The following is a 60,802-nucleotide window of genomic DNA, read 5'->3' as shown; positions in this document are numbered from 1 at the left end:
TCTACTGCATGGCAAGAAATTCAGAAACAAATTGGAAATAAAGCCTAGGACAGAATCAGGAAAGTTTACCTGCACTCTGGCAAAGGATTTGCGCAAAGACTTGAAAGCTCCTAGGTTGGGCTCTTTCTTCACATTTCTTAAGATTTTTCCCTCTAGAAAAAGAATGAAATGTTGGTACTAAACAGTTTCTGTTTTGCAGTATATTAACGTACTGATTTTCTCAAGCGGAGAAAGGAGGAGGAAACCTTACTGTGGAGGAAGAGCTAATGTCCTGAGAATAACCTGAAATGCCAACTTAGCATTTTTGCACTTCAGAAATGTCTTTGACTTTTATAAAAAGGCATGATGGTAAAATTGAGGCTGTTAAAAATACACGGTTTACTTCAGTAGTTTATAATTCACAGTGGCATTTAGTGGGTGGAGTTGTAAATTAGTAAGTGGACTGCTGCCACAGCAGAGTAGGCTGTTGCTCTGCAAAGGAGAATCTTTGCTAAGAATAGCAATGTGGTCACGGTGATAATGAACAAGGGCTCGGCATGCCTGAAACACTGATGGGAGAGCTGGAGATGGTTGTTGGATGGGTAACAGCAGCTCTAGAAATTAGATGTTATCAAAGATTTTTTTGAAAGATTGAATTGGATGAAAAGCGTGCAAAGCCTAACCAACAAGACCTGGTTTCAATTTTTAGTAGTGCCACCGAAAGGAAGAGTGGCATATGAAATATTTATGTTGTCAATAGATTGGAAGGTACAGTTTTACAATCAACAAAATGCTATGTTTATTCTGCCAGAAGAGGGAGGCAAGATTGCAGCAGAGCCTCTACACATAAAACCATCCTTTTCCCTATCACTTTTAAATGAAGTAGATTAACCTGCCATAAAAGTATTACGATATGTTAATCAGGTATTTGATCTGGTCTGTCAAACACTCAAACAAAAAAGGCCTGTCTATAAGTCAGTTCCCTCCTGGAAACAATATTATCGTTCTCAATAAAACCAGAATTTTAAAGGCACTAGATTTCTCTGAGCGGGAATGATTTACTTATCGCTAGGATGATATTCCTTTGGCCTGTTAATAGCTGTAAAAGCCCTTATTCAAAGGTTGCAAGCCAACAGCATTACATCAAGAATCCTGAGTGAGGGGTGCAGATAGGTGTGGATGGCAATAGAACTCCACCTTCAAACCTTTGGGAGATTTCCACTGAGTGACAGCTGCTACATGATTACCATTCAGCTAGAAGTACACAAGAAAATATTCTGAACCCAAATGCATAGCAGGGTGACCTGCATGACTGCAATAAATCAATGTTTTTGACTGCTTGACTTGCGCATCAGTGGACATCAACACAGTGTTCTCACTTCTCTGGCCTTAAGTAACATGCTTGGGCTATGTCAGCCTTAAAAAGATCCACAGGAAGCTTTCGTTGAAAAAGCAAAGAAATCTGTATGAAATCATTGCGTCTAATTCACGCCCCGCACAATCCTTTCCTATCAGGCCCTGCTTTGATCCCTGTTTGTGCTGGCCAGCTCTAGGCCTCCCAGCACAGTGAGGGCTGTACACAGATGTTATGCTGGTAAACAGCTTGTCAGCAGAGGAAGCCAGGTCACTTTTCCTGTAGGAAAATTTTCCTGTTGACAAAATCAACAAAGTGATTTTGTCACAAAAAGTCTAATCTGGCTCTTTTCCGAGGCAGGATGCTGGACACTACTCTAGCAGAAGACATTTTGAGCTGCGTGATAACGGTCCCTCCTTAAACTTTTCTCAAAAATCCAAGTGTTGATTTCATTCACTGTTCATTAGATGAAAGGACTAATCAAAAGAAATGCTGTGCTAGCAACCTACCACACACTCTCCCGAGGAAGCTCAGTGGAAGCTATGTGTGGAGCTCAATGGAAGCTATGCGTCTTCTGTAAAGATATCCCTTAAGGAGGCAGGTATCCAGAGAGAAATTTTTAAGTTCCTGTGCTCTTACTGGAAAGACTCCATCGTACAATAGGATTTATAGCAGTTTTTGCGCCACAGAGAGGAAACAAAGTTCTTCGATCAGCCTTAAGCCGCTAATATTAAGCTACTTGGGAGACAGGATTAAAGGGGGTAGGGCCCCAAGTAGCCCTAAGACTTAGGCTTCTGCTTTAAATTCTGTGTTCCCATACATTAACAAATCTAAAGCACATGATAAGATAATGATCTTCTACTTCAAATCCTTTCTTTCTCAAAACCAGCAAGATATGAGGCACTGATGTGTTACTGTCCATTTTATTACAGATAAAGAATTGCAGGGGCGGGAGTTCAGGTCAAGTCAACTCTTTAAGGTCTGCCAATTTCAGGACTCTACATGCTTACAATTTAACCTAATTAAAGCTCTGAAATTATGATTGAATATGGAAATGCACTGGCTAGGAAGTGAATCTGCCAATCTCAATGCACTTTGTTTCTCATAACTCCAAAATCCTGTCCCATTAGGAAATGCATGCAGCAGTATACACTGCACTGACAAGGAGCACCATACAGATTTAAATGCTGTCTGACTGCTCAATTGCATTTTAAAATGCGATTTGGAAAGGCACCACTGAGGGCAAAGCTGGTGGAAGAGAGGAAACCAGCGACAGCGGGATCTGTTCCCCGGAGCCTGACTCCTCCTGCCTTCCCGACGCCTGCCTGGCCAGCCAAGGCGCCTCACGTAGCACACAGCTTACGAGGGGTGGAGAGCATACTAGTCCTTAGCCTAATAGCTCATTAAATCCTGGCTATCTTCTGTGTGTGCTAACCAATAAATAACTGCTGGATGCATGTTAAGTTGCACATATCCTGCTGGCAGAGTGTCTCCGCACCCAGCTATAAATGACAGAACAAACTGACCCAAAAGCAGAGCCACAGCAATCACACTTAAGCCATTCCTGGAAAACGCCACAGAAGAAGATCTAATTCATTATTTAACATGGGTAGCAAATAAAGCAATATACAGATACTGGGGAAAAATGGAACCATTGCAGGAGGCTTTGATTTGATTTACATAAAGAACACTAGTATCAGTTCAGCCACAGGCTCTCTTATGTACCTGGGATCATACCGAGTCAGCTTTTGTGAAAAATAACCACAAGATCTCATCAAAACCAAAAAAACCTGCAACAAATACAATGTGTAACATTCGACTACGTATCTTAGTAAGTCTATGGTAAAAAATGTCTTCTTACTAGGAAATCTTCTATATACAGTGGGATAGAGAATACTAGCATTTTAATCTTATTTTTTTTTCTACTCTGTTGTTACCCAGCTAAAAATCTCTTTAAGACTTCCTACTGGGTGAGCTCATCATTGAAAGCATGGTCAAACTTTTACACAGAATCTCTGATTTCTACTGCATTCCTAGCCAAGGACTTTCTGAGCCGCAGAAGAGAAACCTTCCTGCTTGCTAAGGATCCTGTGAATGAACACTACCAGACTGGAAACATAATCATGTAAGCAAGCGCAGTACAGACTGGTAACTGTTGTTTTGATAGTTTTTCTGTACATATTTGCAGCAGTAAGATGTTTCATCTGACCATCTGTATTTGAAAACTGCAACAGCATATTAAGCATTTTGGGGGGAAATGCTAAATCAAAATCTCATTTGAAAAAAGGCCGAGAGGTGAGATGCTGGTAACACCATCATTATCAAGGGCTTCTGAAATAGTCTAGAGATGAAAATTCCCAGAAAAGCAAGCATAATGAGTCTGTTTCTTCCCAGAAAATTGGGTGCCACTTTGCTGTGCGATGCAGACAGTAAAAATAAATTGCTTTAAAGAAAATATTAGAATCCCCAAATACAGTCAACTCAGTACAGCTGTAACCAAGAATTCTGCAGCATGACACACAGCTTTCTATGTTGTAAAATGAACAAGGCAAGAACTACTTTAGCTGTTATTTTACACCATGACTGAAAACACAAGCAGCAATCTAGAGTAAATGCGACATCCTTAGGTAGTTAGAAAAAGAATTCATTCTTTATTAAAAAAAAAGAGAGCAACTTCTGTCTCTAAATGAACTAAAAGGATTTAAAATGCAACCAACATGATCAGCTAACACCAATTCAAAAAGGAACTGAGGAAAAAATAAGTGATCTTTGTGACTAGTAGCTCTATTGCTACCATGCAAAAAAAAAAAAAAAAAAATCAGTAATGGAGAGCCATAAAAACATCACCATCATTTGGAAAATGCTGTCTACATTTTTAAGATATTCCTAAGACTTCAGAGATGAAGAATGTATATTCCAGTGATTGAATATGAAGAAAAAGAAAGAAAGTCTAGATTAATAGAATGGAAACTATGGGTTGAGCTGAAAAAAATACAAGTTTCTAATTTTGTAAGTTAAATCAGTTCACATATAGTTTGATGTACCTTAAATTTATTCTGTTTGTAGACATTTGGGGTAAATAGGTACCTGAAGCTGTCAGCAACTTTAATAATTCCAGATCTATTTCTTTTGACACAGGCAGAAAAGAAAAAAAAAGAGAGGAAAAAAATCTAATTTCCTAGTGTCATGGTTTAACCCCAGCCAGCAACTAAGCACCACACAGCTGCTTGCTCACATCCCCCAACCAACGGGATGGGGGAGAGAATTGGAAAAAAAGTAAAACTTGTGGGTTGAGATAAGAACAGTTTAATAGAACAGAAAGGAAGAAAATAATGATGATGATGATGATAATGATAATGTTACAATAAAATAATTGGAATATACAGAAAAAGCGATGCACAATGCAATTGCTCACCACTTGCCGACCAATGCCCAGTTAGTCCTCAAGCCGCGATCTGCCCACCCTGGACAACTCCTCCCAGTTTATATACTGGGCATGACATCACATGGTATGGAATACCCCTTTGGCCAGTTTGGGTCAGCTGTCCTGGCTGTGTCCCCTCCCAACTTCTTGTGCCCCTCCAGCCTTCTTGCTGGCTGGGCATGAGAAGCTAAAAAATCCTTGACTTTTAGTCTAAACAAGACTTAGCAGCAACTGAAAACATCCATGTGTTATCAACATTCTTCTTATACTGAATCCAAGATATAACACTATACCAGCTACTAGGAAGAGAATTGACTCTACTGCAGCCAAAACCAGGACACCCGGATAGCAAAAGATAGGCTGAAATCAAGTTACTCTACATCTTTGTATCATTTATCAATGAAATGCATATAATTTTTAAAACCTTTTAAAAACCAGTCATGGACTAGATTCAACACTTTATTTCTGAAATCTTTCCTTCATACATGATGATGTTCAAAAAGGTTTTGATATTTTATAAGTAGCACAAGCAGAACTAAATGAACACAAGTATGGTTGTAAGTATGTGTGTGTAACGCAACAAACCCCCAAACAGAAATATTTGCTACTAGCACGTCACATATAATAAATGATAATTCTGTTTTTAAAAAGTGCACACAAGCAGATCATTAGCACATATCAGTATTTGTTAGGATGGCTAAGCATTTGCAAAAATGGAAAAAAAAAAAAAATCAACATTTTACACATTATAAATAACTAACACTGAAATACTACATTTAACACACAGGTATTGTCCATGCATGAATTAGCTTATGTTTTCATAAAAAAAAAATTATTTAAATATACATTCTAAATTACATATATTTATCTGAATGTACTACTTTTAAAAAAACCTATCACAGCATATATCTATAAAAACAATTACTTTCTCAATCAAAAGTGTTTTTGTATTAGTCCTGTATCAGCTGAATGTTTACATGTGTTTAACCTGAGGCATAAGTCAGTCTTACTCACTTCAGTGAACAGCAGCTCTTGTACTCAAACACAGCCAAATACTTAAATACCTTACTGGAGCTGAATCACCATGAAAGGATGACATTCAGAGCTTAAACTATGCCCGTATCTAAAATACCTTCCTACTTATATTTTAAAAATATTACTATAGCATAGTCCTGATCACAATGGGCTGTAGGGAAAAAAAAAAGCTGGATGGGACAGCCTTGTGGCTGCAAATACTTCATGCAGTGCAGTAGCACATGCTATATTGGTGCTAAGCTACAGGGAAAAGAAAGGAAAGGAGCCTAATGCTCTCTAAATTTTTGCCTGTCTTAATAGGATAGATATCATTACCTTGGGCAACTAGACTTCTACAATAACAGAAGTATAATGACTGATAAATATTATATAATTATTAATAATTAAAATACGGAAATTACTGTGCAACCAGTCCATGGGTGTTCTCTTCCCCCACGCGAACTGAAAGCTAATCTGTGATCATCTTCATTTACCAGGGACTAAAAGGATGCAGGTAAGATTTTACAGCACAGGACCTAACACATGGTAAATTTGCTGACCAATTCACAACTTTGTGTGCACCCCCCCCCCCCACATCTGTCACTACCATCATGCAGTCTGCCTTTTCACTTCTGTTCCATGAATAATACAATTCTTTGTATCAGTAACACCAGGCAAATTTTCCATATGTGACCAGCCAGTAGGATATACAGTGATGACTGACCTGCTTTTCCTTGCCCACAACAGAAGTTTTCCTAGGGAAGAAGTAACATTAGAGTACTCAATCCTGCAAAATACTATTAGGCTTCAACAGCCTTGCCTCCAACAAGATTTAGAGCCAAATCTTGAAAAGCTTCTTTATTAATAAATAATCTAAACAATTCAGCCAAACATTGTTATGTATGCAGCTTTCAAAAACTGGACATAATTCTGGATGCTCTGGTTCTTGTTCTCTGACTTTTGAAGGCTGTTCTCCAGCTCTTTCAAACGTACTTCATGGTGCTTTTCATTCTAAAGAAAAAAGAGAAGTGCAATGCAACTTAGAAATAAAATACCAATCAATCAAAATTATAATGTAAGACAACTAGTACCTAAATTTTATAAGCCTTATTTACCTGTAAAAGTTTTCAGAGGCTCCACAAAACTGAAGGTTCCCCCAAAGGCCTCAGAATATTGAAGCTTTATTTATGTTCAGTCAGGACCAAACTGAACATGTTTAAATAGGCTTATAATCCAAAAAAGGCCTGGGAACATAAAAACTAACCTTCTGAATTTTTATCATGAAAGATTCCTAGCATCTTAAATCTATTATGGACTTAACACTCTCTCTCATGTTGACTTTTCAAGGAAACATCTGTTACTGATCTCTGATGCAACATGATTTTTGATGCCTATAGTTCCTAATATAAAAAAAGTATGATTGATAGCAATATTACCTGCTCATTAGTTCCATAAATGATGCAAACCATAGATTATTTGTTATATAAATACTACCGATATTCAGGTATTTCCTTTTATGTCTATTATAGATTTCAGATGCTAGTTGGTTAAAATAAATTTATTTTTTTTAAAATGGAATTATAGTCATCAGATTTAAATCCAATCTTAGAAAAAAATAATCAGGTTAGAATGAATAATTGAATAAAGTTACCTTCACAGTCATATTTTGTTTCCAGTTTCACTACAACAACAGGAATAAGACCATTTTATAATTTTCTGTAATGCATTCTCAGTTATATGTAAATGTAATTGGAATAAAAAGCAAGAAATTAATTTAGACCAGTTCGCTCAGACATATCTTTCACATTTATACTTCACCTGTAAGCTTCAAATGGAAACCATTTGAAAACATACCTATGAGTTTTTCTGGGATGAAAGACAAGAAAATTTTCTTTATTTTCTATCTTACTTTAACATAGTAAGAAATTCCTATGAAAAAATATTTGAAGTAGCATAAAACACTAGCCGATGCCTGATTTTATTTTAAGAACACTTTTGTTTTAGGGTAAACGCAGATGTTAAGTTACACTTGATAGAGACAAAAATTAATTAAAGCATACTGAATTCAGAACAGTATCTCTGATGTCTTATTTAAATCTTGAATAGAGTTTGCATTTAGGTTGGCTTGATTTTAATCTTCAATACTGCAAGTCAGAATACAGAATATTGTTTTTGAAAGTCTAGGAGAGTGATAGTAAACATTTTTAGTGTCCTCTGTATTTATTTTATATAGCTTTGTAGCTTATTATCACTGATCACAGGACAGATCTCTAACTGTATCAAAACTTTGATTAAAGCAAATGATTTGCCATCACTAATCTAGGAAATTCAGCGATGTCTGACATTTTATTAATAGAAAATGTGCTGAAATTTTCTGGATTAGATAAAACAATGTTTTGTTTTCAGATAGTATTACTCATCCAAAATACCTTCTTCGACTGTGGCTTTGCTGAATAGGTAAGTATCAACATATCAAAACTTGGGCATTTAAAGGCTTGACACTTTGAAAAATCAGAGTATCTCCTTTGTCACTAACTACATGTATATGGGACATCGGTACGTGAGCTGAAAGCTTTTCACAAATTGAAGTAATATCAGATTCTTGTAATCAGCTCAGGAAAAAAGCCAGATACCGCTATGTCATTATGGAACTGTTACTCATTTATTCAAATCTAGGCATGTTTACTGAACATGTTGTAATTTCCCTCTCAGATTAATCTTCATACATATTTTTTTTATTTTTGCCTTGCTGGGAAAACTGGATTGAGTAAGAGATGTAAAGTCAGTATTATTCTAGTGATTTAGTTAGACTGGGCATCTGTTAAGTCTGTTAGAAATGTCAATAGACGAAGTATATTGTCAAGTTGAATTAATTTGCTGTTCCTCAAAGTGTGTATCAATTGTATTAGTAGTGTGTTTTTCAGTAAAAGGAATTTTTACTGTAAATGGTGATGCGGTAAGTAATTTCTTAAGTCATAAACAGTATTATTTACTTACATGGTGAAATATGCAGAGGAGTTGTTTTTTCTCTTCTTGCCCCTCTCTCACTTCAGCTTCAAGTGCTAGCATTTTTGTCTGAAGGGCTTGTTCTTTGTACGACATTTTTTCCAGTTCTTCAGCTACCTATAATAGTAATGAGAGAGAAATTATGTTATGTTTACTTTCACTTAAAGCACAAATGAAATTATTTTCTTATACCTTAGCATTAATAGCTCTACTTCCTATTCTGTCATCTAATACTTCAGTTATTCCCCATGCACAGAAATTAAACTAACATGGGAAATATTCTGGCTAAATTTGAAAGAAGTTTCAATTTGGAAAAAAAAGTAATATTATTGGGAGGGAGACACTTTTGTAACTCATTTTTAAGTTAAGCCAAACTTGCTATTTTTTCAAACCCAAATCAATATCCTCACACAGCACTGAGAAAATTCAGATAGTTTATTTACATGATTAATCTGAGACAGAAATTACAACTTCATAAATATTTTCTGATTAAACTAATATAATTCACTGTAATCTAAATTCCTACATTTCCTCTTCCATTTGATTTACTGTTTGCATCCTTTCTACAAATGAGAAATCTCTGCTTAAGATTGAAAGTGTGCAAAGCCTTCCTCTAAAATGAGAAGGATTTCAACACTGAAGTTCTTGTGGGCTGTCCATTAAAGAAAATAAGAAAGAGGCAAGATTAAGCTTTTGTTCAGAAACTTTTGCCAAATGTGTAGGATTTAGTATTAGGTGCTTAAAGCATTTTGATTTGCCACCAAAAAAATTATAGTGAAATGTTGGTCCACTGACCTTTGTCATTAATTTCAATAGGATCCGAATACCACAAAGGAGTTGAATTGTGTAATCCATATTTAAACATGCAGAAATTCCCAGTAACTTTTTAGTATTGCTCCCTATGTGCAAAACAATCTTGTCCCATCTTTTCTTCTCAAGCACATTTGGTTTTAATGCTATTTTTAAATAGAAAATGGCAAACAAGATCAAGAGATGTATTAAATCATCAATACCATTTTTCTCCCTTCTTCCAAAGCAGATTCCAGTTGTCTGGTTAATCCATTATATTCTGCAATTTTCTCTTCAAGCTGCAATTTACTGCACTGAAGACTCTCATCTTCTTTTTTGAGTTGACAAGCAAGTTCTTCATTTTGAAATTGCATCTTTTCTAATTGCCTTTATGCAAAACAGATTAACGCATTATAGTTCACTATAGCAGAAAAGCGTAGGAATTAATTGCACTCAGATTTTTAAAAAGTTACCTTTTAAGATCTTCATATTTCTTCTGAATGTTACAGTTTTCTTCTTCTAAGGAATGACTACCCACAGAAGTTACACTGTCTTCCTCCTGTGAAAATGACAATTAGTTTCTAGTTGAAGAGACCTATATAGGACATTACAGAGTAAAGTAAGCTTGCCTATTAAAATCCAATCAAACAATTTAACTGTAATTTCAGGTAAAAGCTATATTATGTTCAAGTAAACATTATCTTGTATTTAAAACAAATAAAATACAGCCAAAGTAGCAAACTAAAACTTTGTGTGAACACTTTAAGACTGAAAAACCACTATGTAACAAAGTGAAGTCCTAACAAAACCCATATGCTGCTCACACAGCCTTGTGTATTAGGAGTTGGCTGGGTCTACCTCCTTGTGAACTTTGACTCTTAAGCTTTAGATTCCAGCAAAAATAAGTTCTCTCACACTACAGTCACAGGAAGCATAAAAATAATACTGCATATATATACAGTTATCACAGAACACTGTAGCACTGGCAAGGAATTTCAGAAAGTAGTTAATATCAAAAAAGACAATCAAGTTCGTAAAAAGAGGTATATCAGTAGTGGAAGCTGAAGAAAGCAAGCAGCCAAACTGTCCTCCCCTGCACAGCATCCAGACTGAAAAATTTTTACATGTTTTCTTTTAAATCTCGTAACAGTAGTGATGAGATTATTGCTCTTGCTACCATACATCAACAGCAGATTAGCAATAAATAGCCACATCACCAGCCTGCTGGCACCATTATTTAAGGGGCAACCTTCATCATTCACTGGACTACCTCAGGTGGTTCCATCCAGTAATTTGAGTTAATCTGGTTGATTTTGTTTATGTGAATTACAGGCTGTTCAGCTAGCAGACTGGTAGTAGCAGAAATCTCCAGCAGAGGAGCAGTAAACTGATGTCCTGGTCTAGCTGAACCCAGAAGAGGGTTTCTACACATGGTCCAGCTGCTTCAAAAGGAATTTTCCTAAATTCTGGTCATAGGATCAAGGGTCAGAAGTTCTAAAGGACATCACCAAGATTTAAGGCTGAAATTTAACTGCTGTTCCACCAGCCTAGTGATTATATACCCAATTACTTCACTATACTGAAGAGGTTTTTTGCATTTATTCAGGAAAACATGTAGTTAAGATTAAAATTACATACAACATTTTATATATGCACCTCAAAATTAATTGTTGCTTAAGTACTTTGCTAAGCAAAGATGGTTTTATGAGCTTATGAGCGTCCCTAGGAGGAGTATTTAAAAGTATACAAACAAGAACAAAATTCAATGCTATAAAGATCATCTTGACAAAAAATTTAAAACAAAATCAAGAGCTATTTTTTTTATAAGCATATAAAGTCTACAGGGATGCAGAGGCTCACTGTGTTTCCGCTGAAGTTTTCCCACTGACACAGGGAGAAGATTAAGCCCCTTCCCCCCCCTGCTGATTTAAACACCTTTGTCATTTGTGCTAGCAGAGTATTTTCTTCTAACTCAAAAGCACATTTCAAAAAAAAGAGAGAAAAGAGAACAACAAAAACCCCCAAGCTTAGCCCTGCCATTGAAATTGACAGGAAAAAAAGCTGAGGAATATTCATATTCAGCCTTAAGAGAAAATACAAGCAGTAGTGCTAAAATACTACTAAAAATAGAAATGATCCTATTAAAGCATATTTTAAAAAATATTTTATCAGCCAACACAATGTAATCATTAAAATGTTAAAGTTATACATCATCAACAATATAATTTATGACTATTTATCTGAGTAAATATTGTCTGCTTCATAAATCAGTCATTAAAAACAAAACTAATGTGGAATTAAATTATTCCACTAGACACAAACAATAACGAGACTTGCACATTTATTTCCAGGGAAGAATTCTGCGACACATCTCTGGACACAAGTATTCAAAAGGATCAAGAATATACTCACTTAAGAGATACAGAATCTAAAAGCAACTAGGCTTGTCATGTATTGAATTCACATATATACAGTTGGCAATAGTTTGCATTATGCTATTTCTACAGAAGAAGCTTTTGACTTATGAAGCAAATAACAACGGAAACTACACAACTGTCTGACACGTTAATAGGAAAAAAATGTTCCAGAGACTTTCTTCCACATAACTTTCGCACTTATCTTTAAAAATCAGCATGTTCTAAGCACCTGAACCTGCAGCTCCCTAAGGGTTTTGCATTTCTGTGCATGGATCCTTTCCCAGGACATAAGCTTTTCCTGATATCCTTGCTGCTTTTCCTCAGCTGCTTTCAGCAAGTCACAAACATGTTCTAACTCCTTTAACTCAGCCTCTGTTTTGTCCCTCACCTGCATAGTAGCATCACAGGAGAAAAATGTAAGTGTAAAACCATAAATTAATTGTTGCAATACTTAATGGTTTTCCATGTAAGTAATAAATCTGAAATTCTACACAAGTTGCATATCACCTATTTATAAAATACTGACAAAGTTACAAGTTCATCATTCGAGAAATTTCCACCTCTGACTACATTTCATTAAAGACTCAGTGACACTCACAATGAACATACACAAAATTATGCAAGTGTTAGCAGTTCACCATGCAACAGCAAATTTTGATTTTATTTTTACTGCAATATATTTTGGGAGATGGCATAGACACACTACACAGCTTACAAGAAAAATTCTGACCATAGAAGTATTGCAGTATTTGAAAAGAGGGCAACACCTAATGCCATCTGAAGCCACATACAATGTTGTGCAAATATTATTTATGGGATCAGAAAATATTTTTCTCCATTATACAACTCAATCATGGAAAAATAAAGTTAGTATGAAATGAAATGAACGATCTAAGACGCTTCTCTGTGAGGACTAGTTCTGCTCTCTAAAACAGAACATTGCAGGCAATGCAAAACCTGTCCCTGCCTCAGCTTTATCACTTAAAAGAATATGTATTTTGATGAGCTGTGGAACTGAGGAAAGTGATTTTCCTACCAATTTTTTACTGTTTTCTGATGCTTAAGAATGCACTAACTGTGTTCCAGTATTCAGCTCCGTATGCTGAAAAACTTAAAACTCATCTCTGTACGGATTCTCTGTTTTAACTGCTAGTTAAAACAAACAAAGTCTTACAGTAGGTTTGCTTCCCTATGCAACTTTCACAGCTGTTCTGTCGAGAGATCTAGTTTTAAAATCATCAACACCAATATCACATTTTAAAAAGTGATAAAAGAATCCTTGAATTCTAAAATAGCAGCCCAACTCCTTAGTCATTATCCTAAGAACGATTTCTCACTTGTTTGCAATTATGTAGTATCCAAAAAAACACCAGCTCACAAGCAGGAGTTAGTAAAACATCCAGTGAATTTAAAAACAATTCTATACATGGAAAAAGAAAAAAGAGCCAGTACATTCTGACTTCTAATAAGTGGATCACAATAACGTAGGAAAGATCAATGTCCTACAGCATTGTTTGGAAACATGCTTCATCACTGCAAAACTTACCTTATCTACTTCTAAGCATTTGTTTTCTGTTATTCTTTTGTTTTCATTTAAGACTGTTTCATATCTGGATTTCAATTCTTCTACTGCTGTTTGTAATTTTTGTACCTAGGACAACATATATTTTTCCACATACATTTGCAAGGTGTATCTTTTAAATATAGAAAAGACAGAATCATTAGTATGGAGCATAAAGGAAAACCTTTGATTTCTAAATAGAATCTCAGTATTTGTCATTATACAAAGTTATTTATTTTCATTATCCTACTCACCGCAGCAAATATAAAAGGGTAACCAGGTAAAGAGCACTCAGATATCAAAATTTCATTTTCAACAATGGAGAATGAGCTACCATTGTGTTACAGAAGCAGCAGCATGACTTACCCTTCTCTCCCCACATAACAAGTATCACCAACAGTTCCCATCTGGAGTCACCACAGCTACAAGCTATGGTATTTCATCCCACTCACTGCTTTAAGGCTGGGTGTTCCCTGGAACTACATCTCCCATCTTAAAGCTGGCAACTTTAATTGTGGTGATGCATTCCGCAGACAAGGCACACTGGCTGTACTTAGATTTTGTGTCATGTCTTTTGTCAATGATTTTAAAAAGAAGTAAGTGAGGATGGTCAGGGAAATGCTGTTTATACTATAGCAGAAATATATACAACTTCAAATCAATGTTCTAGAATGCCTGCTGTGTAAATAAAGCCAAGTACAAAAAAGGAATTGATAAAAACCCCATTTTAAGTCTGATTTATATGTTTTGCTGGTATTTTCAATGTGGAGCTGCCTACGTAAATAAGATGACTCTTACAACAGTACCTGAATGTTGGCTTACTATTCTTAGGAATGAGTAAATAAAGATATGACCAAGGAGAAGCTAAATATCATTGGATACGCCCACCAAAGACATCAGACTCAAATTTTACTTTTTAAGTATAGTTTACCAGGTTGCCAACTTGCTTTTTAGGAAGCAAATCTTTTCTAAGCAAGTAAGTAATTAGCTCTGTTGGCTTCAATGAGCTTCAACTGGGCTTCACACAATTCAGTAAGGATTACGTGTACTAGTAACAGTGTGGAGACTACTCTTGGATAGGGTTTGTAATGGCACTCTCTTCTATCATCCTCAGTGTTAAGACAGTATAATAATCACTATGACAACAAATCTGTTTTATTACAAACAAAACCTTCATCATTTCTTCAAAGCTGCTTACAACTTTAAAAACCATACTTGAACATTTCAAATATGCTAGTCACCTGATTTTTATACTGTTCAACAAAGTTTTCCTGCAGCTTTGCCTTTTCTTGCAGATTTCGCAGCTCATTTTCAACAGAAATGGTACTGTTTTCTAATGTAGCAAGGGAAGCCTTGATTAAAACACAGAAAATATAAAAACTGTAAGAGTGTTATTAAAATAGCACAATCTACAATATGATAGTACTAGCAAGTGACCTGCAGGCATTAAAAAGAGTCACACAATCATTTAACCTGTCAAACAAAAATAATAGCCCACAGTTCATTTGCCAGCTCATGAGAACATTTACTTCGTAGGATAAACACAATACAAAACCTGTAAACACTTTAAAAATTGAAATTAATAAATGAGCTAAACTCAGTTCTTTAATTTGAAAGAAAGTTTTACAAACATAAAAGAACAATTTCTAGTTAAGCAATTTTGTAGCTACCGACAGTAAAATAAATGGCATCCTGGTTAAGCAGGTAGATGATTAGACAACCCTGTTCCTAGCTTTGCCATAGATTTCTGACACATTTTCAATGTCTCATTTTCACTTACTGTAAAAAATGGATGGCAAAATTTATTCTACGGGTTTGGGATCTCTAGACAGAAGGCCCAAGGGGAATTAATGTGGTTATTTCATTAATGTATTAGAAATACAGAGCCATTCAACAATGATTTATAATGATCTCACCTTTAGTTTTTCATTTTCAAGGTAAATCTTTTCATTTTCAGACTTAACAGAATTTAGCTTTCCAAGAATCTCCTCATCTGAGTTCCTTCTCCATTCCTCCTTTCTTTTCAGGTCTTCCAAAAGGCTTGTGATCTGCCTTGTTAGATAGGCAAGAACTTCTGTATAATATACAATGCTTCCAAAACTCGCACTATGCAAATTAAATTGTACCTTAACACATACTCCTTCACTGTTCTTATTTAAATAAAACAAAAAAAAAAAAAAAGGAGAATGCATTTAAGCATCCCAAGAAAGCAGTATCTATTGAAATAAGAAACTATCCAAAAGAGTGGTCCACCGAGGAAGTGGTCCTAGCTCAAATATAAATAAGTCCATTACCTAGAACACCCAAACATACTTCCTAGACAACTATGCATACACATACTGTACAAAATTGAATGATATTGAATTTATTGGGTCTATCAGATAATGTCCTATTAAGAACATTCCATAGCTAATTTAGGAATAGTACTTTCCATTATTAAAAGCAACAGGAATTAAAACCAGCTGGAAGCAGAATGAGTACTTGAGGGAAGTATCATAGATGTTTCCCTTTTCTTATTCTTTCCTAGATGCCTCCTCATGCACACTGGACCAATAGTGGGCTAGACAGATTTCTGGACTGATGTCATGTACCTGCACTCCTGTTAAATTCTAAAATATGCTGAAAATATTTTCAGAAATGTCAGATTTTCTGAAACAAAAACAAAAGAGTCAAGCCAAATTAATTTGAGCTGTTACATATTTGAGCATGAATCAAGTTCTTTGTAAAATAAATATTCTGTGTTAGACCTAGCATAAAAAGGCACCTACCAGTTTCTTTTGCTTGTTTGAATTACAGTCCGTATTTCTACCAACAGAAAAGGTAAAAGGATATGTCACTGTCTGCCGAAGAAAACGGCATATCCTTCATGTGCATTAAGATTTGACCACATAGTTTGAATAACGTTGGACAATTTTGTGTTGCTTTTCCTTACAAGAATAAACTGTTCAAATGTGCATCTGAGAGGAGTCCTTCTCTGTCCTCTAGTGGGGTGAGACATTAGTGGAACTGAAATAATTTTGCCATCGTTAGTCTGAAGTAGAAACTAGAAGCCTAAGAACCTTATTCTATACTGCAGCAGACAGAGTGGTTAACACTCAAGGGTTAACAAGCAGTTGAATCAGTTTCTAAATAAGTGGTTCTGAGGAAGCAGCATAGTAGCTACTAGCAAGTTCAGGCTAATCGGAAGTATGCAGGGGAAGGAATATGTTCCTTACTTGTATGGGGGAATGAAGTTTTTTAAAAAGTTGTGAAATGCAGCAGAAAGAAGGCTAAAAATCTTATATTTGTTCTAGTTTCCAACTTCTAAATTCTGCACCAAATTTTAAAATATGAATACATAAACTTGTTTACATTGTCAACACTGAGTACTACACTACTAAATATCAACACTGTGTGACTACAGAAAAAAATTAGATCACAGTTTAACTTACTTCTTAAGATCTTCTGTTTGAATTTCTAATGTTGTCTTTTCTTCAACCATTCTATCATGCTGTTTTTTCCAGACATCAGAAGCTGACAGTATCTCAGACAGTTCGACTTCCTAGACAATACAGGAATTACAAATAATGTTACAAAATAATGCCATCTGGTTGTACAAATTTTTCTAAACACAAGAGCTATTTAATGAAAGACGGCTTTACCGGATCTCCCTAGTACAAAGCAATCTAAGTTTTGTCTTGCCTCAAAAGAAGAAAATAAATAAAACTACCCACATTTTAAAAAGTTAAAGTCTAAGTACAGACTTACTTTCAAGTCAGGGATGCAGTTAATCACTGGCACTGCATATAAACTGTGGAATATTTCAAAATTTAAGATGAAAATATTTTCTTACAACAAAAATATTTGTCTCCAATATGTCTACTACATATAAATTACATAAATCAATAAAAAAATTAATTTCTGCCAAAACATTTTAAGAATAAAAAATAATAGCTAGGTAAGAAATGCAAAGTTAGGTAAAGTCCCTCAAAGAAGTATGGATAATTAACCAACACATGCTATCTTGAAAGTACACTGGGTCTTCAATGGGGAAAGAAAACAACAGTGTGACTACAAAACATCAAAAGTTCAGTAGTTGCCAGCCCTCTGCACTGCAAAGTGCACTTAATGATCCACTACTGTCTTCCCACAAAAATCAAAGAAAAAAAAAAAGTTATTAAGCATCTCCTGGTATACTAACTGGAAAAAATTATCTTTAATACTGACATATCAAAACTGATGGCAACACATCTAAGAGTATGAAAACATACTCTTATTAGGAAATCTAAATAAGGCAATAAAGATCTCAGCACAGTTCTGATCCACCTGGCCTTTTTGAACATTTACATAGTGTAGGGATATGCAGGGCAAGAATCTAAGGAACAATTTGGATTAAGGAAGTTTTATACTTGGATTTTGAAAAGGTTCAGAGCAAGCTGCTTGGAAACAGAAAGCTAAGTATCCATATGAGATGTCATACACCGATAAATAAAGAAAAAAAAGAGTTCAAACCCCAATCATGGACTCTCAGTTAGTATACTGTACTTCTGAGTTAGTGTATATCCATAAAGGTCTGACAGGAAGATAGGAGAGGTGTAACTGAAAGCTGGTAAGACTCGTCTTACTACAGTTTGAAGTGTACAACCTCATGGCTTAAGACATTCACTAAATTTTAACAAAACAAAGGCAGTGAACGTAGTAACAGTTTGAATGTCACTTACAGCAACCTTTATCTTTAACCAAGGAGCAAAAATATAAATGAGATAAAAACACAGCATGACCAACCAGCTTTTCCTATTTTCCACAGGTGAAAGTCTCTCAATTGTTCAATTTAAAACAATACAGGATGACATTGCTCACAGTGTAGTCACTCACACGTTCTCTTATTCTGGAGGTTAAATTTTCCACTGCTGCTTCAAAGTGTTGTGCTCTTTGTTTCTGGGACCTCATTACTTTTTTCAGAGCAGTCTTCTTTTGCTCACTTGTTTCCTTTAAGTCTAACATCTGGTGCTTGTATTCACCAACTTGATGTTTCCACTCTGCTATTTTCTTTTCTAGAGTCTGCGGCATAATTAAACATCAACTCTTTTCAAATTCTGTAACTTACAGATCATTTTGTGACATAACATAATCAAGGATACCAATTACATTTGTAATCTGTTTCCATAATGTCTTTGTATCTCAAATCTTGTGGTTGATACAAAGAGCTAGCCAAGATACGTACAGCAGTAGGCAAGAGAAAATACATGCTGGGAAACTCATTACAAAGATGATCAAGAGAAGAGGTTGAGGAGGTGCAGAAGCAGGCAGGAGTAGGGGGAAAGACAGCAGTCTAACCATCACTGTGTGCTTTTGGAAATGGATCCAGAATTTCAGTGTAAAAGGCATGGCATGGATGCTAAACACATTTATGAGGAGGAAAATAAAAGTGGTTTCATCATCCCTAGCAACTAATTTCTGTAAAAAGTATCACCTTAATGATGCTACTAGTGATATTCACTGATGTACTAGTAGTCTGTGCTCTGAATCTATAGTGAACATACACACAACTAGGGCTGGAGATCAGTATAACTGCATACGAAATTTGAATATGAAAGTTAAGATCTTAGATTTGGGTTTAAGTCAAGAAGCTAGGAAAGGCCGGGGTCTTTTCTTGAGTATATGTATTATGATATGGTCTGTGACTAGATGACAACATACTATTTTCTTGGAAGATCTCTGACTTTTTCCAATGCATATAATGGCCCCACTCTTTTAATGAAACAGAATTGTTTAGTGAAGAAACTATTTTTTTATGGCAAGTTATATTTTGTGTTCAATGGATAGTGAAGCAGAAAACGCAAAAAGAAAAGATTAAGCACTCCCTTGCCCACAGCAGACAATTGTTTAAAGATAATTAAAACAGGCTATGATAAAGCTTAAACTACAGCTGTAAATCACACATTGTAAGGACAACATATAATTTCCTGAGTGCTTGGTTTTGCAGCACTCAGGAAATAAAATACCTTTGCATTAAATATATTTTTTATTTAAATACATGTAAAACTACGCTTGCATTAAATGTATTTTTAATGCATTTAATTATATTATCAGATGCGTACAATACAATTGAGATGAGAGCTGGGTTCTACAACTGTCGTTGTATTACCTTTTCTATTGCTGTTAATATTTCTGACTAACTAGATTTTTACATCACTCAGATGAAGGCAGTGTACTGATCCCATCCAACCCAGGAAGCTGACCTCTCTAACTTCATGACTTTTGTATTTTTTCATCTACATATCACTTGTTATTTAAATGTGAATGGAAAAAAAGACCAGACATTAAAACAATACATGATGACATACAATAAAAACAATATCAGACTCTGCTTCAAAGAGAATCTCACATGCGATTATTTTTAAGGTGCTACAGCTTATCAAAAACATGAGCAAGCTACCAGTAGACAACTACTTTCATAAAGACAAGTGCAAGTTCCATTCATATTGCTTACTATTCTCTGCCAAACTACAGCAATGTAAGTAGGCTAGAAGTGTAAATAAATTGCTCAAGTCACTAATAAATATCCTAGTCATAAGAATGATTAATGCATTTGTTTCTTTCATTTGAGTCTAGGTCTGACACTTAATTATGTTTTACATGAATAAAGACCAGAATGAGATGCCATTTACCTACTGACTACATTAATGTACCAGCCTTATTCAAGATACTATTTGCCAGTTGCTATAAAATATGTATATTATGCATATGAGAGGATAACTATCAGTACAGGTCCTGCTAATGGCCCCCAAACTTTTCAACAATCAATGCAAAATGTATGTGGTTTTCCAAGTAAAAGACAGTCTCAGGTACTGGGACTCACCAAAAAGGAAAAGTACTACTTCAGAAAACAGAAATGACAAAACCCCCCAAATATGCAGGAAGCAGTTTTCATATATAGATGCTTATAGGGCATTTAATAAACAAAGATGTGACTTGGCAGGGGCAGCAGCAGAACACCTTCAATCAACAGGGCAAATAGAAAATCTGAGTCTATGTACAGACTTCAACTGTTGATTTAAGTAAACAGCTGTTATCCCCTCTTACAACCGCAGGAGGTCACAATTACACTAAGAGTAAGTGCTTTGGGCATTAGTCAGTGGCTGAGGTAAATTTAAATCGAGAATTAATTTCATAAAGGCAATGCGGAGCTTTCGCAAGCTTTTGTCCAGATACTACCAAAATCATCATCAGAATTTAAGCTAGCAACTGACTTCAGCACTTTGTGCAGAGCACACAAAACTTCTAAATAAAGACTGAATGAAGATACAGCTGTATATCAAGTTACTTTATGTAATGAAAATATTGGAATTCTATAATGGCACTAGGTAGAACAGGAATTCTATAATGGTACTAGGTAGAGCAAGAAAGAAATTTTTATTCAGAAGAAAACATGAGGTATTTATACAGACATAGACATACATGACTTTTTTTGAAATTTAGTTGCTATAGGTTACTTGACAACTTCAAATTATACAATTAATAGGGGATGCTACTAAAGAAAGCCTGGAAATTAGAAATACATTATTTTTAGCCAATGTTTTCTCATTCATGCCTAAGTTCTTGACAAATTTCAAATACTGAAATCTGACACCACCTCCAGCCTCTGACACATGACCTCTTCCTTGCCTCTTGCTTTTTAGAACAGGAAATGAAAATAACTTCACCTACCTTAAACAAAGTGAGGTTAGATACTAGTCTTAAGTGTTCCTCTTTCAGTCAGTATTAAGAGTTTTATTGATTCCTTCACAGTCAATAAAAAGAAACAGGTGGTGATTCATCACCCTTATCTTACAGCAGAAACCCATCTTGGGGACTTGCCCATCTCTTTCTATTGACTGTATGGAGACTGCCTCAGGATCGATATCTATCATCTAGATAGCACAGTTAGGTGAGTGCAAATACTTCTGTGTGTTTAGCTTCTCTTCAGCAGAACTACTACTATGCACAAGCTAAGAAAAGAAGAAAAAAGAACAAACTTGCAATTAAGATAGTGTGGTCAGGCAGACTGTGCAAAATATAAATGCTAATGATTTTTACTGTTTGGGATTTTTCTTTTACCAAGGGTTTGATTCCAAGTGATACTTTAAGATTTAACTCTCACACCTGAGTTAAACTCTGACCACAATAAGGATTTGCTATTTTTTTCAATAAACTGAAACACAAGTAGAAATATGCTGACCTGTATTTTCACTTTTAACTCATCATTTTCCACTTCTTTTCTTTGAATCTGACATTGCAGGTGAGCTTGTACTGCCTTTACTGATCTTGACAGGTGGTCTTCTTTCTGTACATTGACCTAAGAAAGAAAAACAAACACAAATCTATCGGTCTATGGAGATATGCTGTATGATGCTATCTATGTTCTTTCTACTTTGCCATAGTTTCTAACTGACATTTGAATGTCCTCAAAAGCTGGAAAAGATAAAAAATGCTCTACAACTATATTCATAAGCAGTAACTTGTTACTAATGGTATTAACGTTAAACAGAAATCACAAACTTGAAAGAGTGTATGTATAATTGATGCCTCATATTTAATCTGACTCTTGAAGTAGTATGAACAAGGCCTGGAAGCACAAACACAGAAATCTAGGCTGAGCAAAGGCATCTAGCTAGCAGGTTGACCAAAATTAAGCCACACAGATCAGCTCTGCCCTAACTAATTAGGCCTGAACTGATCTTCATTAAATACCAAAGACCACCACCTGCTATTACAAGCATTGATACATTTAATTCAAACTCTAATTCGGGGGGGGGGATACATAAAGCATAAGGGAAGAGGCAGCTTATGTCACCAGAACTGAGGTCAGATGATTCTATGAAATTTCTTGCAACTTGATTCCCTTGGCTTGTTCTACATAAGAAATAATGAAAACAGGTAGAAAGAAGTCATATTATCAGTATAGATTAGAAAAGCATTGTAATGCACCAGTGCAAGTGTTCATTAGAGATACCAGTAAGATAGGCAGACTCAGACTCAGTTAGGTATTGATGAAAATGCCATTTATTGGAGATAACATAAGAAGGAACAAAAGGATAGCATAGATAATTTTATCTCCATTCAGATCCTGAGCACCCCAAATTGTTCAATGTTAGATAGATCTCTAGTCAGGGCACAGCGTGCTGCTCAGATGCCATCAACGCTGAGGTTTGATGGCATTGTGGTCTCCAGAATCTTTATAGGCTTTTCTGTTCAGCATTTCTACTCTCAAGCAAAAGGATGTTTCTATGAAAAAGAGCTGCTTCGCTTCAAGATAAAGACAAGGATGTACCAATTGCCAGGTGTGAAAGGGGGCACCCACACATGCTCCTCTATTACAATTAGCTGGCTAAGTTTATCCTGCAGCCAAGCATTATATTCTCTTGGTTAAGCAAAGAAAAATTCTTAAAGAAGAACCATGGCTCTCAACGAACCCCAAGGAGTTACAAAAATCAAAATACACCATTGTCCCCTCAAAGGTTTAACTGAGCCTACTCTGTCTGTCACTAACACTGAACCACACTGCATTGTATACACATAAAGTACACTTTAGGTATACAAGGACTGTAACACAAATTGCTAAATTACCAGTAAAATAATTTTGAAACTTTCATAGTACCTTCTCATGCAGGACAGATAATTCTTTTCTTCCTATGTTGGTTTCTGCACTGAGCCCCTTCTTTTGGCTCCAAGAATGCATGAGGTCTTTCTTTTCAGCCTTTGATGACACTAGCTCTGCTGTCAGTACTACCTCTCCCTATTCATTGAGCTCAAAGAGCCATGGAAACTAACTGTGAACAGTAAACTGTTTAGTTTACTCTGTATTACTTCAATATAAGTATTTTTTTCCAGAACTACTGCAAATCTCTAAATGAGAAGCCAAAAGCCATTAGTCTAGATGTCCCATGGTTCAGGGAGGGGCATACATCAGTGTTAAGGATAACCTATATACTCAATAGGTTTGGATACAGTCTCGATGGTTTTAAGATATTTCTGTAGGAAACATCCTTCAGGATTTTCCTTTTTTTCCATAGATCTTTGAAATAATTGCTCTTCTCAAAATTTAAAATTTGTAAATAAGAATCTAGTACATTGGGAGAAAACATTCATTTCAACAGAACTGGTCACTCACTTTTTCAAGCTGAAGCCTGGATAAAAGTTCTTTAACATGTTTCTCCCTTTCAAGTATTTTTCTCCTGAGATTCTTCATAGAAAAAAAAATAACAAAGAAATTATTTTAATGTTTGTATACAACAATGCAACAGTAATGTATACTGATGAACATTTCAGCTGTAAAACAATTTGTGATGATAAACCACAAATGCTCCCACTTTGCCACTGTCACTTGAGATTGTATGATCCCAAGACGTAGCTATTTTCAGATGTACAGCATAGAACAAAAGTGACAGAAATTTTAATTTACTTACTGTATTTTGGGTTTCATTTTCACTTAACTTCTGCATCAAAGTGTCAATGTTTTTACTGTTTAACTGCAAGAGAGAAGCAGGAAACATCAAAAATTTACTTGCAATTATAATTGATGTAGCATTTTTCAACAGTTTTGAATTTGGCACATATCATTTGCTACATTTTCTAATTTGGTACATATGAATGTAAAAGCTCGCATACTTATGAGCTACTTAGAGTTGGTGGTTTAAACCCTAAAGATTCAATTTATTTTGCGCATAGAACTTTATAGCTGAAGAAAACAAATTAGGCTCATTCCACACACCAATTTATTTATTTTAGCTAAAAGGACTCTAAATACCATAAATACTTAAGTGTTATTTAAACATTCAGTCAAATAGTAAAAGCATTTGTACAACTTGTAATATTTTAAAGATTAAGTATTAAAGCCTTTCAAGAACTTAAGTTAGATAGGAGAATTTGAAGATTGAACCAGAAAGCATAGGCTAGAAGATCACACAAGTAAACCTACGTTAACTGTTACTACAAATCCAAAAGAATTTATGTGCCTATAATATTGTCAGCTAAACTTCTCATCTTAAAACATCTGATTCTGGGAGTTGGGTAACTTTCCATTTAAAAAAAATAGACTTGTGGGACTTTCAGGGTGTAAATCCTAAACATTTTAGTTTCACTAGTGAGAGCATAAACCCACTGCATCAGGGTGGAAACTTTGGCATCAAAAGTTCTACTGCAACTCCTTGCAAAGCATATCTTATCCTGGCCTGCATGTAATTCCTCAGAATGCTCTGTAACCTTGATCCCATGTTTATCTGTAAAGTCAGTACATGGACCCCAATTCTGCATCCAGGTTTCCACCTCCACATGCACTGCAAACTTACAAACATTGTATTCAGTAGTAGTCCTGTCCTTTCCTGACTACACTGAGACAGATCTGCTATCAGCAAAAAACTAATATATAAACAAGAATGGTGTTTTGTGACCCCACAGTAATTCATCAGCAAAACCAGAAGTGCTTAGAAGACTTCCCAGAACTGAGAAGTGACCGGAAACCTAAATTACTCATACCATCATTCCATTCTCAGGAAATTGTCGTCCCCACAGTTAATTATCTATAAACTTCCTCTCTAATGAACAACAAAAGGCCTCATGCTGTAAGACAGCTAGCATTGTCTATGAAAACCTGAAAATCAGGAAGGTTACCCTTAAAATTAAAAAGTTCAGAATAAACACCCATCTCTGTTAGCTTGCAAAAGGTTAGCTTTTTGGCTTCCAAAAGAAAGCTGAGAAAGTCAGCAATGACAAATCACATTTAATTTTAAAAGAAATCTACATTCTTCAGTCCATCAGGTTTCTGTGTGAGTTCCATACGACACTACTGTTAAACAGGAATTCACTGTGATCCACCTCCTGTTTTAAAATACATAGCCTACCAAATTCCTTCTGATTTTGCAGGAACTTTCTTAGTACCCAGGACATAACAAAAAAATCTTCCCAATACGTCTATTAAAGATAATAAGACTAAATGTTAGTTTAAGACCTGTGTAAAAAATGTGTATTTGCATTGGTTCTATGTTTATGCCTTACATATTTTCTTACTTGGTGTCCTAGACTGTCAGATTCTTTGCTTAGGTCAGTAAAATATTTTCCATCTTGGATGGCTTTTGTAGTTCTGTGATAATCCTTTTCATACAGCTGAACTGGTGAACAGAGTTTTTCTGCTTCTCCAGGTGGCACATACGTACTTCCCTGAAATAGCATTCATAATTGTGTAACAATTTAGTATCACTCACGGTTAGGACACTGATCTTGCTAATTCAACATGAAACAAGTCAGCTCTTCAGGAGAATTATTAAGGAAAAATTTTAAAGATCAAAGAGATCTCTCATTTATGACTTCCAACAAGGGTAAAAGCCTGTGATATCACAAGATGTACCCTCAAACTGATCACTCACAGAACACACCTAATCTATAAGGCAAAGGTAAACAGTTTACCTCCAGTGAAGGTGGAAGCCAAGTCCTGCTCAGACACCATTATGTTTCACAGCAGAGTTCTTCCAATTTGGAAGCAGCAATGGCTTTTCTCCCAGTTTGGAAAAACTCCTCACCAGGCAGGGCTGCACAGGAACATGATGCTGCCCCCGTCATGGCAAGTCCAGAGCCAAGTATTGGTGCCTACTACCTTAATGGACCCCATTTTCCCCCCTTCCTTGTCAAGCACCAGGAACCTGTGGTCACCCTCACCCCTTCTCCAAACACCTCTCTTCTGCCTCTGCCCTTGCACTCCAGCATGATTGATGTCCTCGCCAAGAACAAAGTTATCTGTTTACTCCATTCAGTGCTCCACTGACTAATCATTATTTTTCAGAAGCTCATTGTCTTGCCTTCTCCACCCACCAGGATGCATTTCTCCTGCTTTCAGCCTGTGCCAGGTGCATCGTCACCAAAAGGATTTGTGAGACTAAGAGTTTATATTCCTATATCCGTATCTCCTTAGCATAATTGAGAAAATGAGTAACAGAATTTTGGAAGTCCCCAACGAAATAAATCACTTCCTCACACAATCAGAATGTAGACTGCTCTGCGTTATTGTTGCCATAACGCAAATAACTACACCCCAAACATCTAATTTTTTTATATATATATATTTATGTGTCTTTTTATTACAGGCTTACATTTCCTGGCAGATCTCAACTTGTGTAACACAGTGCAGGTCTCTACAGTTTTTCTTTGTTATATAACCAAAACTAAGTTCTTGAATTTAATTACTTCCAGTGAAAACAGCATCTTGGAAGATTAAACATTGTGTTTCATTTATCCTAGCCCATCGATGTAAGCAGAAAACAACAAATAAGAATTTTTCCATAGTTTCAGTATACCATTTTTATGTCCAGCACTCTCACTTACCCATTTTTTAAAATATCAGCTACTTCCCATCTGTAGCTAGGAAGTATGTTTTGAAATATCTGTTTTGAATCTTGTTAACTGAGTAAATAGAATGAAAAAAATCAAGCTTAACAGGAACAGAATGAACTTGCCTCAGTAGCATGAGGAAGAAGAAACTTTTCCTGAAGATCGAAGGCCAGTAAAGGAGCAGTACCGCTACATACAGGTAAAGACGAGGATGGCTGCGATGATGACGACATTTTGTTTTAACGCTGTGTAACGAGACAATATATGTTAACAGATATTGGTGTTCTGTGAAGCAGTAACTGAAATATTACCGGCATCCCTGGTCATTCCCACTAGAAAACACAGTGTACCAGACCACGTAAACCCCAGACTCGTCAGAGATTTAACACAGTTAATGCAACTGAAATCTTGCACACGGATTCATAACTTGTAATCTCTTAAGTATCACTGAATTCACACGTCTGGTGCACAGAAAGCAAACCCCTCAACAGCAGAAACCTGAATACACGCGAAGGACGGCGTAAAGCCCGCAGCTGCCATTTCCCACTCCCGCGCTCCCCGGCGCAGAGGGTGAGGAGCGGGGGCGCGGGCCCCCCAACAGCGGCCCTCACCACGGGCCCGGGCCCCGTCCCCTCTCCCCTGGCCAAACGCCCCTGCCCCCGAGGTGTCCCGCGGGGCAGCGTACCCCCTCCCCGGCGTCCCCGCCTGCGCCCGCCGCCCCCTCACCGCCGCCGCCGCCGCCGCTGCCCGCCGGGAGCCGTTGCCGCAGCAACCAGCCGTTGCCGCGGCCTGCTCCTCTGGTGGCGGGCGGGCGGGCGGGCGGGAGGCGGCGGCGCCCCCCCCACAGCCAGCCTTCTCCCAGGGGCCGGGACCCCTCCTGGCCCGCGGCGCAGCGGCTGCGGACGCGCCCCGGGAGGACCCCGGGGGGGGGCCGGTGCGGCCCGGGGAGACGGGGGTATGGGAGGCAGCTGTGCGGGCCGCTCCCCGCTCTGCGGAGCAGCGTGGGCCTGCGACCACCGCGGGCCTGGAGAAGCAGCATCGCCCCTTTCCCCGAGAGAAAGAGTCTCACGCCGTCAGGATTCCCAGGCGCGCCAAGAAGTGGCTGTATCCATTACCACCGCGTAACTTGTGCGGGCGGGGTGGTGGTCGTACGCACCCAGGAGGTTACTGTCGGAGCGAGATGGACAAGAAAGTTGGAGAGCTCTGGGGAGCTTTGGATCCTCTGTTTTCTTTCTGGGTGTTTCCATTAATATATTTTTTCTGAGGTTAAACAATAAGAACTCATGTAACCTGACTGTATGTGAAGCTTTTTTGGCCACACGTTCTCAAACACTGTAGGAAAGCCACGTATTTTTAAATAAAGACGTTCTGATGAAAAATAAACCAATTACTCTTGCATCACATGAGAAAGCACTAATGACACTTGAGGCGGCACTTTATAGAATATCCAAGGCATCGCAACAGACATATGGAAAGATCACTTTCAGATAATGAAGTGTGCAAACCAGAATGATCATGTGGTATGAATATGATCATATGTATAGATACATATAGATCATATGTCTAGATACATATGATCATACATAATGATAATCTGCACATTTTGTTTAGAAAGATGCATACTGATAGAAATGTTACTTTTCAGTACGCTCAGTAAATACCAGTGTCAGCAACTTGTATTTTTTTAAAAATCTTGGCATTGGGGGAAATAATCAAAATATAAAACATAGCCTTTGGCATCACTTGTAAACATGCCAATGTGTTTGTATTTTCTTCTCTTGCTGGCAGTGGAATTTCAGAAAACAGAGTAGTTATTCCCTTTATACACTCTTCGGAGAATATTATCTAGCCATGTGTGCACTATAATAAAAACAGATTGAAGGTTAAATTTCAATCTTTTTAATACCAGTGGAGATTAAATCACTCCAAATCCATTCTGGAGTGAGTGCCTGTTTGTACCTGAATTACAAGGGAGATTTTGTCCTTGCATGTGCAAAAGGCCTAATGATTTGTTCTCTATAGGACCTGTAAGCCTTGAATTGTGAATGGACCATCCCCATCAGTCCTTTGCTTCGGCACTGCAGTTCATGAGCTGTGGCTTTGGTGTCTCATAGTCATCTTAGACAGAACTCATAATTTTAGCTTCCCAGAACTTGCTATATGATTGACTTATTTTTAAAAGAAAGCAATAAATTGTTGCAGTTACCTAAAAATGTGGTGATCGCTTATCTAATAAGCAACCACTATCCATCAGTGAGGGCTAATTAGGATGATAATTAGCACTGCACTCTGTACCTCATAAACAAAGAATGAATTACAAGTTTCAGTCCTCAAAACCGCATTCTAATGACTGTGGCACAATCCACAGATTGGAAAATAATAAGAAATATGACACAGAGTTCTACGATTACATAATTGCAAGCCTTAATAAAAGAGATGTGCTGGAGAGAGGCTTCTTTAGATACCACAGGAACTCTGCTGAGTGTTTGTCACAGCTCATGATTTTATCTGCTCTAGAGGTCTAACTGAACATTTAATTTCTGTGTCAGAAATTCAAAACTCCAATGCCTGCTTTTGTTCATTGTTTAATTTTGGCAATAGCCTGCTATCACAGTCTCACAAAAGCAGCAGATTTGCTGCGACCCTGTTTATACACTGTTCCTTCCCCATCCTTTTATGCACTGTGTGGTGTAATACTGACCAGAATGTCTTTCTCCCAGCAGTCCTTAGACACTCACTGCCTTACACAGAAATACATATCCAGCAGAGATGGAGAGATGACAACATTTCTTCCCACACAATCTTGTAAAATAGTTATGGTGGGGTTTGCTACTTCCCTGGCTGTTTCTCAGCACCTCCCACTCCGTGTCACGGCGTGACAGCTTCTCAAGCAGGGAGACAGGAAAGTCCTTGACTCCACAGTGCCTGGGGGCAGTGGGCACCAGGGTGAGCTGCCCGGTGGGGTTACGATGCTGTAGTGCTATTGAGTTCCCCACAGCCAGTCACCCACTCAAGGAGCCTCATCTCTTTGCACAGAAGACTTAGCAGGAGCACTAGATCATCTTCACTGCTCAAAGAGCAGCAGTGGGTGTTTCTGCACCCACTTAAGTGATGGAAGAAATATAAGGCAATTCCAAGATACAGGGAAGTAGCAGGGAGGGCTTTCTTCAGAACAGCATGTTACATGGCAGCAGGTCTGCGTGTCCTTCATTTGCAGATTGCGGATTCAATGGTGGTCTTCTTAGGTTTTGGCCAAGGACGTTTGCGAACACCTTACCCCAGATGCAGGTTATAGCAGCTACAGTGATGCAGAACTTTCCTTATTACGTGTATTGACCTGCCTGGGTCAGAGTTCCCAGTGTTCACCATAAATCCTCCTGTACTGGTGCCACTACTCATTTCCATGTGAGTCACTTCCAGCTCAGTCAGACATCTCAGCTGTTTGCAGGAGACTTTTTACATTTTCAAAGGAGGCAAAAATATCTTTAATTTATTCCTCTTTTATTAAGCAGTCCTTAAATCCACTTGCATTCATTCCTCAACTTAGACTTTTTCCCTGTGTAGTGCAGCCCAGGGGGTGAGTATGGGACCTGTTTGTTCCCCTACCTTAGCATGTGCATCTCCTGGGAAACTGCTTGCTCCAGTTCTTAAATTGCTACAGACCCTTCCTTACACTGCAAAATGGCCAGAGAGCAGTGTGAGGTCCCAGAACTAGGGTGGGTACCACAGGAGTCTGTTCAAGACTTGGGAAATGGGATAGAGACTTTAAGGGTGGAAGAAAGAACAAAAGGACCCATTACAGAGCGGAGTTCCAAGCAAAAGGGTAGAAACAACTGAGACCGCATTGTATTTGCAAGATTAAGATAGCTTAATTTGTAAATAATTTAGTTACAGAAATTCCTGTCCAAGAGAAAGGGGCACACTCAAACATATAATTTCAATTTTAGACAGACTTTTGGAAGGCCTGATTCTTTATCTGGCAAAATTCTCTCTTATCAGTGACAGCTCATTAACAAGTAGCCCTGGAAATTCTGCCTTTCAGTGGGTGGAGGCAGACACTCTTCATGCATTGGTGGAGCAGACAGCCAGGCTGTGGTTAGCGGGACACAAACAATACCTACAGGAAAATGGGGAGTTCCTTAGAAGTTCTTAATGTGGCCAGCTGGAACTGTGAGCAGAAACCTGGGTGGATGTAACACACCATAATGAATGCCAAGCCATTCTCCCCGCGTAACAGCAGGGAACCCATCCCCAGCTGGTCATTCATGGTGCTGCTCAGGGAAGATGCTCTTAGATTCGCCAAACCTCTGCTTAAGCCCCAGTAGCCTGTGGGTTCCCCAGTCCTGGGCATTCTCTGTGGTCGCAGCAGTCCCTATAGCTGAAAACTCCAGCTTTTCCATGGTGGGAGGGCTGACCTCACTTGCCCACAGTTAGCACAGCCTGGCCATGCCTTTGCAGAGGCCAGCCCCACATGGGGCACTGGCAGGCTCCGGCTCTTGGGATTTTGGCAGCACTTGGCCAAGGATGACTACTCAGGAGAGAGATGGGCTGGAAAGGCCCTGACTCACCCCGTGCTGGGAAGCTGGGAGGGAGCTGGGGATCGCTGCCCAGACTGGGGTTCCTGCTGGGGCAGAGCCGGCCAGGGAGGAGGGAGCCCAGCAGACACCTGCCTTGCCCTCCCATGCATGGGGCTCCAGCCCTCTGCGCCCTGCGGCAGCTCCGCTCAGGCATCCTTCATGCTCATGGGCAGGATTTGGTTTTGGCACTTCTGGTTATCACCGATGAGAAATTAAAACATGACTCCTATGAAAAGTTACAACTCAAAGCCTGTTGCAGGGAATAAAGTGCAATACATTTTTTTACACACATTTATTATTGCACCCAATGTACCTTAAATTTTAAAAAGCGATGTGAAAAAGTATTCACATGTGAGTGCCCTTAAGAACTGGTAAAATCATGATCTATGAACCACCATTAGTAAATATATCAGTAATGATCATCAGTAACAACATCAGTAATAACAGCTGTGCCATCCTGTTGGTTATAAATGAACAATGACAGTGCTGGACTGTAAGAAGCTCCAGGCTAAATCTGTCGTAGTCCATAAGTGGAGTCCTTGCAAGCTGTTTAATCACAGAATCATAGAATCATAGAATCATTTAGGTTGGAAAAGACCTTCAAGATCATCGAGTCCAACAATCAACCATGCCCACTAAACCATGTCCTGAAGTACCCCATCTACTTGCCTTTTTAATACCTCCAGGGATGGTGACTCAACCACTTCCCTGGGCAGTCTATTCCAATGTCTGACAACCCTCTCAGTAAAGAAATTTTTCCTAATATCTAACCTAAATCTCCCTTGCTGCAACTTGAGGCCATTTCCTCTCATCCTATCTCCATCCACCTGACAGAAGAGGCCAGCACCCACCTCACTACAACCTCCTTTCAGGTAGTTGTAGAGAGCGATAAGGTCTCCCCTCAGCCTCCTCTTCTCCAGACTAAACAACCCCAGTTCCCTCAGCCGCTCCTCACAGGACTTGTGCTCCAGGCCCCTCACCAACTTGGTTGCCCTTCTCTGGACATGTTCCACCAACTCAAAGTCTTTCCTATAGTGAGGGGCCCAAAACTGAACACAGCACTCGAGGTGCAGCCTCACCAGTGCCGAGTACAGGGGAACAATCACCTCCCTGCTCCTGCTGGCCACACTATTTCTGATACAGGCCAGGATGCCATTGGCCTTCTTGCCCACCTGGGCACACTGCTGGCTCATATCCAGCCAGCTGTCAACCAGCACCCCCAGGTCTTTCTCTGCTGGGCAGCTTTCCAGCCGCTCTTCCCCAAGCCTGTAGCGCTGCATGGGGTTGCTGTGACCCAAGTGCAGGACCCGGCACTTGGCCTTGTTGAACTTCATACGATTGGCCTCAGCCCATCGATCCAGCCTGTCCAGATCCCTCTGCAGAGCCTCCCTACCCTCAAGCAGATCAACCCTCCCTCCCAACTTGGTGTCATCTGCAAACTTGCTGAGGGTGCACTCAATCCCCTCATTCAAATCATTGATAAAGATATTAAACAGAACGGGACCCAACACCGAGCCCTGGGGAACACCACTTGTGACCCGCCGCCAGCTGGATTTAACTCCATTCACCACAACCCTCTGGGCTCGTCCATCCAGCCAGTTTTTCACCCAGTGAAGAGTACACTTGTCTAAGCCATGAGTCACCAGCTTCTCAAGGAGTATGCCATGAGAGACAGTGTCAAAGGCCTTACTGAAGTCCAGGTAGACAACATCCACAGCCTTCCCCTCATCCACTAGGCGGGTCACCTGGTCATAGAAGGAGATCAGGTTGGTCAAGCAGGACCTGCCTTTCATGAACCCATGCTGGCTGGGCCTGATCCCCTTCTTATCCTGAACTTGCCACGTGAGTGCTCTCAAGACAAACCATTCCATAATCTTCCCTGGTACCGAGGTCAGGCTGACAGGCCTGTAGTTCCCCGGATCCTCCCTCCGACCCTTCTTGTAAATGGGAGTCACATTGGCAAGCCTCTAGTCCTCTGGGACCTCCCCTGTTGACCAGGATCGCTGACAGATGATAGAGAGTGGCTTGGCAAGGACCTCTGCCAGTTCCCTAAGTACTCTTGGATGGATCCCATCAGGTCCCATAGATTTGTGAGTGTCCAGATGGCGTAGTAGGTCACTAAGTATTTCCTCCTGGATTAAGAGGGGTATGTTCTGCTCTTCATCCTTACCTTCCAGCTCAAGGGCTGGAGTACCCTGAGGATAACTGGTCTCCCTAATAAAGACTGAGGCAAAGAAGGCATTAAGTACCTCGGCCTTTTCCTCATCTCTGGTTGCTATGTTCCCTTCTGTATCCATTAAAGGATAGATATTCTCCTTGGGATTCTATTTACTGTTAATATATTTGTAAAAACATTTTTTGTTGTCCCTTACAATAGCGGCCAGATTTAGTTCTAGCTGAGCTTTTGCCTTTCTAATTTTCTCTCTGTATGATCTAACAAGATCCCTGTACTCCTCCCAAATTGCCCGCCCTTTCCTCCAGAGAAATCATTTTAGAAACCTGGTCTGTGACTGGTCTGAATAGCTTTGGTCTGAATAGCCTGTCTGGTCTGTGTATCCTTCATACTCAGTTTCATTTCTCCATGTGGTTTTACATTTATTACAAGTCAGAAACCTTTGCTATGAGTTCCAGTGTTATTCTGCCCTCCTGCCTTGCTTTCTTAACCCATCACCCCTCTAACAACTCCTGGCTGGCAATTGTGCTGAAGACAGCAGTAATACTTGTCTAGGTGGAGTTTCAGAGTCATGAGGGAAGGCCTGGCAAGAAATCCAAGGAGAACAAAGGCAGGTTGTTGCTACAGAGGCAGAAAAGGAAGTGTAGAGGCAGAACAAGAAGTATAGAGGCAGAAAAAGAAGTAGGGACTAGTTCATAACAGTTGGTTAGTTAGCCTTGCTTCTGTACATGCCACTTTTCACTTGTAGCTATCAGAGGCTGAGCGAAGGATAAGAGAGACATGTCCAAGGTTTGCCTTCTAGTCTATCTGAAGCAGAGGCAGATGCTCACTGCAAAACCCTCTGATTTGCAAGTGCCAACTCATTCTCTCCTCCTCCTCCCTCCTTCGGATGCCTGCTGTTCTCTACATACATAGTGGCAGTTCCTTCTTGGAAACATGGCAATGACCTGTACACCCTACAACATGAAAGCAGGTGGAAAAATGGGAAATGTATCAGTTTCACACGTACCTTCCTAGTAAACCATTATTTGATAGACATCTAAGGCTCACAGGGTAACTTCCCTTAACTATTTTACTCTTCTGGTTTGCCCTCAGTTGTTGAGAAGAAAAGACTGAAGAATACAGAGCATATGTTGTTTAACCCTTTCCTGTAGGTTTCCTACATGTCTCAGTAGCATGTACTGCTGTGCAAAACCTGCGTTAAATGTATAAAGGTAGCCTTTTTTTTCCTAACCCCTTAGTAGTGTGTCTAACTGGAAAATGAAACACTGGTTTGTTGATGTTAGTTCCAGTTACAATGTCAAATATTAAATTACAATTTGATGCGTGGTTTACTCTCATGTAAGTGTATATTAAAAAGCATTGCTGTTTTATCATACATTTGCAGAGACAGAATTCAAGTTCAAATGCATAATGGTAAAAGCCAATTTTAAAAGACATAAAAGCTAAGACCTTCAAATGGTGTTATTTAAAGTTAGTCACATGTAACCACAAAAGTGAATTACTTGATATTAAAAACTGCCTAAGGTCAAGTGTTGCTGGAAAGTTGCTGTTCAGAAAGTCCACCATATAATTTTGCTGACTAATTTTGCATACAGTGATATAATGGCTGACTACGGTTATCATGCATTTGCCCTTCTGTTCTTCCTGCAGGCAGAATTTTTGTTCATGAGTGGGTCCACCTTTGATGGGGGTGTTTGCCGAGTATGACAGTGACAGGCATTTCTATGCAACTGGGCAGAATCAGGTTAAAATTACAAGGTAGCTCAGCGTTTTCCTCCATCTACAAGCACTTTGTGTTGGGCTTTAGAAACCTGACTGGTCTTTTTCTAGAAACTTTTTCTATAAACCTTTTTCTTTTAGTCCTTATCTTGTCCCTCATTAAATATCTTTCCTACTTTATGAATAGATCATGTGATTTTCTCTGCATTCATCTTTACACATTTCTGTGGTTGATGGATTGGCAATGATGTTGGGCATTACTTTTTTCTGAACTGACACTAGACACTTTATCACTTCTGTGCTTTCGTCACCACTGGAGACGAAATGGTGCTTGTACATAAATCCTCCTTCCTCTCTGCTCACAGTGTTTGTCTAAGCTTTTCCTTCTCATCTCACCTCTCCCTTCTCAGACTACACTGCAACTTTGGGGCTTTCCTATTAAGCTTCTGGGTCTCCCTTGCTTCAAACGAATTTTTTATATTTTTGCTACTTCTGCAAAACTTCACCCCATGCTCTTACCACTGCAGGAGTGCCTGGCTCACTATCTGTTTTTCCTCTCTGTCCATATGGCCAATGGACCTCGAGAAACAAAGTTTTATTACAGCCTATTTGACCTGCAACTCACTGATCAAGTGCCTGTACATAATCAGGAAGCAATTTCACGGGCATTTTCCAGGGTACAGCAATATTTGTAAGTGGTAACTACTGAATTAATAAGACTACTTCTGCAGTTATAAACTTTAAATCTGTAACTGTAATATTTTTACTCAGGCAATAGACTGAAATGATGGAGAAGCAAACAAATCAATAATTATTCTTGGTGTCATTTTGCAATGTATATTCATATCTTTTTATATGCATAACTCTTTTACATGGACAGAGTGCAGACTACACTGCAAGCACCATTAATGTCAGCACTATATTCAGATAGGGTTTTTAAGTGGAAGTGTATCCTGTTTTATCCTTAGGTGTTCCTCTGATCTTACCAGCATCTATATCTGTGAAAAAAAAATGCCTGCACTGAAGGTAATTATGTCATTAATAAGCTAACATGGCTTTTTAAGGAAGGATATGCATTTATTCCTGAAAGAAATCAAACTGCAGAATTGTCAGTAACATATATGCAAAGTTTATCATCTGTAAGTACAAACACATAAGAACAGATTTCTTTCAATGAAACCTACTGTTATAAAATTTGCTATATCCTCCTTTTTGAAATGTAATATTTATTTCAACTTTTATGTAAGTAAATAAACTGGAATGCATACTGTTATAACAGTAAAATGAAGTTTACCATCAGCTGAAGTCTCAACTCTACAGCAGTTAAGATTTATTTCCATCCCTATTTTTGTTACTCTTTTGTTGCTTAATTCTGATTTTTGTCTATTTGTTTATCATTGTAGGTGGCTGAATTCTGTAATGAGCATAACCAGAACAGAGAAGCACCCAATCTGCAGAATCAAATGTGTGACTACAGGAGCACGTGGGAAGTAATTAAAAACTGTACAGATTTTGAAAAGAATCTGTTCTTTAGCTTTATAATGAAATAATAGATAATTTTGTTAAGAAATTAGGATTTCTTTTCATTGAAACACAGTAAGAAAAGGCATCTTAACTTAAGACTGCAGTCTTCTCGAACAGTTTTAACACACCATCAAAACCAGAGGACCTGCACAGATTGTTATCAGAGAAGAATTTTCCTGTTATTCTTATATTCTGGATAAATGAATCTAGATAGCATGAATAAATACAACCATTTTTGTTTGATGTTAATTTATGTCATTTTTATAGCTAGGTTCTGATATTGTTAAGAATGATGGGATCTATTCCAAGTACTTGTTTACTTTCCCTGAGAATGGCAGATACAGCCTGAAATTTTACATCCAAGCTAACAGAACTATCATGCCACAAACTGCAATGCCATGGAGTCATGCCATGTCTATACCAGGTCATGTAGAAAATGGTACAGTGAAGTAAGGCAGAGAAAATTATACAGCTATTTATTCCAGCACTTGTATACGTCAAGTCCCTTCACAAATACTGAGGGTAGGCACTAGAGCAATGACAGCCCAGCTAAGAGGTATTTAGTGTTGAACGCTTTTCAAACACTGTGTGTGGTTGTTTCCCTTTAACACAAGAAAAGTCTGCATTCCCCAGAAGAATATTTAAAGTAGACTGTAAACAGCTATAATAGAACAGTGTCTGTATACTACAGATAGACAGGATTTGTGTTTGCCTGTGAAAAGAATAACTGCAGGTTTATTAACTAGAGTACTATAATCAGTCATCTTAAATTAAGAACTGTTGAAGTTTCAGTAAATTAAACTGTCCTGTAATTATAACAACAGTTACTTCAATTTCATAGTAGCTTTCTTAGTAATTAGCACGCTTGAAACTGTAAAGAAATAGCTATTGCACTAGAAATTATTGTACTTAATTGAGGTTAACAAATTTTTCAGATTTAAAACCATATAAATGAGGTGAAGTTCAGGTCATCTGCATACTACAAGAATATGCATATAGTTAAGATTAATCAGCATTTTTTAAAGCTTGCGGTAAAATCAAGACAAACCCATCAAGACCCTCAGCTATTAAAAATGATATTCAGATCAGAAGAGGAAGTTTCCATAGAACAGCTGCAGAAGACTCCTTTGTAGTGTCTGCAGTTTCAATGGGACCTTACGCTGATGTGCTTCCACCATGTAAAATTATTCATCTTGATGCCAGCATAGAAGATGATAAGGTCATTTTATCGTGGACTGCTCCAGGAAATCATTTTGATGAAGGCCAAGGTACATTTTTGCCTTGCTATCCTGCCTCCTGCCCAAGGTGAAATTGCAAAATGAATACATTTTCTGTGGGCATTTTAATTGAGCTCTCAAACTTTATCAACAGTATTTTGTAGCATCTGGAAGCACCCTGTATAAGAGCCAACTCAATTTTTGTCTGTACTTTGTAGCAGAAACTGAAGACTCAACATTTCTCATTCTTCATCATGAATCAAATTTTTGTTAACTATAAATGGCTTAAATATGCTATCCTAGTAATCCTATGTGATATCTGTAATGGAGTTAAGTCTCAATGACACCAGTGGGAATTTTGTGCAGTGGTTCCAGGGCTTTATTCTTGCTCTGCTCTTGCAAAGATTTTAAATGGAATTAACCAATGTGTTTTTAGAAAGAGCTTCTTGGAATTTTAATGGAAGGCTCTCTTTCACTATGTTGTAGTATTTTGCTACTCATGGAAGACAGGCATATACTCTATGAATATAAGGAAAGAGTGGAAAGAAACATCAAATTTGAACAAGAAATAGGAATTTTACTTCATTTAGTGCAAGGTCAAATTCAGTGAAGTCAGAAATACTGGGAGACTTCAGCGTGGGTTCATGATGGCTGCCATCATCTATTCATTTCAGTTCTGTGCTGTGAGAAATTTAATCATTCAAGCACTCAGTTTTGGTAATAAAATAAGTTTTTTTGCGGATCTATCTGCCATGCTGCATTTATTTTTCCCAGTAGCTGAACTAATTAATGAAACTGATACTAAGAAAGTAATATTTTGAAAGTATTTTGAAAAGAAATTATTTTGAAAGAGATCAAAAGTTTGAATGATAGCTAACACACATGACCATCCTCTAATATTTGTATTTTCAGCTGCAAGTTATGAAATCAGAACAGGGGAGACTCCTCTGGAACTAAGAGGCAACTTTTATAACACTGCTTTTGTGAACACTTGCCCTCTATCACCTGAGCATGCTGGCTGCAAAGGTAAGTTAAATAGTTTCACTAACCAGTAGTGTGGAGGTGTTTAAAAAGGAATTGGTCATTACTATTTCCAAGGCTTCAGTGACTGCTAAAGACAAACTGAAAACAATAATTATTTCATATTTATATGGACACCCCCCCCCCCAAGAATTTGGCTGATTTTTGTGTCCAATGTCTCAGAAAAAGTGGGATGATGTTATTTCATACCATGACTATATGGAGTTATTTTTTGATACACTAGGAAAACAGATGGGGATAAATGTTCAGCCTGAAGTACTTTTAAATGCATGTGCCTGGATAAATTTCCCACAGTGATTTTAAGAGATTTGCATAAGACCTTCAGCAGCAGTTTACTCTCTTGATTATTAATGACTCTTACAACATCACCAAGAAGACACAGTATTTTTAAAAAAGGCAGAGGGGATGACCTGCAAAATTATTGGAAAATCTCCTTAACATCTGTCCCACAAAAACGATAGGAAAGCTGATACAGAATTTAATCAAGAATGGATCAAAGGATGAAAATATAATCAGGGTCAATCACTACCACATTTATTCCATTGTTATTATTTTTAATGCAATTATGAATTTAACAATGTAGCTATATCAGGAGATATTTGTGAACTGATTACTGTGTGATAGCTCAGTTCAAAATATAGTACTATGTTGGATTAACCAAGCACCTTGTTAACAAATTAGGAGCTACCTAGCTGGGAGATCTCAAAAAGTAGCTGGTAGGTAAACATCATCTAATAGACATTTCTCAAAGGATTGCAAATTGTGATAGGCGTGATGCTGTTAAATACTTTATCAAGGAATTGGAATAAAATATAAAGTAACTTCTGGACAAGTTTCTTTGGATATTGTCCTGGTTTCAGCCGGGATGGAGTTAACTGTCTTCCTAGTAGCTGGTACAGTGCTATGTTTTGAGTTCAGTATGTGAAGAATGTTGATAACACTGATGTTTTCAGTTGTTGCTCAGTAGTGTTTAGACTATAGTCAAGGATTTTCAGCTTCTCATGCCCAGCCAGGGCACCTGACCCAAACTGGCCAACGGTGTATTCCATACCATGTGACGTCCCATCTAGTTTAGGAACTGGGAAGGGGGGGGAGGCAGTTTTTTTTGGCCGCTCGGGGACTGGCTGGGTGTCGGTCGGCGGGTGGTGAGCAATTGCCCTGTGCATCATTTGTACATTTCAATCCTTTTATTACTTACTGTTGTCATTTTATTAGTGTTATCATTATCATTATTAGTTTCTTCTTTTCTGTTCTATTAAACCGTTCTTATCTCAACCCAGGAGTTTTACTTCTTTTCCTGATTTTCTCCCCCATCCCACTGGATGGGGGGGGAAGTGAGTGAGCGGCTGCGTGGTGCTTAGTTGCTGGCTGGGGTTAAACCACGACAGAGTATGAAGTGAGAAATGATGAGGAGGGATAGGACAGCCTCACAGAGTAATCTGGCTTGCTTGACAAACTGTTCCCACTCAAGAAAAACACATTTTATTCTAAATGGGATGGTTATTCATCTAAAGGCAAACAATGCCATTTAAAAGCAGAGGTTTTACATACCAAATCTTGTATACAGAATTTATCAGCATTTTACTATCTCACTGATCTAATCTTGCTTTTTCTATTGTTTCAAGTTCATATTACATAATTATTGCATTGTTCAGAATTTTTTTCCGGGAAATTCCAATTGTGCTTTTGCAATTATTTCTCTCTTCTAAAATGAATAACAAAGCATAGATCACCTGAAGAGGCATAAGGAAATGAAATTTGGGGTTTTTAGCTCACAATAAAACATCAAGTATTTTCTCCTAAAATTAACACATAACTAAATGCAGCCAACAAATCCGATATAACTGTACTTGCATAGAACATCAGTGTCTTGTTGCAAACTGTTATACCTCTTTTTGACATAAAGGCAGTTTTAGGAGCAAAGATCAGGTGCAAATCCCTCGAGGATGAGGCACAACACTCAGCGAGTGAAAGCTTTGGCTTTATGGAAAGCGTAGCGTTACCATGGTGGGAGCCCCAAGGCACTGATGCTAATCAAAATGGAGACCCAATGCAGCGGAGCCCTGCTTGGGAGTGAAGCTCAAGGGAAAGCACCGCAGGGGTGGATAATAAAACTCGCGCTGATTAACATATCATACATATGCAATGTCCTGTTTGGCTCATTAGTGAACTCGCTGATGTAATGCAGGTTGTGTTGTCCGAATGCCAAGATCCGTAGCTGGCTGTCATGCTGGCGGCCACGCAATGAGGGGGAAGCGAATGACCCCAGGTTACTATGACAATGAGATAAGACGCGCTTGGGGACTCTACGTACTTGGACAGGAAGAAGCAAACTATCCCAGGTTGCTGTAACAAGAAGATAAGATGTGCTTGGGACTCTACATACTTGGATAGGGGAGGCAAACTATCCTGGGTTACCATAACGAAGTCTTCTCCCACCCTACAGGCAGTCATATAAATAAGACTGATAAGCTATCATTTTCTAACCAAGAACCTCACAGACAGGAATAAGTAATGGAGGTGTTTAAGAGTTTGATATTTTTGCTGTCTTTTCAGCTCCTGCATGTGGCAAAAAGTTCTATGGTATGGCTAAATAAGAATGGCTATGAGGATTTGGTTGTTGCAATTAATCCCCAGGTGCCAGAAGATGCCAACATCATCCTGAACACAATGGTAAGAACATTTGCATTTACATGTATTGTTTCTCAGCAGTTGTGACTTGACTTTTCTGCTTGGAAAGTAGCACAAATCAGGTCTAGCTCCCATTCTTGCCAATAGTTTTTTTTCTTGTTGTTTTGAATTAATTATGGATTAATCCCATGGTTACTAAACTAGTAACTTCTAATTTGTCTTGCCGTCTGTTGTCACTACTAAGAGCACTAATTCCCTCAGACAATGCTGTAATATCTCTGTTGGGAGGCAGACTGAAATTCCTTTAAGTAGCTTTCCAAATTATGTTTACCTGAAAGAATATCCTATGAATGCTTGTTTAATAGCCATCGATTATACTACTGTTTGTCACTAGCTAGTACGTCGCATAATGTTCCTTTAAAAATTGTAAATGAAAAAAAAAAGGTTTAGTGGCATTTCTGGCCTTAACTTTTATTCCAATCCAAGCAGATGCCTCAATGGATAAATCGCCCTAGAATAGGATGCTGGCCAGGTCTCAAAGTAAAGAAATTGTTTCCTACAAAGTCAAATCATTTTAGAGAAAACCTGCTGAATGGGACACTTCTGACAAATGCCCAGGTTCTGCAGTACATCTAGTGCCTACTAGACCTTGATGTAGGGTTATCTCAGTCCCATGTAATCTCTAAGATCAAGTACAAAGGATACCATGACATTTTTAACGTTTCCAGATTTCTTTCATCTTGTGAGAAGAGGCTTACATGAAGTAAAAGTGGATCTGATAGTTTATTTTTTACCATCAGTCACTGACTGTCCCCTTTTTTTAACAATAACTAGAGTTTAGATCACTCCATTTTCATTAAGGACAAAGCACTGCATGTTTTTTAGGGTAGAAGTGTATGAGTGATGGTTACTGTTACTGTGAGATACCTACCACATATTAAATTCACATTACAGCTGACCTTATGAGAACTTGCTCTTACACCATTCCTTCAGTTCCCTTGAACCAGTTAAAACTGCTCTGTTCTATCTGCAGAGCAGGCAAGGGGTCGCACAGGAACAGCTGAAGCAGCATGTCCCATTACTGCTCAGCTTCTCATGGGTTAGCACTCACTATCACTCTCAGTCCTGGCAAACTGAACCTCTTCAAGAAATCTCCTTTAGCTGAATTTTATGTACGTGTAACGTGGACATTTGATTCCAAAGCCTCTGTCACAGCTTGTTTCTTAGCTTATGAAAAGCCTGTGGGACAAATTTTAGTCCCCTCCTTCCTGTTTGTTGTTCTTCCACTAAACACTTAGTTGTTATTGGAGAGAAAAATAAACAAAGGGAATGCTTTTTCTGATGCCTCTACTCCAAGAGAGGTGTTAAAAGTGAAAGAGGAAAGGAAAGTAATGGCAGCGTATAGTAGCTATAATACAAATAAGAAGAGATGTGAAACAGCAAATTTGACAGAAAAATTAGGACATTAATCAGATAAATGAAAAGCAGGTGCAATGTTCAAACTTGCCCACACTTGCTGTCAGGCCAGTATTAATTTAAGGGTAAAATCCTTGTATTTAGTAGCTTTCATCTCAAAGGAAGGCTAGAACGTGAATTTTACCACAATCTCTGATTAAAAGCAGGATTATAGAATGGGTGAGAGATTCCAAGAATTACAGCTTAGTCCCTGGCTTCTTTGTTTATTCTTTTCTTAGCAAAGATTGTAATACTTTCTAGTTTCGTGTTATGTACTTAGTTCTACTTTATTGTACCGCTGTGTCTTGATAAGGCTAAATTATTAATTGCACATACAGTCAAATTTTTAATATTAACATTGATATTAATATTTTATTTTCTTTCATTCCCTAGAACATGATTAAAAATGCTTCTAATTACTTGTTTGAAATGACAAAACATCGATTTTTCTTCAAGTCTGTAAAAATTATAATTCCTAAAACGTGGAAGAAAAACACGAACTATTCAAGATTAAAAACAGAATCATATGATAAGGTATGATTTAGAGAACTCTTTATGATTAGAACAACAAGGAAAAGTTAGACTGATAAGGCTACATTATGAATCACAGCAAAATCTAGGACTAATCCTGGAAGTTCTTACTCAAAAATGTTGAGAGTGTTCATAGCATAAAAAAAATTGCAGGACTGAATTTATTCAAGAAGAAACACCTAACTTTTCTCTACACTCATGTCATGTATAACTTTGGTGTTACTTTTTCAGGCAGATGTCATCATAGCAGACCCTTATATGACACATGTAGATGATCCTTATACCTTACATTATAGAGGATGTAAGGAGAAAGGACAGTACATCCATTTCACACCTAACTTCCTGCTAAATGACAATTTGACTAATGTTTATGGAGAAAAAGGTAATACTACTATTTAATTTAATTGTCTGTTTTATTGTTCGTACAAAATGGCCAAGATTTTTTAAAGTGATTAATGAATTTAGGTACTTTAATTTGCTTGCTAAAGTGAAAAAAACTTCCGAGAGACTTATTTTTCAGAAATAGCAATTACCTGTGAAATTTCTGAAGTTAAATATTCAAACACTAGATCCAGAAGGTGTTCATCCCTTTGAAAACCTTAAATGGTTATTTCTCTGCACTTAACCACTGCCATTAGCAGTAGCTTTCATTTTATGACCACTTAATGAAATAAACTATCCAGTGTTTGTGTACTACACTGTATCAAAAAACGTAAGGTTTGCTGCTCTATGGGACAGAAACCTCACAAATTTCCTTAGGAGATTTTTGCCAACTTGGAAGAAAGCCTCTAGAACAGTTGCTGCATTGCTGAGAGTCAAATATGAATAAAAATTCTGGTCCTGGTTGCTAAGCTGATGCCTTCCTAGTTTTACCTCAAGGAAAAATTACTATCCCAATTGCTTAAATATTTCACAATCTTCCTGTATTACCTCAGATAAGAATTATTTTAAATTGTTAAAATGTCTAAGTAAAACAGTGAGTAGCTTTTAAACAGTTGTATTTAGAATGCGCGTGTGCTATTCTTTTTCAACAGGTCGAGTTTTTGTCCACGAATGGGCTCACTTTCGGTGGGGCGTGTTTGATGAATATAGTAGTGACATGCCTTTTTATGTGTCTAGAAATTCTGAAGAAGCAAGTGTTGAAGCAACAAGGTACTATTTTTTTCATATTTCTCCTTTTACATTACACAGGTTTAAACATTTCAATAACATTTTCAATATTCTCCTTGTCTGTGCTGAGTTTGTACTTTGTAGAGTGTCCATGACCTGTTCATATGATTAAAAGATGCTTAGTCAGCAACCTCTATTGCCTGCTCTGCAGCCCAGAAAACCACAGCTGTCTGGTGCTGTTTTGTAAGAGGTTCAGGAGTTCAGGCTGGATAATCTTGTGCTCTGTGTGCAACTGCAGACTTCAGCCACCATTTGTTTCGTACTTATTTATTTAACATAATTTTATTAAAAAGCAGTTATCGACAACACTGAAATTGCCTACTGAAACCACTGTGGTTTTAAACAGTTTCTACAAACAGGGACAATAACTGAATGGATGTAGAGAATTAGTTCAGGCTCGCCTTTTTTCCTAGCTCAGGCATACCAATACACTTTTTTGTATTGCAACTACTAGCAGGATGTCTTTCCTGCATAGCCTATAATTATGACAAGGAAGATCACAAAAGATTGCAAGTATTTTATGATTTTAACTATTTCTAGATTAGACTGAGGACCATGCCAGGCACTGAAACAGCCTACCTATGTACTTGTGCAGTGTCTAGTACAGTGCTGTGTCAGCAGCAATTTGGCTTTGGGCAGCCAAAATTCAAATAAATAACCAGTTACAGACTATATATGGGTTCTTTACCAGCCCTGCCTATCTCCTCTTTCCTTAGCTGTCCAGCTGGTGTGACTGGTATACCTGTTTTCCAAGACTGCAGCGGAGACAAGTGTGAGCCAAGAATCTGTAGATATGATGGTCAGCTATATGAAAAAGGATGTACATTTATTCCAGATATACAACAGAATACGTCATTTTCTGTTATGTATTTGCAATTACCTTCTGTAAGTATTACTATACCTTTCTGGACTGAGAGTTTAGTAACATTTGGGGTCTAGTCAGTTATTTCTGCTGGGGAGAATGATCAGTCAGGTGTTTAATTAATTTCTATATAAAAGAATATGGATGATGCTATCGGTTCTATCAAAATCTGTTCAAAAGAGAAGACAAAGGAGCTACTACAAATGATCTGACAGCTGTTTCCTGTCAATAAGGGTGAGATGTACTGCAGTGTCAGCATCCTTCTTGCTCCATGTTTGGAGAGTCAGGTCAACAGGCATGAAAATGAAGCATTCTTGCCAGATGCCTTGTCCATAAGACAACTGTGGTTTTTGATCACTCCTTATGTAAACTGGTACCTAAACTGCGTTACCTGGTTAGCTCTATTACACTCCATTGCAGAACAGTCTGGTCTGTCTATATATCCTTAACACAGAAGCAGCAGCCCACCTCTCTTGAAAGCAGCCAGGGCAACCAGGCAGGCCTCCTTACGCCAGCTCTGTACTGTTCCAGTGTCTGGGAGAGGGTGCTGGGACAGGGGTTAGCAAGACAGTCAGTCTCCTTGCAGGCTAGATCTCTGTGGTACAGGATCACAATTCCTCCAGTTACTGACCTTATTTCTTTGGGCAAGCTTTTACCAAGAACTTTGTGGGTGTACTGGGCCTGGCTAGGATACAGTTAATATTCTTCATAACAGATTGTATGGTGCTATGGTTTAGATTTTTGACCAAAACAGTACCAATAACACACTAATGTTCTAGGAGAACACCTCCATTTGTCCTGTCCCCCACCACATATTTTCTGAGATATTTTCTTATGCTCATACTGTTCGGTTCAGAATTATTACCAGCTTCAATCTGACCTTTTAGGTGGTTGAATTCTGTGACAAAAACACTCACAATAGTGAGGCTCCAAATATGCAGAATAAGATATGCAACCACAAAAGCACGTGGGAAGTGATTATAGAATCTGATGACTTTCGCAACTCGGTTGTTATAAATGCTTCTGCACCCCCCTCTGAGACTACCTTCACACTACTGCAGACCCAAACCAGAGCAGTCGCCTTAGTACTTGATGTTTCCGGGAGCATGTCAATGGTAAGAATACGCATTTTATAAGCAATTTTTGGCAAAAATTTTAAGAAACAGAAAAAGTTACAAAATAATAATTGAAAAAATCAGTCAATTCTGTAATTAACTTGATTATTTTAGGAAAAAAAAAGACTATTCTTATTCTCCTTGGTAATTTTATTTAGGAATTCCTACAAGATACCACTTAAAATACTGACAGTTGTAGCCCAGACTTGGTCTTTTTTTTCTTGTAAAATCTCAATTTTATATCCTTTCCTTCCTTTGTTCCAGACCTAGAATGACAATGCCTTTGTATTTCTTCCAAGCAGAAAATGTATCATAGATGGAGTTTCACATTTTATTTTTCTTATGAATGATTCTAAAATTTAAAGTAAATATGTAGGTCACAATACGTCAATAAATTAGATGTTCTTTCCTCATTACAATATTGCTCTTTGGAATCAAGAATGTGAGCTGGCATAATGTTATGTCATTTTAACAAGGCGGAGGTTATTTTCCTTTTTCTTTTTCATAAAACTTTGCACAGGTTTATTCTTTCACAGCTCCTTGTGGCATGAGATACTAAGCTTGTTTATGGATGCAAGCACTGAATATGTGCTTATTTGCATAAATATCCTAATACTTTTATAAAGCTGTAAACAATCTGATCATCAGTAGAAAGATGACAAAATTATCTGGGTACGTAAGGCACCTATCTCATGATTTATTAATAGACTTCAAACATCTTTGCATACTCTAACAGCTTTTAAAAATCAGCCTATATATTCTTTTGACAACATACTGCATTTTCTTATCCGTAACTTACCTCTTCCACAGTTCAGTAGTGAGCCAATGGCCATTGCTCTCTTATTGAAAATACCGCAAGTTCAGTGTTTCAATTCCCACAGGAATTCAAGGTTAAAACCAAGACTACTCATCTAAAGAAAGTAATTCAAAAGGCTCAAACATGTTGAGAAATACTCTTAAATATTTGACAGTCATACCTTAAACCAAAATATACATGAAGAAGCATAAAGCAGAATATGCTCCAACTCTGTAGTTATGGCATACATACAATAATTGGGGGATTCTCCCACAGGGCTCCATCAACAGATCTATTTCCAGATATGCCATTCTAGTCCAGAGCTGTTCTTGAGACTGATCTTCAGCAAAGATCTGCAATTGTAATAAATTATATTATTTTTGTAATACAGATGTCTCCCAATCATACATTTTATTAAATCAGTTAGTAAATAATAATGTAATAACAAAACCCAAAATTAAGATAATTATGAAATAAAATTGCAAGAATAGCTAGCTCCAGAGATAAACGTTTTCAAATATAACTTTTTTTTTCAGTAATCCCTTCGAATATTTGCATTTAAAATAGCCATACTTTAATATTATGCATATTTTAAAAATATTTAGTCTCTAGACTAACCTACTCCTCAGGCTTCATAGGTGTTGTCCTTTTGCACTGGCATCACACTATCAAAAAAAAAAGTGACAAAAATCTTGATTAGGAGTAAAGTCATAACATCAGAAGATGGACTTTGCCTGGTGACATCTTTCCTGGAAGCTGCAGTTTGCTGCACTTTCACAATACCAGAACATGGCTTACATCTCCTCTCTTCAAGAACTGAGCATACATACGAGTTACCTTATGGCAGCTAGTTTTTAATTCTTAATTACAATCTGATCAACATCAAAAATTCCTACATTTTGTTCATAGTCATAGCTTTTCAGAAGAGATTGCTTCTAAGGATGTTGGTTTTTTTCACGTACAGCATGACCGCCTCAGACATCTCCGTAGTGCTGCAGAGGTATTTCTGCTCCATATTATTGAAATTGGTTCCTGGGTTGGAGTTGTCACATTTGACTCTGATGCATCTGAAAAAGCTCCTTTGCAACAAATAACCAATGACACAGCACGCCAAAAACTTGTTCAATGTTTGCCTACAATTGCTAGTGGACAAACCAATATCTGTGCAGGCATACGTAAAGGATTTAAGGTAAAGTACAATGTGGAAATATCTCCTGGAATGTATGGAAAATGAGGAAGAAGCGAGAAACTTACCTGAACATGGATTTATACACAATGGTAGAGTTAAGAAAGATAACATGGTTCTTGAATCTATCAGGAGAAAATTTGGTATAGAAACTATTTGGCATTAACATTATATGGCATTAGAAGGAGTAGTACCAGAAAACAGGTCAGATGTGATGTCCATGCTTCAAAAAAGATATTGAAAAATAAGATCAAATTCCAAAATGAACTAAAAGAATGATCTAAATTTTAGAATAATTCCCACAGTTCACTAGTCATGAATCAAGCCCCTAAAATTGTGAAACCACATACAAATCATGAGATTGGGAAACAGTGATGAATATATATTATTATTTATTTGTCTGTTTTACTTCCTTGGGCTGACAGTCTAAAGTCCCAGAAGATGTCACCTAATTCAGATGCAAAACTGAAAATCAGGAGCAACGTGTAGGAAAAAGGAAGAAAGAGAAAGACAGAAATTGTACAGAGAAGGATGAGACTACTGAGATAGCTGACGGCCCAGGGCAGAGAGGCGGTTCAGGACAGGGGGACATCAGGAGGAAGACTGGCAACCAGACACAGATAGAGGCCTCCCCCTTGGTTGCCCCCTATGCCCTTCTGCCCCACCTTCAGTTACCTCAGAGTCCACCCTTAGACGGAAGTCTGTCCTTCTCTACTCCTGAAATTTTGATGGAGAATAAAGAGTAGTTCCAGACAGTGGACATAAGTTTTTAATATGATGCCTTTAAACATCCAGTCCCTGAACCAGCAAAGCATGTACAGGCAGAATGCTTCTGACATCTTCAATTTGGGACAGGTTCCTTCCCTAGGAAAACATATATTAAATATTCATTGTTTATAATTGAACACTTACTAAATCTAAGCAATTATATCTTGCAATATCAACTGCAATAATTAATACTGTAATAGTGTTACATAAAAATTTAAGCACTTATTAAAGAATAAATGTGTCTTATATTTGAAGTTAACAGCTCTAAATGCATACATTGACTGTGCTCTGGGATAAAGTAGTATTTAAAAATTATTCTCCTGCTTATATCATGAATTCTTTTCTTGATGCAGTTAATTGCAGAAAAAATGAATACTACATGTGGTTCAGAAATTGTGTTACTGACAGATGGAGAGGACCCACGTATAGCAACTTGCCTTGATTTGGTGAAACAAAGTGCAGCAACAATTCACACCATTGCACTGGGGCCATTGGCATCCAAAGAATTAGAAAGATTTTCAAAACTAACAGGTAAATATTCTAAATGCACTCTTTGTCTGGCATGCATGTTCAAGTATGAAAATGTAAAAGCATGGCAATTAATCGGTCTGGAAAAAAGAAATTTAAGAAATGTAAAACAAATTTAATTTTAAAGAAATTTGGTTTTCATGACAGGCTTTTTTAACGCAAACACGCAGAACTCTTTAGATCCATAGATATGCTTTAAGAGCTGCCTTGATTTAAAAAATGCAATAACATGACAATACCCTATTACTAAAGGAGATTTAATTATGATATTGTTATATAACATAAAAAGAAATGTCTAGAATTTATTTCTGGCATTACATGCAATGCCTAGAACTTTCTATATGCTTTTACTTATAAGCATTTTTTATTACATAAAGAATAATAATTTTCTCCAACTATTGCGGCTGAAGTGCACTGGCTAGGAAATTGTAAACACGGTGACTACCCTTGTCATTAGCAAGCATAGCTGTCAGCTGAGCTGGAGCTACATAATCAGTTTGAAATCAATCATTTAAAAAGTATCCATAGTGGTGTTGCTTCATGCTAAGGCACCTGCAAATGCCATGGAAGAACAAAAAATTGTTGTGTAGATCTAGAAAGCAAGCTGACTCCAAATAAAAATGGTGAATAAATATTCTAATAAGAGGTGCACATGCTGTGCATTTTCCGACTACAATCCACTTGTTTTAGCAATTTAAATAACTTGGAATGCCCTTATACACTCTTCAACATCATTAGATCAACATGCCTATGGGAGAGTCCAGAGTTCAATTCTATTCTGGCCTGTGTTTTAAGACAGAATTTGTTGTTTAAGCTCCACTTGCGGAGTATTTATTAAGAATGATTTGTGAGCCAGAAGGAACCCAGATAGTCCTTTAGCATATAGTCATCGACCAGCAGGCCTTCCTGCTTAGAAACAAAAATCAGTTTTCCAAAGATACTGAATAGATCTCTGAGCTAACACCTCCTCCAGCTCATATGACTCCATGTGATCTCTGATGAGACAGACCCATACACCTGCTGTAACCTGCACACCTTATGTCAGTCTGTGTGCGAGAGATGGGGGTGAGAGGTGTCAGGTGGTAGGGAAGGGCTGTGCGCAGCCTCTGCACACCCCGACTAGGCTCCACAGGGCTCAGTGCTGCACGGCAGTCTCTCCCCCACTCTGGGATTCCAGTGACCTGTACATTAGGAACACAGTGATGGCTCAGTTTATGTCCGGCATGCATGATCCTAGTTTGAGAGAGACTTGCAACAAATGTGTGAAGTGCAGATGCTTCAGTAGAGAAGTGTGAAGCCATATTCACAATGAATTCATTAATAGATCTGCACGGAGTATGAGAACCTCCAATGAACTAGAGCTGCTTGAACTTGGTATGCATGAAGAGAGATCTAAACTTCACACTTGGAAATAAAGATGGTCTGGATTTTAAGAGTCAAAAACCATGGAATGCCACTGTGTCTTTTCTACAGAGGTATTTTCAGAGCAGAATTTCACTGAAGGGATAATGTGACTCCAAAAGTACTAAGAGAAGTCTAAAAAGGCTGTACTTGATATGCTGCAGGGAGTAATTTTTTTGCAAACTTTGCTAATGAGAGATTAAATGAGTTGATCACACAAGCCAGAATTTACTATGACACATGCTTTAACAGAGTAATAAAAAGATACATTTCTTTTTTTTGTAACAAATTGGCTGCCTCAGTAGAACCAGTACCAGAAGTCACATAAAATTTAGCAATTTTAGAGTAAAAAATAGTATTTCTAATTATTTTGCTCTTGTCTTACAGGAGGTTTAAATCTTTATGCTGTAGATGGAGCCGTCCCCAGTAAATTAATTGAGACATTCAGTGCAATTACATCAAGAAGCGGAGATATTTGTGAACAATCTATTCAGGTCTGAATTTCAGCACTTCTTTTTCCTCCTATGCTTTTTGTTGCTCAGTAATTGAATGAAATTAGACATTAATAATCATAATTGTCAGTGGCTCAATGTGGAAATAGGAACAAGCACATTTTTTAGTGATCTCCTACATTTCACTGCAATGAAATAAGTATATAATTTACATAAAGTATATAATTCTTGATTTCACAAACTCAAGAAAATTATTTCTCATAATTGTCAAAGTCCGAGAGACTTTGAGAGAAAAAAGCAAGCAGAAATCCCCCAGGATATTTAGTTCACTCTTACATGAAATATTATCTTTTAGAGCATTTTAACAGTCTAACTTAAGTAACAAAGATACAATTTAATATACAGCTTCTCTCCTAAGCCATATGTACCATTTTAATGTATAAACTTTTAGACTTATAATCTAGGCCAATTGTTAATTAGAATTTAGCAACTCATTCCTCACTGTTAATCATAGAATCATTTAGGTTGGAAAAGACCTTCAAGATCATCGAGTCCAACAATCAACCATGCCCACTAAACCATGTCCTGAAGTACCCCATCTACTTGCCTTTTTAATACCTCCAGGGATGGTGACTCAACCACTTCCCTGGGCAGTCTATTCCAATGTCTGACAACCCTCTCAGTAAAGAAATTTTTCCTAATATCTAACCTAAATCTCCCTTGCTGCAACTTGAGGCCATTTCCTCTCATCCTATCTCCATCCACCTGACAGAAGAGGCCAGCACCCACCTCACTACAACCTCCTTTCAGGTAGTTGTAGAGAGCGATAAGGTCTCCCCTCAGCCTCCTCTTCTCCAGACTAAACAACCCCAGTTCCCTCAGCCACTCCTCACAGGACTTGTGCTCCAGGCCCCTCACCAACTTGGTTGCCCTTCTCTGGACATGTTCCACCAACTCAAAGTCTTTCCTATAGTGAGGGGCCCAAAACTGAACACAGCACTCGAGGTGCAGCCTCACCAGTGCCGAGTACAGGGGAACAATCACCTCCCTGCTCCTGCTGGCCATGCTATTTCTGATACAGGCCAGGATGCCATTGGCCTTCTTGCCCACCTGGGCACACTGCTGGCTCATATCCAGCCAGCTGTCAACCAGCACCCCCAGGTCTTTCTCTGCTGGGCAGCTTTCCAGCCGCTCTTCCCCAAGCCTGTAGCGCTGCATGGGGTTGCTGTGACCCAAGTGCAGGACCCGGCACTTGGCCTTGTTGAACTTCATACGATTGGCCTCAGCCCATCGATCCAGCCTGTCCAGATCCCTCTGCAGAGCCTCCCTACCCTCAAGCAGATCAACCCTCCCTCCCAACTTGGTGTCATCTGCAAACTTGCTGAGGGTGCACTCAATCCCCTCATTCAAATCATTGATAAAGATATTAAACAGAACGGGACCCAACACCGAGCCCTGGGGAACACCACTTGTGACCCGCCGCCAGCTGGATTTAACTCCATTCACCACAACCCTCTGGGCTCGTCCATCCAGCCAGTTTTTCACCCAGTGAAGAGTACACTTGTCTAAGCCATGAGTCACCAGCTTCTCAAGGAGTATGCCATGAGAGACAGTGTCAAAGGCCTTACTGAAGTCCAGGTAGACAACATCCACAGCCTTCCCCTCATCCACTAGGCGGGTCACCTGGTCATAGAAGGAGATCAGGTTGGTCAAGCAGGACCTGCCTTTCATGAACCCATGCTGGCTGGGCCTGATCCCCTTCTTATCCTGAACTTGCCACGTGAGTGCTCTCAAGACAAACCGTTCCATAATCTTCCTTGGTACCGAGGTCAGGCTGACAGGCCTGTAGTTCCCCGGATCCTCCCTCCGACCCTTCTTGTAAATGGGAGTCACATTGGCAAGTCTGGGACCTCCCCCGTTGACCAGGATTGCTGATAAATGATATGATTGATAATATTTTAACACAGATCCAGTCCTATGTTTTATCCAAAATATACCACTCACAAAAATAGCTAGATTATAAGCATCAGTCAATGTAGATTTGAAAAGCAGTCTAGGATTTTTTGAGTTGTTATATTGCCTTTAATTGACTCTTCTGTCCCACCTATGCAGGCTATTTTCTAACTGCAGACTTTATTGTTCATAATATAAGAGTGAGAAAATTACACAAAATTATTTTAATTTGAATAAAGGAAATATTGTTTATGTCTCTCTTCTATATATTCTCCTCTGTTCTGTTGTTATTTCTGTCTCTCTCATTACTCATAAGCCTTACAGTCATACATGAGACATTTTCTTTCTCTCTTCCAGGATTTTGAGACAGACAAACTGCAGTGGAAATACAGCTTACTGGCACAATCGGTTAGATAGGTAGATAAATAGTTTAGATACAGAAATGAAGGACTTCCACTTACTGTAACTTATTCTGTTTGCCATACTTTCACACTTAAAATCAATGTTACTATGCAAGCAGCCATTTCATAAAGTGAATCTGGTATTCTATTAGTTTTCTTCATTCAACAGTTATGCCAAATGGCTCTTAATTTTCCTGTAGCTAGAGACAGCAGAACTAGAAAGCCTGCCATCTTCTCTATATAACTCTAAGTTATAAATAAGTAAGCAGAGATCCTTTTTTCATGCTAGTTTCCAGAAGGCATAAATGCTTTTCAATTCTATTCTCCAAGACTAATCCATTTTAAGTCAGCATTGAATGGATACAATATTGTGCAATGGATAAGGAATCACTCTGAAAATACATTAAATGCTTCTTTACTAAATAGCAGTAAGATAAATTTTATTTCTCTAACAACAGCTTGAAAGCAAAGACCTAGTTGTTCAGCATTCTGGATGGATGAATACTACTGTGCCTGTGGACAAAACTGTGGGAAATGACACTTTCTTCCATATTGCATGGAGTCTATCTCGGCCATTTTTTTTCCTGAGGGACCCCAAAGGAAAAGAATATGGAAGTTCAGACTTTACAACCAGTAATTCAAACCCAAACACAGCCAGACTCAGTATAAGTGGCACTGCAGAGGTAAAGACTCAACATTTTCTTTTATTTTCTGAATTAACATTTCCTATAGACTAGCATACAGCTTTTCTTTAGTTAAGTTTTCGTTATATAAGGGAGTCAATGGCCCTGTTAGAACATGAAGCTTTTTCACTAGTTTTTTATATTTTTGTATTTTATTTGCAGGTGGGTGATTGGCAGTTTTGTATTAAAAATGTTCATACAGCAACTCAAACTATATCAGTAACAGCTACCTCTCGACCAGTATATTCTGATGTTCCTCCTGTGAGAATTGCAGCTCACATGAACAGGGCAAATAAAGCATTTAATCCAGTTGTTGTTTATGCAGAGGTTAGCCAAGGGTTTTTGCCTGTTCTTGGTGCAACTGTGATAGCCACCATAGAGAAGGATGGTGCTGGAGCAGTAACACTTGAACTTCTTGATAATGGCACAGGTAAGATTCCATATACATAGTAAAAACCTTTGCATTTATGCATTTTGGAATCCAAGTCTGCATGCTCCCCTCAGATTTATCACTAAGGACTGAGTCATGGCTATGCCCTAAATCAAGAAAAAATTAAAAAGGGAGACACAGAACCCTACTGCTTTAGGACAGAAGTAAGCTACAAAGCTTTTTCTTGGTGAGGAAAACAAAGACGTGGGCCTTTACCCGAAAAATTTTTCTGCTTTCTTTCCTGTGCTGTCATTGAGGGTGAAAGCAGAAGAACTGTCATGGTAGGGGGTACATTGCTCATATCTACTTTCTGAAAGTGTACTTCATGTAATCATCTGCCCTCAACAGGGAAGTAAAAAGAAAACAAGCTGTTTTATTAGTCCATCTCATATTCAATGAAGCTGGACCGGACCACAGACTTAACATTAGCTCACCAAATGTTAGCTTTTTCTCTTTTGTTTGCTAAATAAGTGCATTATTCTTCTTTTCAAGAATACTCTTTCTTAAAGCAACAGCCAGACATTCCTGGCATTCAACATCCATCAATCTCTTTTCATCTCTCCTCTTCCTTTCCTCTCACCACTGCTGTAGACCTGTAGCTTTATAAGTTCAGTAGTAGCCAGCAGTGCCTCCTCATTCTGTACTTGCTTTCACATTGCTGTACTTAAAAATATAGTAAGATTTCAATGTGTTATCCTGTATTTCTTAAACATGTTCTCTTTTCTGAACCCAGGAGATTATTTTTACATTGCTGCCAGGCTTTAAAATAGTTAGCTTGGATGCCACCAACAGATCATCCACTGCAGCCAGTCAGGTACAACTGCACAAGTTCACTTAAAGACAAGGAATCCTGTTTTGATGAATTCCTGGCCAAAGGTTAAATTATGACATTTTTCTAATTTAAAGCTGCTTTATGTAGTAGATGGTCAATAAGTATTAACTTGGTGGTTCCATATAGTAACAAGAGATTTACCTAGTTAAAGGTGTTAACGGAAAATGGTTCTTTTTAACACAATACATACGAAATGCAGGTTGTCATAGCAGGACCACTCCTATTTTTAAAGATGTCCACATTACAAAAACACTGTCAGGTTTTCTGCATAGTAATGTTCACGTTTTATGTTTATGTATGAATAGCAAAAATAACCGTGTTTACCAGCAGGTATCTTATTTGAGATATTAATTCTCAATAATTCTATACCAAGGCGCTGACACGATGAAGGATGATGGAATCTACTCAAGGTACTTTACTTCTTTACAAGGCACTGGAAGATACAGACTAAAAGTGAATGCCCATGGGAGAAATATAACCACCAGACTTAGCCTCAAGCAAAATCGAGCCGTGTATATACCAGGCTACAGAGTAAATGGTAAAGAGCGTTTATGAAACAGATAATTCTTTGCATGATACGTATGTAGGGGGATGTAAATGTTTAGCAAATGGGATCATTTAGATTCACAAAAATTGCATTTGATCATAAAATGTGTTTCATCTATCATTTTCACTACAAAAAGCCCAAACAAAACAAACCAGCTCTAACTACTGTTTCCTATGTATGGGAATAGCATAAAATCTTGTCTTTAATCTAAAAATTATTTTCTCTTACAGCCATGAGAAGGATAAATATTGCTCAGAATCTGTATTTCAGCATCTCACAACAGGAATTTCAAATCTATAATTCTTCTTGAGACTTTAAAATGGGGATTTATGGTAAATAAATTCAGCCTGAAACATTAGTATACAAACTAATGCTGCTAGAAAACTTAGCTTTTGAGATTCTTGATTTTTTAGTACTTTTTCATCTTAATGCTGAAAAATGTATTAGTTGTTGCAATTTACTATTCTCCCACTTATACATTGTGAAATTTAGAAAACCCAGCATAAAAAATTGTCTAAAATACTCACAAAGTATGGCCTATATAACTGAGACTCTCTTAGGGCTTGCAATATGGGTGAAGAGATGCATAGAACTACCTTAATGCAGCCATGGCTCACCAACATCTGCAAACTGCTTTACTGGTTACATAATTTCCAATTTTTACACATTTCAGACTTTGTCTGCTTTTTGGGCTTTTTTGCTGAGAATTCTGAGATCACCTTATTTTCTGTCTTTACTTCTCTAACTTTCCACTAAATTTGAATAAGCTAAAGAAAAATTACAGGATGAGAATAGATAATAGATATAAAAATTAAAAGAAAATGCAATTCTGAGTTCTGTCATGATGAAAAGTTGAAAAATGTTTTAAACAGGTAAAATTCATATGAATGCACCAAGACCTAAATTTGCTGATAAAGAAATCCAAGTCAAGCTGGGAAGTTTCAGCAGAATTTCAACAAGTTCTCTTGTAGTTAATACAGCAGGAGATTCTGCTCCTATTTATCCACCCTGTAAAGTTACAGACCTTCATGCTCGTATAGAAAACAAAACAATAGTCTTGTCTTGGACAGCTCCAGGAGGCGACTTTGACAATGGAAAAGGTGAGTCAGACACTACATTTCTGTGAGATTAAGTTGCTATTTTTATCTGAAAGGACATACCCTGAGGACCACCACTCAGGAATGAGGGCTACATCTTTCCTACCTGAAAACGTAACGAAACAGAAGGTTACCCTGTTGCATGATACCTGGTTTAGTTCTTAATTTTTCATGTTAAAAAAAACCCAACCAAGTAAATCAAGGAATATTATAAACAAATCAAATAAATAAAATTATAGTACAACCACTAGAGACTTTAGCAACAAGTCTTAGTCCATGTCTGTGCATAATTAAAAAAAATAAAAAAAAATCAGCCAACATGGACAATACAAAGCTTTAGTCTATTTACAAAAATGTAAGTGGACTACAGAGATGCAGTAACACTCTATCCAAAATACTCACTTTAAAGTTATTGTACAGGAAAAATGAAACCTAATTCCAGATGAAGTGTACAAGCATTTCCTTGCATAAACCAGAGATTGTATGTTAAAAAATACATTCTACAGTTACACAGACTACAGTTTCAGATTAAAATCTTACATTTATCTAAAATTTTTAATAACCAGCAACACAAGGAAAAAGAACTCAAATTAAAAAAATTCTCAACTTCTTTTATTGCTATTTAGCAACTACATGTCTAAAAACTTTTACAGCTAAAGTGGTCAGTTATTGCATTATAGTTTAAGATAGCAGGCACTGCACTGGTTTTGAGCTGGGCATATCATGCACATCTCTCTTCTATCTAAAGAGGAAAAGATAAGAAGTTGGGGGGAAGAGGGGAAAGTCTTGAAAAGCTACAGACTTGAAAGAGAAACAGCAGAACCCCCCAAAATTAATCAAACACATTTATAGCAATGTAAGTACCAGTTCTTTGATTACAAATGGGAGAATCATTTTGTGTCTTTCACAGTTTTTGCTATCAAAACCTCATGTTGAGAGAGAGAAAACAGCTCAGATGCAAGGCCCACCCCTGCTATCTACACATATATTTTAATTGCCATTTCACCTTATGTTTGTATTGGGACAGCACAGTTTCTCATTCAGCTACATTTTGTACAGGTCTGCACAAAGCTAAGACTGTTGGTGAAACAGTATTTTTAAGGCAGATTCAATTTCAACTTTTATTGAAAAGAAGGAGTTCCCAGACTGAGCAACAATAGACCTTTGACGCTGTAAAGTAAGGTTTAAAAGCAAACTTGCCAACCCTCCATGCTGAGCAATAGTCAGTAGTAAAACAGGAATCATCAGCACTTTTTTTTACAAAATGGCTCTAGAAGTCCTATACTGTCACCACAAGCAGTGATATTAAAACATGTGTTTTAATTTGTTGTTAACATGTGTTCTTTTTTCCCTAGCTGATCACTACATAATAAAAAGTAGTAAAAATCTTCTGGACCTAAGAAATCATTTTGATCGTGCTACTTCTCTGAATTCCTCTAATCTCATACCTAAGGAGGCTGGTGGAGAAGAATCATTTAAAATAAAACCAGAAAATTTCATAATAGAAAATGACACCATAATCTACTTTGCTATATGTGCTGTTGATGATACCAACTTGATTTCAGAGGTGTCTAATATAGCACAAGCCACATGGTTCATTCCTCCAAAAGCACTCGCACCTTTAGATGATGACGGCGACAATGGTGGTGCTAACAGTACAGTAATAGTGGCAATAGTAGGTCTGTGTGTAGTAGTTGTCTGTACTATTGTAAGTTCAACTCTGTGTGTTTTGCAAAAACAAAAGAGAAGACTGGAGATTGAAAAAATGCAAAAGCATGTGTAAAATAAAATAAAAAATAGGAATTTACTGTAATTTTTGCTATACAAGTTTCAAAGTAGGGAAAGAGGTATTTGTACATTCAAAAATAAGTGCACTGATTTTAAACAGATGTATTTGTCTTTTTTCATAGGTTTATAGGTATAGATTTTCAAAAGTGTGTCTTCTATTCAAGTACATGTACACTGATTAAATGTTAAACATGAAAGCACAGACTCAGAAAAATAGTAAAGTATAATATGTGTACCGTCATTTGTTTCTGTGTGAGAAAAATACTTAACTCTTCTGTTGCAAGATTTTTCCAATGTAGTGTGGTTTTTTTCTTAAATAAAGGCGGCAAAGGTATATGATACTTTCCTTATTTTTATTCTCCACATAACAATCAAGTAAGGCAAGGTGGGAAAGAAATCAGAAAAAACTTCAAGTAGTGCAATGACTTCCTATGTATCTTCCGCAGGTTTTCAGTTAGGCTTAGTGTGCCGAGAACAAAAATATGTACCTCCAGGCTGTTTATTTTTTAAAAATATGTTCCTTCAGGCTGATTATATTTCAAAAAATATTTAAGTATGCCTATCTATACGTGTGTAGAAGAGTTGAGTATATAAATACTTTCAGAATGAGAGTTGCAGAGTATATGCAAATGAGCACATGGAAAACGTTCCTAGGTGGAGACTAAACAAAGCTATAAATTTGGAGCTAGAATAAACCTTTACATAATAAGAGGTAATTTAAAAGCTGCTAATGAAGAAGAAGTGTGAGGGATACAGGGAGAAGGGTGATCTGTGTGACTCTTAGGTTGCTGACTAGCAAATTAACAACTGGCTCAAACCAGAATGCTTCAGGCTTCTTACATGGCCAAGTACTTTTTACCTCTGCCTTCCAAAAACTGGGAGAAATATACACTAATAATGAAAAAATGTTAAATTCAACAGTCAAATTATCATTCACAGTCTAGCATTACCCAGTAAATATACCATGTCTAGCAAACATGAGTATTTTTATTAACAAGCTTGATACTATTAATGAAATTTCTGATAGTGGGAATTAC

General features: G+C 37.8%; 2 protein-coding genes across 2 annotated transcripts; one reads left to right on the top strand and one right to left on the bottom strand.

The window, feature by feature from the left end:
- Window positions 1–5,240: 5,240 nt before the first annotated feature.
- ODF2L (outer dense fiber of sperm tails 2 like) lies at window positions 5,241–27,131 on the bottom strand. Its single transcript, XM_075037570.1, has 14 exons — window positions 27,011–27,131; window positions 23,972–24,034; window positions 23,677–23,748; window positions 21,745–21,861; window positions 18,399–18,584; window positions 16,976–17,085; window positions 15,461–15,596; window positions 14,786–14,896; window positions 13,530–13,634; window positions 12,213–12,371; window positions 10,040–10,125; window positions 9,791–9,953; window positions 8,769–8,894; window positions 5,241–6,782 (listed from the first exon to the last, which is right to left on the bottom strand). The coding sequence occupies exons 1-14, from the start codon at window positions 27,116–27,118 to the stop codon at window positions 6,654–6,656; spliced, it is 1,671 nt and encodes a 556-aa protein (XP_074893671.1). The 5' UTR covers window positions 27,119–27,131; the 3' UTR covers window positions 5,241–6,653.
- A 14,407-nt stretch (window positions 27,132–41,538) lies between these two features.
- LOC142036083 (calcium-activated chloride channel regulator 1-like) lies at window positions 41,539–60,099 on the top strand. The gene is made up of 14 exons (XM_075039084.1): window positions 41,539–41,812; window positions 43,619–43,759; window positions 43,988–44,138; window positions 44,791–44,908; window positions 45,643–45,811; window positions 46,676–46,903; window positions 48,664–48,888; window positions 50,007–50,184; window positions 51,970–52,076; window positions 54,847–55,071; window positions 55,234–55,501; window positions 56,707–56,871; window positions 57,753–57,980; window positions 59,333–60,099. The coding sequence occupies exons 1-14, from the start codon at window positions 41,654–41,656 to the stop codon at window positions 59,758–59,760; spliced, it is 2,790 nt and encodes a 929-aa protein (XP_074895185.1). The 5' UTR covers window positions 41,539–41,653; the 3' UTR covers window positions 59,761–60,099.
- Window positions 60,100–60,802: the final 703 nt, after the last annotated feature.

The sequence above is a fragment of the Buteo buteo genome, chromosome 10, assembly GCF_964188355.1.
Source record: "Buteo buteo chromosome 10, bButBut1.hap1.1, whole genome shotgun sequence".
In the NCBI taxonomy this organism is placed as follows: domain Eukaryota; kingdom Metazoa; phylum Chordata; class Aves; order Accipitriformes; family Accipitridae; genus Buteo; species Buteo buteo.
Note: the sequence above shows the minus strand (reverse complement) of the source record. Positions and strands in the feature narration are given on the sequence as shown.

Excerpts from the sequence above, each read along its gene's own strand:
- ODF2L (XM_075037570.1), bottom strand. The coding sequence starts at position 27,118 with ATGTCGTCATCATCGCAGCCATCCTCGTCTTTACCTGTATGTAGCGGT. Across the intron at positions 15,597-16,975 it reads CAAACAGAAGATCTTAAGAA|GCAGATCACAAGCCTTTTGG; the intron begins GTAAGTTAAACT and ends CTATCTAACAAG. Across the intron at positions 14,897-15,460 it reads TTGAAAATGAAAAACTAAAG|GCTTCCCTTGCTACATTAGA; the intron begins GTGAGATCATTA and ends GTTTTAATCAAG.
- LOC142036083 (XM_075039084.1), top strand. The coding sequence starts at position 41,654 with ATGGAGGTGTTTAAGAGTTTGATATTTTTGCTGTCTTTTCAGCTCCTG. Across the intron at positions 46,904-48,663 it reads TTTCCGGGAGCATGTCAATG|CATGACCGCCTCAGACATCT; the intron begins GTAAGAATACGC and ends TTTCACGTACAG. Across the intron at positions 52,077-54,846 it reads TTTGTGAACAATCTATTCAG|CTTGAAAGCAAAGACCTAGT; the intron begins GTCTGAATTTCA and ends CTCTAACAACAG.